Source organism: Lynx rufus, unplaced genomic scaffold, assembly GCF_022079265.1.
Source record: "Lynx rufus isolate CCGP_SWC_20201006 ecotype Redwood Valley unplaced genomic scaffold, mLynRuf1.p SCAF_18, whole genome shotgun sequence".
Classification (NCBI taxonomy): domain Eukaryota; kingdom Metazoa; phylum Chordata; class Mammalia; order Carnivora; family Felidae; genus Lynx; species Lynx rufus.
The window spans coordinates 23,561,099-23,631,770 of NW_025814832.1; the positions used below are offsets into that span (position 1 = coordinate 23,561,099).

The following is a 70,672-nucleotide window of genomic DNA, read 5'->3' on the forward strand; positions in this document are numbered from 1 at the left end:
TGTTTTGTTTTGTTTTAGAGAGAGAGCACACACAAGCAGAGGAAGAGAGAGAGAGAGAGAGAGAGAGAATCCCATGTGAGTCCAAGGTCAGCACAGAGCTTGACTCAGGGCTCGATCCCACTACCCTGAGATCATGACCTGAGCCGAAATCAAGAGTTGGAGGCTCAACCGACTGAGCCGCCCAGGCGTCCCTTAACATAACTCCTCAGGGCCCGAGGGTTTTCAGAATGCTAGGGGAGCACTGGCTTCAACTGAAAGTCACCAGCTGCGTTAGTCCCTCACAAGAGAGTCACCCTATCCTCTGAAGCTTTGAAGCCTGTTATTGACTTCTCCTCTCTAGCTATGAAAGTCCTCTTCCTCCAAAGAAGGCTGGTTTGCCTCCCATGAAAATCTGGTATTGAAAATCTGGTATCAATAATTATCCTAGCTAGATCTCCGGGATCACGTGCCACAGCTCGTACATCAACACGTACTGCTTCACCTTGGACTTTTATGGTATGGAGAGGACTTCTTTCCCACGAGCCAACCTCTGCTCGCCTCGTATTTTCCTTCCGCAGCTCCCTCACCTCTCTCACCCTGCACAGAACTGAAGAACTTTGGGGCCCTTGCCCTGCATGAGGTTGTGGCTTACGGGAATGTTGTGGCCGGTTTGATCTTCTCTCCAGACCGCTGACACTTTCTCCATTATCGGCCATAAGGCTGTTCCACTTCCTAACTCCTGTGTTCACCGCAGCTGCCACTGCTCATTTCCTTCCAGAGCTTTTCCTCGGCATCCACGACTTGGCTAACTGTTTGGCACGAGAGGCCTGGCTTTCAGCCTATCTCGGCTCTCGGCATACCTTTCTCGCCGCGCTTAATCATTTCCAGCTTTTGACTTAAAGGGAGGGATGTGAAACTCTCCCTTTCCCGTGAACACTTAGAGGCCACTGTCAGGTTTTTAACGGGCCTGATTTCCCTATTGCCCGGTCTCGGGGAATAGGGATGCCTGGGGATTAAGTTCACTGTCTTACATGGGTGCTGTTGGTGGTGCCCTAAAACAGGCACAGAAAGTGACATCAAAGATCACTGGGCAGACGTCATCGTAACAAACATATATAACCGAAAAAAGTCTGACGCGTGGCAAGAATTACAAAAAGGTGACACGGAAACACAAAGCGAGCGAGTGCCGTTGGAAAAAATGGCGCCATCGGCTTGCTCACTCCAGGGTTGCCACAAGCTTTCACTGCAAAACACGTGGCAGCGGGGCGCCTCGGTGGCTCAGTCGGTGAAGCGGCCGACTTCGGCTCAGGTCGTGATCTCGCGGTCCGTGAGTTTGAGCCCCGCGTCGGGCTCTGGGCTGACGGCTCAGAGCCCGGAGCCTGTTTCAGATTCTGTGTCTCCTTCTCTCTCTCTGCCCCTCCCCCGTTCATGCTCTGTCTGTCTCTGTCTCAAAAATAAATAAACGTAAAAAAAAACAAAAACAAAAACAAAAAACGTGGCATCTACAAAGTGCAATAAAATGAGGTATGCCTGCATTGGTTTCGTCTACAACCTGAACAAACCTCGAAAACATTGGCTAAGTGAAAGAGGTCAGTCACCAAAGGTCATCTCTCGTTCGGTTCTATGTCTATGAAACGTCCACACAGGCAAATCTAGGGAGACACATTGGTTGCCGGGGGCTGGAGGAAGGGGGCAATGGGGAACGACCATGAACAGGGTTTCTTTGCAGGGGAGGGATGAAAATGCCCTAAAACGGGGCTGCGGTGATAGATGCTGAACTCTGTGCAAAACCCAAGGGATTACACACTTCAAGTGGGTGAATTTTATGGTACGGGATGATATGGCTGAGTGGAATTGTATTTCTTAAAAAAAAAAAAAATTTTTTTTTTAACGTTTATTTATTTTTGAGACAGAGAGAGACAGAGCATGAACGGGGGAGGGGCAGAGAGAGAGGGAGACACAGAATCGGAAGCAGGCTCCAGGCTCCGAGCCATCGGCCCAGAGCCCGACGCGGGGCTCGAACTCACGGACCGCGAGATCGTGACCTGAGCCGAAGTCGAACGCTTCACCGACGGAGCCACCCAGGCGCCCCTGTATTTCAATAGCGTTACCGGAAAAACCAAAAAAAAAACTCAAAAAGAAGCAACGATGGCCTGATAATATATGAAATAACGCTGTGCCTCACAATCGATGTCATCTTATTCACAATCGATGTCATTGATTCGACGTTTGTTTTCTTAATTATCAAAGCGATCCTTTGAATAACATCCACATCGTAGAGGCCATTATTCGCGCTAACGAAGGTAGTAGTAATATCCTTACCTTGTAGATTAGTGAACAGTCATTTTCCCGGATTTGAGGTCAGGTCTGTGCGGCTCCCACGCTCTGCCTGGGGAGAGTGGGGAGTGATCGCAAACCCCGGGGTTGGTGCCTGGCAGGGAGAAGGTTGTGATCAGAGGAGCTGAGGTCAAGGCCGAGCCCACCGGGAAAGTAGAGCTGATTTTGACCCCAGGAGTCCAGGTGGAGAATTAGGCAGGTGTCGGTTTTTCCTAAAACATGGTTCTTGGCTACGGGGAGGAAAAGCAGAACGAGAGGACTACTTATGTGGTTTGGGTCTCTTACATTCTGGCCCTCGTCCCCAAACTCACAATGGAATGACTTATTTATTTTGTTTTCATGATTATTGGTTTTCGAGGAAGGGGGCGGGGAGCGCGAGTGGGGGGAGCGGCAGAGAGAGAGGGGGAAACACAGAATCCAAAGCCGGCTCCAGGCTGGCAGCACAGAGCCCGTCGAGGGGCTCGAACTCACGGACCGCGGGACCGTGACCCGAGCCGAAGTCGGACGCTTCACCGACTGAGCCACCCAGGCGCCCCCTTGAATGACTTCAGTGGGAGGTACCTCCCAGGGAATTGCCACATGCAGAGACCGAACCGTCTGAAGTGTGTTCTGCGGGGAGGTGACCCTCATCTGGCCGGTTAGTTATCATTTCTGGGTTTTCCCTTTTCAGGAGTCCATCCGTCTTTCGGGGCCACCTGCTGCCTGGGGATGATGCCAGCTTGAAAGGTCCAGCGAATGTCCCAGGTGCTGCCCACTGCTGGGTACTTTTTGCTACCAAGGGCTGTGCCCAGGAAGCCCCAGAACGTGACGCAGCCCATCTAAGAGTCCCTGAGTGATATGACACCCATTTCCCGTGCAATTGACCTGCAGCCTGGACCTTCGATTTGTTTTCTCCCCTGCAGCCCGAAGGGGGATTTACCTCAACCCGTGTCTGGGCCGCCATTTGGGGGGAGTTGGTTGCCCAGTGGCTGAAGTTTTCTGGATTTAATTGTCCCTGACAGTTGGTGCCAATCGAACAAACCGGTCAGTCTGACCCCCGAGTGGCTACCTCACCATCTGGGTGCTTACGTTTTCCATTATAAATCCAGGCTGAGGTCACAGTGACTCAGAGGGAAGTTACAGCTTTCCCTTCCTGTCGCCCACGGGGACCTCTCAGAAAGCTTCTCTCGGGCAGGCCAGTGTTTCCTCGTTGAGGTAAAGACCCACTGAGATTGGTGCCCTTGTAGGAGACCCAAGACAGTTCCGTCGTCCCCCTACCATGGGAGGACAGCTGGAAGACGGCTGTCTACACCAGGAAGCTGCTCCTCGCCAGACACCCAAGCTGCCTATGACTTGACCTTGGACTTCCCAGGCTCCCGGGGAACCAGGACTGTGCACAATAGATTTCCGTGGTTTATAAGCCACACCGTCTGTGGTATTCTGTTACAGCAGCCCAGGCTGACCAAGACATTCAGCTTTTGGGGCGCCTGGGTGGTTCAGTCGGTTGAGCGTCTGACTCTGGAGTTCGGCTCGGGTCCTGATCCCAGGGTCGTGGGATCAAGCCGCGCCTCAGGCTCTGTGCTGAGCGTGGAACCTGCTTAAGATTCTTTCTCTCTCTCCCTATGCCCGCCCCCACCCTGCTTTCATGCTCTCTCTCGCTCTCTCTCTCAAAAAGAAAAAAGATGGGGCGCCTGGGTGGCTCAGTCGGTTGAGCGTCTGACTTCAGCTCAGGTCACGATCTCGCGGTCCGTGAGTTCGAGCCCCACGTCGGGCTCTGGGCTGATGGCTCAGAGCCTGGAGCCTGCTTCCGATTCTGTGTCTCCCTCTCTCTCTGCCCCTCCCCCGTTCATGCTCTGTCTCTCTCTGTCTCAAAAATAAATAAACGTTAAAAAAAAATTAAAAAGAAAAAAGAAAAAAAAGATAATCAAGCTTTTGCCCCAAACCATCCCCAATGTTCCTCCCTTCCCACTCATTCTAAGAGCAGACCCTAGTACAACTCTGCATAAATGACTGCCCTTGACCACCAGGGAGTATTTGACCTACAGTCACAGCCACAGGTTGGAGGGAAGGAGTCCTTCTCTCCTGTGCAAGAGGGGGAACAATTATGAAGCCCCTCCCCTTCATCTGTAACTCTAGCCAACCCAAAACATTGGGGTCTTGGGGCCACGGTAAAGTACCACCTGTCCCCCTTGTCACCAAATGCTTCAGCAACTAGAGTCACCACCATCCAAACATCCTAACCCATAGCTGGTGAGTTGGGCTGCAGGGTCTCACCTATGTCTTTCCAAAAGGACACTGCGATCTCCTCAACTTCCAGAAGAAGAGGTGTTAAAAATCCAATATAACCAACTTGTCAGGGGCAGGTGGGCCAAGCCCCATGAAGTATGGCCTCTGTATGGGTTCAATGGCATCCTCCTAAATGATATGCCCACCCTGAACCTTAGAATGTGACCTTGTCTGGGGGCACCTGGCTCAGTTGGTTAAGCGTCCGACTTCGACTCAGGTCATGATCTCGCATTCGTGGGTTCGAGCCCCGTGTCGGGCTCTGTGCTGACAGCTCAGAGCCTGGAGCCTGCTTTGGATTCTGTGTCTCCCTCTCTCTCTGCCTCTCCCCTGCTTATGCTCCTTCTCTCTCAAAAATAAACATAAAAAATTTTTTTAAAAGGGGAGCCTGGGTGGCTCAGTCAGTTAAGTGCCCGAGTTCAGCTCAGGTCATGATCTCACTGCTTGTGAGTTCGAGCCCCGCACCGGGCTCTATGCTGACAGCTTAGAGCCTGGACCTTGCTTCGGATTCTGTGTCTCCGTCTCTCTCTGCCTCTCCCCCACTCATTCTCTCTCTCTCTCTCTCTCTCTCTCTCTCTCAAAAACAAACATTAAAATAAAGTTAAAACAACAACAACAAAAGAATGTGACCTTATCTGAAATAAGGGTTTTTGCAGATGTCTGTAAGTATCTCAAGATTACATCATCCTGGATGAGAGCGGGCTGTAAGTCCGATAACGACTGTCTTCATAGGAGACAGACAGAGACAGAGCCACAGAGAAGACCATGTGAAGACGAAGGCTGAGACTGGAGTGATTTGTCTACAGGCCAAGGAGGGTCAAGGACCGCTGTCAAGCACCGGAAGCTGGAAGAAAGGCGTAGGTCTAAGGGTCTCCAGAACTGACCTACTGACACCTTGATTTCAGACCTCCGGCCTCCGGAACCGTTTTAAGCCACCAGCTTCGAGGGAATTGTAACAGCCTCCCTAGGAAACTAATAGAGCCTCATTTTTAAAAAAATTTTTTAACATTTATTGATTTTTGAGACAGAGAGAGACAGAGCATGAACGGGGGAGGGTCAGAGAGAGGGAGACACAGAATCCGAAACAGGCTCCAGGCTCCCAGCTGTCAGCACAGAGCCCGACACGGGGCTCGAACTCACGGACAGCGTGATCATGACCTGAGCCGAAGTCGGAAGCTTAACCGACTGAGCCACCCAGGCGCCCCTAATAGAGCCTCTTTACAGCAAGACACATAGGCCAACTTTGACCAACTTCTGCCAAGAGTTACAAATGTTGAATTAGGAACATGGCATTTTTTACTTTGTGAAAAAACAGCCGCTTTCCCTGGACTGTCGGGGAAACTCACTGTTTCAAGACGCTCTCCCTGGCCGGCAGGCCCCGAGAGTTGCTGGGATTATTGGTTGTGGTTGCTCCCCCTGGCAGGCAGCCAAGGCCATGAAGAATGGGATCTTGAACTTGCCAAACAACAAGACATCATTATAAAGACAAGAAATAACATGAGTTGATGAGGATGTGGGGGAAAAGGGAGCCCTCGGATGCTGCTGGTGGGAATGTAAATTGGTGCAGCCACTAAGGAAAACAATACGGAGGTTCCTCGAAAAATTACAAGTACATCGATCATACGATCCAGCAATTCTAAGTCCGCTTCTGGGTACTTACCCAAAGAAAGGGAAAATGCTAACTCAAAAAGATGCACGCATCCTTACGATCATTGCAACATGATTTACAACAGCCGAGATATGGAAGCAACCTAAGTGTCCATCGGTGGATGAACGGATGAGGATGTGATCTGTATCGGCAACGGAATACCACTCAGCCATAGAAAAGAATGTGGTCACCATTGGTGACAACACGGATGCACCATGAGGACATTAAGCTAAGTGAAATACGTCAAAGATAAATAACATATGATTTCACTTCTATGTGGAATCTAAAAAGCGATCTGAACAAACAAAACTCAGAGACGCAGAGGATACAGTGGTGTTTATCAGAGGGAAAGGAGGGAGGGGGTGGGTGAAAAGGGTTGGGGGGGGTCAACCATATGGTAAGGAATGGCAACTAGACTTACTGTGGCGATCACTTTGCAGGGAGTATACACGTGTCACTCTGCTGTGCCATACGCCTGAAACTAACATAACGTTATATACCAATTTGACCTTAATACAAAATAAAGGGGCACCTGGGTGGCTCAGTTCGGTTAAGCGTCCAACTCTTGATTTCGGCTCGGGTCACGATCTCACGATTCGTGGGTTCGAGCCCCGTGTCTGGCCGTGCACGGACAGCACTGAGCGTGCTTGGGATTCTCTCTCTCCCTCGCTCTCTGCCCCTCCCCCACTATGGGCAAGCAAGCGCGTACTCTCTCTCCCTCTCTCAAGAATGAATGAATTAGGGGCGCCTGGGTGGCTCAGTCAGTGGAACATCCGACTTCAACTCAGGTCACGATCTCGCAGTCCGTGAGTTCGAGCCCCCGCGTCGGGCTCTGGGCTGCCGGTTCAGAGCCTGGAGCCTGCTTCTGATTCTGTGTCTCCCTCGCTTTCTGCCCCTCCCCCGCTCCTGCTCTGTCTCTCTGTCTCAAAAATAAACATAAAAAAGATTTTCAAAAAAGAATGAATGAATAAATAAGTAAATAAATATTATATAACTATACATGTTTATTATAGACAAATAGAGCAATATAATGTACAATGGAAAAAATAAAAACCTTCCTATGCAGAGATTGAAAAAAAAAAAAAGATATCATCATAGACTGAAAATTTTGGACACCAGAAGAATTTTCTAGCACTTTGTGTACATTCACAGTACAGCCTGTGACACATTTCAGTCCCGGTTATGACAGTTCATATAGTAAATGGTCTGGACCCTTCAGTTGCAAAGTTCCTTTATCTTTACCTCCAGCACCACCACCCCCAACCCCTGCTGCTTTCCTGCAAGTTTTTTGCCCAAATCCATTAGGTGTTTAAAAAAAAAAAAAAAAAAAAAAAAAAAACAGAAACACAAACCAGGGAGTTTTAACACAGATACTGTGGGAATTACGCAGCCACTTGCACAACTTCGTGCTTCCTTTTGGGTTTTGTTAATGTTTATTTACATTTCAGAGAGAGAGAGAGCACGCATGAGCACTAGAGCGGGGTGGGGGTAGGGGAAGAGAGAGACAGAGACAGAGTTTGAAGCAGGCTCCAGGCCCCGGGCCATCAGTGCAGAATCCGACTCAGGGCTTGAACTCATGAGCTGTGAGATCATGACCTGATCTGAGGTCGGATGCTTGATCGACTGAGCCATCCAGGCGCCCCGCACTTCCTTTCGGTTTTAAGTGGCCATCAACTCAGCCTCAAACTCACCTTTAACACCTGAAAGCACCGATCCTCCCTCTTGCCGCCGCTTGACCTCCAAACGTCTATCAACAGGTGGTGTTAACCATGAGGTTCCAGAAAGTCCTATACGCCAACCTGACCCACGCAGTTCCCGAATAGGTAGGACACCTGCCCTCTCGCCCACGACTTAGGTGAGGGCTAAGCTACCAGACCCTGGGGCATGTGTAGTACCCCCTACCCTGGCCCATGCAGCCTCCAGTCTTTTTTTTTTTTTTTAAATGTTTTAAATTTATTTTTGAGACAGAGAGAGAGCATGAACGGGGGAGGGGCAGAGAGAGAGGGAGACACAGAATCTGAAACAGGCTCCAGGCTCCGAGCCATCAGCCCAGAGCCCGACGCGGGGCTCGAACTCACGGACCGCGAGATCGTGACCTGAGCTGAAGTCGGCCGCTTCACCGACTGAGCCACCCAGGCACCCCAGCCTCCAGTCTTTTGAGGGCACCGTACCTTCATGGGCCCCACACTGGACACCAAAGTTGTCAGGCTCGTGCACACATGGGAAGGCAAGGCCAAAGCCAGTTCTGACCGATTTGACCAGGAACGATACAAAAAGCCGCTTTTGTGAATTTACCACTGATTACTTACACAGATGGTGAAAAGAAGGGTGTTCTCGCAAACCGTCAGCAGAAGTAGCTTCCATGTTTCGCCTACACCAGCGAAGGTTCCTCTTGCAGAGATGGTGGTTAGCTGTACTGGCAAAGGTCTGGGTTCTAGAATCAAACGCTTTGTGGCTTTAGTAACATAACCTGTCTGATTTTCGGTTCTGTGTATAAAAGGGGAGTAACATTCATTTCAGGATTATTGGGAGAATTAAACACGCTGTCACGTAAGGCCCCGAATGCCTTAAATGGGTGTAAGCACACTGTTGATCCCAACAAACGTTGACCATTATCAGCAAAGTGTCCACAGGGCTTCATCCCCGTGTTTCAGCCACCTTAAAATGATTTCGGAAACAGGGCAGGGAACAAATAAATATTCACCTCCTGCGTGAAGTTTCCAGCAAGACTGGAAAATCATGTCCCGACATTGATCTCCTTATGTGCGAGGGCACAAATAACCGCCAACACTAAACCCAGCCTAATGACTTTTAACTTATCCAGATCCACCTTAATTAAACCTTTTGTAAACATGATTGGATTTGGGGAGCCAGGATGGCCCACTCGGTCGCGCATCGCGCATCCCACTCGTGGTTTCGGCTCAGGTCATGATCTTGCGGGGTTCGTGAGTTCGAGCTCCGCGCTGACAGCGTGGAGCCTGCTTGCGTCCCCCCACCCCCCACTCTCGCTCTCTGCCCCTCCCCCACTCACTCGCACGCTCTCAAAATAAACTAAAAAAAAAAAAATATTGGGTTACTTAGGGAAAAAAAGAAAAGATGTGGAGAGAGAGGATTAGGAGAAAAGACAGGTATAACCATTCCTAGCAAATGTTCCCCACCGTCCCGTAGGTGGGGGGGGAAGCGAAATCTTCACAGATCTGCCCAATACCGAGGGCGGACATAAGGAGGAGGGACAGATCATTCCATTCTTAGCGTGTCCCCTTGACATCAGATTTCACAACACCGTAACTGGCGCTAGACCCATCTATTCAGGGTCCAAACAGCCCTAGGTCTGAACAGATGGCCTAGAACGTTTCTTTAAGCATGGTATCGCCCTGTACCATCAGGTCATCTTTGAAAGATGCCAGGGCAGAAAGGGCTGGACCAAGAATCCGGGGAGCCACGCTTGGGAGTCTAGGTTGTGTCCCTCCACCTTGCTGACATTCAGAAAGGAAACTAGGCGAGGGCAGGGTCACGGTAGCGGGTGACGGAAACCCGGAAGGAAGAAGCCATTTGCATAGTTTTTCTTGGGGCAGGGGTCAGGAAGGGCAATACCTCTTCCTGACCTCCAGAGCCACGGAGACTGCTCTGCACTGATTCCCCAACATGCACCGATTCTGCAATACGGCGGAGGCCGTATTCCAACATGCAAAGGACGTTAACAGCAAGGCACCGTCTAAAGGCCACTCCTTGTTGGCTGTCGGTGAATTTAAGGCCTCGTCTGCATTTGAGTGACTCTGGTCCCTGGGAACCAGGACTCTCAACACTGAAGTCGGCTGCTGGAGGTCTGAGCATCTCCGCTACCAGACCCCAAAGACCACCACCCACCCCCCACCCGAGACGAGACGAGACAGACACACACGCGCACGCAGCTTTCGATAGAAGTTTCCTTTTTATTTTTGAAATTGAAAACAGCAGAATGAAGTGGTCTGTAGCTTAAACAACCTTCATGGGAAAAGCTGGAGCGCCCATCCAGCAAAAGAACAAATTCGCAAAGTCTGAGTCAGCTGCCCCACCTCCCCCGACAAAGCAAAGTACAGATTAAAGGGTACAATCGAAATACCGTGGCGATGGCTGGCAGACTTCCAGCCAGGTACAATTTTCAAAGTGGCCGCGAATTACAGAATGGGATAGCACAGTCACATGCAGAAGCCCCTTCCGGCCGCCACCAGGATCCGCATTCCAGAAAAACACACCTTCCACTCTCCTGAGTTAAGAGGGGTCTCAGGACGGGATGCGAATTCACTTTGCATTGGGGAGGGGGCTCCTCTGACTTATTCTGGTTTCCGGGACCAGGAGGAAGATGCTGGAGAAAAGGGGAGCATCCAAGTGGCGACAGAGGATGTTTACTCATTAAGCTAACTCATCATCTGCTGAAATTCATTTTGAACACCTTTACATTGCAGTGGGTTACATAAAATGTACACGGAAGTGTTACAAGTGGCCTCCCAACCCCCACAGGGGGAAAAGGGTGAGTCAAGACTTAAGCACCCCAACACACACACACACAGTCTTTATTCTTGCTGGGGGGACGGAAGTCACCTGGCCGGGAGGGTGTCAGGGGGAGGAGCGCAGGTAAGACTCACTGGTGGGAACAGGGTGTAGGGGTGGGACAAGCCAGGGGGGGCAGACTGTGATCGCCGTCCCAGTTAGGACAGCACATTATCTTAAACAAGTGGAGAAACTCGCCAAAGAGTGAAACTTATTTACGGGGGAAAAAAAGAGAAAAGTCTGGGGAATTAAAACAATCCAGTGGTCACTGGAAAATGTCTCCCTCTTTCTTTTTTTTTTTTTTTTTTTGGTTTTTTAAATTTTTTGGAAAGTATTTTTAAGGTAATATTTTTTTTTTTCCTTTGGAAAAAGAAATCTTTTTCCCCCCCTAACCTAAGCAAGTGGAGTTGCCACTACCTAATTTCTCTCTATTGTCTTGCTAAGAGGTAGATAAAACAAAAGTGAAATGGGGCTTCTATGAGGAGGTCCATTAGAGGGTGGGGAGGGGCTGGGATCGCCCAGTGGACTCCCCGACTACAAAGACGCCTGAGCGACCAGAGGACCGGGGGCCTTGGACTCTCTCAGGACAAAGGATCCCGCACCACCTCTTCTAGAGCCAACTGTCCTCCCCCCCCTCCCCCCCCGCCCCCCCTGTGAAGACTGAGGACACAGCGGAGGCGGAGCATCTCAAAGAAACCCTGTTGAAGAGGTCTTAGCTCTGGCTTCCCCAGGCTTCCTGACGCTAGGGCTGAGTGATGGGTTCCAGGCCATTTCACCTCCAGCCAGCCTCTCTGGTCCAACGAGATAGGCTAGAGCAAGTGAGCGGAGGTCAAGCCGGAGGGAAAGGGGTGACACGCTGGACCCCCGGGCAAGGAAGGCGGAAGGGGGGGGGGACCTAATTGCCAGACCGCCCAGCCCCCTGGACAGGGGTGGGGGGAGTCCTGGCAGGCCTGCCTGTTCCTCAAGAACAAACCTTTTTTGTGGCACAAGCCTCAACTCACTTCTCCTGGCTAGGATTCATACCCTTATGCACGAGTCCCTGCCCTCGGTTCCAATCTTATTGTAAGGATTGAGGTAGTTAATCCATTTCTACTCGTAGCATCCATCACCTGTGGTAACTCGAAAACACACGCTCCCGAGGAGCTTCCTGCTGTTTAAGAGAACAAAAACTTCTTCTATGTCTCGTCAGTCCGGATTCAACCACGCTGAGACACCATGCAAATGGTGCCCACATCAGGCTGTGCCCCAAGGAGGTGCACGGGCCCAAGGGTCAAGGTTGGGATCTGGCCCTCGCCCTCTACCTTCACCTTCGGTCACGAGGCCTCCTCCCTGCCCTGTACCCCGACAGAGAAGCCTTAGGCATCCAAAGAAACCGAAGCTTTCAGCTGGCGTTACTCGAAGTCTGGGTACCAGAGAGACGTTTCTGCGTCTACGTCATCGAGCGTTTGGAAGGGAAATGGCTTTATGTCCCCTGGCATGGAGGTCTCCCATCTTCCTGCAATTACTGTGGTCAGGCTGTGCTGTCTTCCTTGCACCAGTTTGCCACAAACAGGCAAAAAACAGTGGCGCGGTTTGAATGTCAAAGCCACTAGGATCTCCCCGTAAAACACTTCAGGAGAATGAAAACAGATCGCCCCCCCTCCCCGCCCCCCCCTCCCCGGGTGGGAGGTGAGAGGAAAGGGGTGACTGGAGGTGCCGGCTTCAGCGTGAACTGGAAGCCTGGGGGGGGTCCCTCTGGGGCTCTGTGAGGTAGTTACATAGCACTGCTGGTTCCCAGTTTGGCAGAGGGTTATGTCTGGGGTGGGAGGAGGGGAAGGCACCCTTGAGAGCTAACTGAGGCCCCTCCTCGCTGCCAGTCTGCCAGGCCTGAAGGGAACTCGCCATGCTATCTCTGCAGTGGGGGCAGGGGACAGAGAGCAGTCCCACGTGGAGGAGCCCCAAACTTCCCCTCCTTCCCCAAAGTGCAACCAGGAGCCAACGGACCCCTTTCTCAGCTCCCTACCCCTTGGCAAGTTAAGCACCGCCCCCACGTCCCCCAGGAGCCTCAGAAGGGAAGGGACGCGTCTTTAGCTCGCACTGTTTCCAGGAGCCCCTCTCAGAGGGCCCAAGTATACGTCGAAAGATGGCTACTGCTTGGATTCAGAAACGGCCTCTCTCAGCCCCTGTCTGTCTGTCTGTCTTTGGCACAGAGGAAAACGGACACAGAGCCACCTGGAGTGTTCCCCGCAGTGCTCTCTGGGTTTTACATGGGGTCTTTCCTGCCAATAGTGAGGCATACCTAAGAATAGCTCCCAACCACCCCCCCCCCCCGGAGGTGGAGAGCTCACAGGAAAGGAATAAGGACTTGACAAGGACCCAGGGGAGGGCAGGAAAGGGCAACAGGGGATAAAACTCTGTCCCTACGTATGGCTCTCTCCTACCCAGACCCTTCTGGGGAGCCGAGTCCACAACCCAAACTGCAAAAGGCAACCAGACCCTAGAGGGGATTAAAGCCATCCGGGTGTAACTGGCAGATGCAGCTTTGAAGTTAAGTGAATCAAACCATTTGGGTTTTTTTGTGTGTTCCACAGAATAAAAAATATATCCTAAAGAGATGGTCCTTTCTTAAAAATATATATGTAGCGCACACACACACACACATATATATCTCTCTCTCTCTCTCTCTTCAGTATAGAAGTGGTTTTCTAAAAGTCACTTTTCTCTGATCATCCGAATCTCCCAAGTGCTTTCCACGTTGACTTATCTCGCCAAGGACGGGGAAATGGAGGTGATGTGCAGGAGGGCAAGGCACTGCCCCAAGACCTAGCCTAAGGGTCAAAGGCGGGCCCACCAAGACAGGTCCCTTTATCCCGCTGAACTTTAACCACCAAACCATATTCCTTCTGCTTCTGATAGGGTAGCTTTCACAACTTTCCTGCTGGGCAGATGTCAGCGATGGGTGGAGGCTGTGCCTAATTCAACTAACGTCTGACAGCCCCTTGCCACACTTCCTGGTCTCTTCCGGGGGGCTGAACCAGCCAAAGGAAAAGGACGTGGGCTTAAGGTGTGACGGGAGCAGGATCCCAAGGAAACTGAACACTGCAACAATCACATTTCAGGTACTGTGGGTGGTTTTTTTTTGTTTGTTGGTTTTTGCTGTTTGTTTTTCTGCTGGTAGTTTGAACCGGATATTAAAGCATGCTTGCTGCTGGAAATTCGCCTTAAATCACCAAATGGCCGATGTCTGAACGTTATCTGCTTCATTTTGGGCTAAAGCATACAGAGCCAGAGATGGAAGTTGGGAGACCCTTTTTTTGTGGTTAGGGCAGGTGGGAAGCTCAATCACCCCTAAATGCTCTCCTGCTTCTTCCTCTCTTTGGGGTAGACAGTTCTGGAGGTTGTAAAGGAATGTCATGGGGACGCAAGGATAAGACACGAGCGAGGCAGGAACCTGTCCCCAGTCGCATTCCCATACCCCCCTACTCCTTCTTGCACCCACCACCCTAAATCAAGAATTCCTTTAGGTTTGGGTCCACTGTTCGAACCAATCAGATCAATCTAAAGATGACAGGAGACGAAGGGGCAATCATCTGAGCGTCTGTCTGCTCCTTGGGTCTGTTGACGCAGACCCAAAGGAACAGCAAGATGGGACTGAAATGAAAACAACACCAAAAAAAAGAAAAGACTGCAATGACAAACCAGGTGGACCTCTCTGAGGGTAAGAGAGCAGCTGTGTCTCTTCCACCAACGGAATCTTGGCTCCCATACTTCTAGAAAGAGAATAGAGGGTTTTTTGTTTTTGTTTTTTTAAGTGGGTATACTTTTTAGATATTATTTCACTCCTCGATAAAACGGAGGCAATTATTTAAAAATATCTCAACAGCACCACTGGTGGGGAGAACTGGCTGGGATGCCCTTTAACCAAAAAGGGAGAGAGGAGACGCCATGAGCAGGTGGCTGGGGACGGCCGTTTGGCCACTGGAGGCCCACAGCTCTGCTAGGTCTCTGAATCCCCAGCAGGCGGGATTTCCCAGGAGAGGCCAGTGGCTTAGGAATCTGGGGGTCAGAGATCAGGGCCTCACCCCGGGCTCTCTCCACCTTGGGCCGCTGAGCCCCAGCCTCCTCCCAAAGAGCCAGCCCCTGCTGCCCTTCCCATAGGGCCTGTTCTCCATAGAGAGATCCTAAAGGCTTACACTGGCTCATGTTGTAAGAAATTATGAAACATAACTTTCTCGTTTTTTTTTTCTTTTCATTAAAAAAATAAAATATTCAAGACTATCAGCTTCTCTTTTGCTTTGCTTTTCTTTTTTTATATAAAATATCAGCAAGCCGCAAAGAAAAAAAAAAAGGTTAAAAAAAGGTGGGGGGAACAAAAAGGAAAGTAATTGCTGAGGTAACTTCATACCTTGAGGTAGTTTACTTCGCGCACAGCATTACCTGACTGACTCCGCCCACGTGTCATGGTTGTCTCGTTGTTACTACTGTTGTTGTTGCAGTGTCGGAAGGAGGGGACTCCACGCATGGGCTTTTCCACATGCAGAGAGGCCTTCCTCCCTTCCCAGCACACTTGATAGCATTGTCCAAGGTAGCTAACTAAAGTGCACCACCTGGCTGATATGCGTTGACAATCAGTATATCAGGAGGGGAGGCCCAACCTCATTCAACTGATGGCTGCTGTCTTCCACAAGGGCTGAACTTCCAACGGGATCTTACTGAGCCTGGGAAATTAATAAATTAAGCTTATTTACCCCTTTGTGCATAAGGTTGCTGGTATTTTGAACTTTGTTTTTTAGGCACAACTTTTGTCATGCCGATGATTCACGGAGGCAGAAGCCATCGGTTAAATATGCCTCTGGGATAACGACAGAAGCAAATACTCTCCCATTTACTGAATATTCATAACGTACGCCAGATGGTGGACTTCAGCTTTACCGGGAGCTCGGGGTTGGGTTCCACATCCCACCTCCACCGAGGGAACAGTGCCGTGGCGGGGGAGTGCCCCACAACCCCTGCCTCTGGGAACCAGCCCTTATAGGAGCACACGGGCTGGAGTGAGGGCACAGTGGCAGCCTTTGGGGCCACTCAAGTCCTCCATGGAACTGAGACTTTATCAAGGGGAGTTACGTCCCCTTCCCAGTGCTCATATCCAATCATTAAAATAGACTTTAAAAAAATATAAAATCTGCCTGAGAATGGTGGGAATCAGGGACAGTACAGTGGTCAGCCCCTACCCTGCCGAGCATTCACTACCGCCCATGTGCACCTAGATGGGGAGAAGGACGTGAATGGGGCAGGGAATCTCGGTGGGGAAGTCCCGACAGAGTGGAGAACATTTTCATCGCGCCAATTTTTCAAGATGGCGATCTGGACTAGATCGGCCATAAGGGCACTCCTTTTAAACGTGGATTACTATATAGTTTAATCACATCTCTCCCCCGTTCTTTATTCCTTGCTGTTCCTACTGGTCGGTTAGGGAAGGAGTGGACTTAAACTATAGATGCTGGTGTGTCTTCTCCTCTGAGTCAATAACGTAAGCAAAACAATGCATTGGTTCCCACCTTTTCTGGTAGCAGTACAGATAAAACAATTAGCGTGACTTCAGGAAGAGGCTATATAGGAAGAGGTTATGTCAGGGCACGAGAGTAGAGGTATTTTAATCAACGAACCAAGTAGGAGAAGGCTGGAAGGATTTTCGGGTTGAGAAGCAAACCATCCTTTGAGGCTGATTAAAACACCCCTCTGCATGATTTAAAAACCTGAAGGAAATTTTATTTCTCTTCCCACTGGGGCCTGACCCACTCTCTTGGTGGGACCTGGAGAACTTACTTCAACAATCCACGTTTAAAAGCACCCTGAGCTAGAATTTCCATGGTGACACCCTGAGGGGCGGGCAGTGTCGGGCCAATTGGTTGGGCGTGTGGGGCCGAGGGATCAGGGTTCCTCACTGGAACGTCTTTCCTCAAGCCAAGCGGGCAAACCTGGTCTACATCCCGGCCCAAGGGTCCCTGATTCCCACTCATTCTCAGGCCTGCTGGGGAGAACGCGCTCTCGACTTCAGCCCGTTGTCCTTGAGTCGCCGCGAAGGGAAGGGGCTGGTCACTTCCTCCGTGCCTGGGCCTGGTTACTCTGTCCCTTTTGGTGCAGCTGTTTCACTTGGGCCAGGATGTCTCGTATCTTCCGCTGGGCCATCTGTAGGAAAAAACAGACGAACGGCAGGAGTGAGGGCCTCCGGTTAACAAAGTTGCCACACGTACCGCGGAACCCCGAATCAACCTCCTGGAGTCGCCAGGAGTGTGTGCTCCCTCGGAGGGTCATGAACTTCGGAGACCTCCTCCCCACTGACCACAGCCCCACCACACCCGTCGACGTTCCCAGGAGAGAGAACGAAACGTCCAGAGACGGATTTAGAAACCAGCAGTGACACCGAAGCCCCACCGTACAAAATGGATCGGTGTCTCTCCCCTCCCCTTCTCAAAGGCGCCTTCCCTAAGAACACGTTTCCACGAGGGAAATCAACAGCACAATGCGACGCCCGGAACCGGTGGCCAGAATCGCGTCCTCCCACCCACGGCGTGCTTGGTTTCTTGGTTAAACAGAAAGGTGGTCTAGGTTGAGGCAAGACGGTGGACTCCCCTTTTTTTAGATCACTTCCTACTCGGTCAGCCCCGAGCGGACGGCTTCCGTAGCTCTTCTCTCTACTCCTCATCCTAACAGATGAAAACCATCCCCGCTTCGGTACTGAAAACCTCCTGGCCCTGTGCATCCTTGCGTACGTCCTTTACCCTCTTAAGCTCACACCCCCATCCGTAAAATGAGGCTATCGTGGGGATTACACGAGTTAATATAGGTAAACCACACAGAATGGTGCTTGGTGCAACAGACTCGGCCACAGACGCTACCGTTAATACTTCTCAAAAGACGGTCCCAGAAAAGTTAGCCAAAGCCATACGGCGCACAAGACCACGCCAGGGGGCTTTGAGTTCCAAGGCCTCTGCCTCCAGAACCCACGTTTCTGCTGCTGCACAGCCACACCACACTGGGAACCAAGAGCCCGGATTCCCGGTTCCTGTACTGCCTTAGACAGTGTCGGTCGGGCCACAAGCCTGCTGTGAAACGTCTGTCCTCTAAGAGGAAGGGGTTGCGTCCAAAGACCCCCGTACCCCTTCCGGTTCCGACACTGGAGGATATTAGGAAAACCTCACTCCCTTCCGGTCATCCTTTGCCTGACTTTTCGAAGTACAGGGCATTTGACCCCGACATCCATTCTCCTTTGCAGGCTCTGGGGTCAGTCCCAATGCTGGGCAGTGCCGACCGGCTCCCTGGAGGTGGGGGTGGGGAGTTCCGCAATGGGACGGTGGAAGAACAGGAAGCAGGGATGGAAAAGTCATTGTGAGAAAGGCTAAGGGACTGTACTGGGGAAGGGCCATCCAGAATGTTGTTATTGGCATTATTATTTCACAAACAAGACTTGGCGGGGGGAGGGGGTGATACCAATTTCCTTTCTCATCCTGTGCACAAGGTGTTAGCGAGGCACTAAGGTTAGACAACAGGAAAGACCCTTAGTTGATGACCAAGAATACAGAATACATACTGGTTATTACATAGGATATATATCATATATGAAATCCTCAGACCGTTCTCCCTACAGCCTCAAGAGGAAATAAGACATCTACACGTCACACTCCTACACCTAGAAAAGAATGACCCAGGGGCGCCTGGGTGGCTCGGTCGGTTAAGTGTCCGACTCTTGATTTCGGCTCAGGTCACGGTCTCACAGTCTGTGCGTTCGAGCCCCACCTCAGGCTTACGCGACAGCGCAGAGATGGCTTGGGATTCTCTCTCCCCTCTCTCTGCCCCTCTTCTTTCTCTCTCAAAACAAATTAAAAGAAAACTGAGCCAGCCCAGAGGCAGGCAGAGTCCACCGGATTCATCCAGGCCATGGAGGTCAACATCTGGAGTCTTCCCTCTCTGATCCCTGCGCTCCTGCCGCTCTCCCGCAAAAAGGGGGGGGGGGTGTGCCACGTGTACCTGGCTGGCATAGAAATGCCCGATGATCTTGACGATGACCTGGTCGTTCTCATCTGGGGTCTGGTCTCTGGGCACCACCACCTCGGCTGCTGTCAAATTCTGCAACTCGTTCACCTGCGTGGCCAGGGGTGAAGAGAAGCTCAGGGCGCCATCAAGAAAGGGTGGGGTTGGAGGGAAGGACAAGAGGCAAATCGCTAGCAGGTAACTAGAGGACTCCAGAGCTGGGCTGTGGAGGAGAATTAGGTCAAGGAGCACGTCGGGAGTCCTCAGGTTGTGCGGGGTAGGGGAGAGGGAAGCCAGAGCAGAGCTGTCGGGTTTGAGGACAAAGATCCAGAACTTTCAGCCTGGCCCTCAAGGCTCACCGTTTTGCCACCTTTGCCAATAACCCTGCCGGCAGCTGACGCTGGCACCCGGATATGGGTCTCCAGCTTTACTTCCTCCTTGGGACCAAAGAAGTTCTCCTCCTTGAGTTTTCCATAAATTCTTCCCTGAGCCTGAGAGGAGGAGATCCTTGTTAATCAGCAGGCCATACACGCGACGAAAAGGGAAGCGAGGTAAACAGAGATGTCCGGTCCCCAAGCTCCAGCCCCTCCCCTGCTGCCCCCCCAGGCCCCACCCAGGGGTAGATCAACCATCTACCCAGGTGACCGAAAATGCCATTGTCGTGGCATTGACCTGTTCCTTCTGATTGCTTGTAACACCGGAGAGCCGGGGCAGAGTAACTGAACCCACACCTCCCAGAACAATTCATAAGCTACAAATCCCCATAGGGTCTGGGATGACCCCATTGACGTGAATGAGGCCGCAGAGCACAGGCTGTGGACTGCTGCACACAGCCTAAAGAGCCTGTCCCCATTCTCCATCCCTGCTGCCTCGGTCAGGATGTGCTCACTGTCGGCTCTTGGGCTATGTGACCAGAAGTGCAGGCACTTAGCGATGGATACAAAGCAGAGAAGGAAATTTGGCATCAAAGGTCTTCCTTTGATGTAACTAAGGCAAAGCCCAAGGAAGAAGCCAAGCCCTAGGGTTTCCTTCTGTCCCGAATTCCTGTTCACCTTCAGCCGTAAAGAAGGAAACAGAAGTCAACAGAAATTAAGTGTGATGCCCAACTAGAAGCAGCACTGCAATGCTTTATCCTGCAGGGGCGCCTGGCTGCCTCAGTCGGTAGAGCGGGAGACTCTTGATCTCAGGGTCGGGAGTTCGAGCCCCGCGCCGGGTATAAAGATTACGTAAAAGAAATCGGGGCGGGGGCGCCTGGGTGGCACAGTCGGTTAAGCGTCCGACTTCAGCCAGGTCACGATCTCACGGTCCGTGAGTTCGAGCCCCGCGTCGGGCTCTGGGCTGATGGGTCAGAGCCTGGAGCCTGTTTCCGATTCTGTGTCTCCCTCTCTCTCTGCCCCTCCCCCGTTCATGCTCTGTCTCTCTCTGTCCCAAAAATAAGTAAACATTGAAAAAAAAAAATTAAAAAAAAAAAAAAAAAAAAAAAGAAATCGGGGCGCCTGGGTGGCTCAGTCGGTTAAGCGTTCGACTTCATCTCACCGTTATCGAGTTCGAGCCCCGCGTCAGGCTCGGAGCCTGGAGCCTGCTTCAGATTCTGTGTCTCCCTCTCTCTCTCCTCCCCTCCCCCCCTCACGGTGTCTCTCTCTTTCCCCTAAATAAATAAAACCGTTTTGAAAAATAATGTTTAAAAAAAGATTACTCCAAGAAATGGATAAAAACCGTTTTTCAAAAGCGTCATGCGGATCTGCATTCCCACCCAGCCTCCCACCCGGGGGGGACTCCCACCCGGGTCTGGCTTGGAAAAACAAAGATGAGAACCTTGAATTGGGCCTCCGGGGGTCCAGTGATGATGACCATACGAACTTTGGAGTCAGGAGTTTCGGGAGGAGCAATCTACAAAGCAAACAGAGGTGGTCAAAGAGGCTCCCCCTACCGCCCACACTTCACCAGAGAAGGATCACTGCGTCTGACCAGCTCCTCTAAGACCACAGATGGATTCAGGCTTATGAAACTTAACCGCTTAGTTTCACTAGGGAAGATTCTCCCTGCTCTCTGCCCTGGACCCTGGCTGACCAAGGTGTAGAGCCAGCCTGACACTTAGCAAAGCATGCACTGTGCGCCAGGCGCCCTGAGCCCGGGGCCTCGGCTTCCGCAGTCGTGAGCAAACCAGAGGCTGAGGTCCTTGGCTCAGGGGCAGACGGGGGCTTGAACCCACGTCAGTCCGTGCCAGAACCCAAGTTCGCTTTCTACGCTGCAACACCCGCCCCCTCCCTCGTCTGAGAGCCCGGAAGCAAGGAAGACCCTGGCAAGGTGAAAAGCAAAGGGGGCTGCGATCCCTGAGAGGAAGAGGCCCTGCCCCAGGGCGGGCCACCCGGGGCGTCGGGAAACAGAGGTCTGAGCCCACGGCAGCAAGCGAACGCTCCCCTCCTCGCGGGACCCGGAGGCAGGCAGAGCAGGTCACCTTGATGGAGGCGCTGGCAAAGCGGGAGAGCTGTTTGATGTGCTGTCCCTTCTTCCCTATGATGGCGCCCACGGCCTGTGCGGGAATGAACACCTGCACCATTTCCTGCTCCGGAGCCTGCTGCCAAGACAGGGGGTGCCGTTAGCATGGGCGAGGGGTGCAGCCCTCCCACACCCGGGGGGCGCGTCCTAGAGGCAGAAGGGCGCAGGCAGCGGGCGGCCAACAGGGGCTATGCCCTCCCCGGCTCTCCCTCTGCCCAGTAAGGACTGAGGAGGCGCCATCCACACAGCAGAGCACCAGCGGCCGGGAGTGCGCACGATGGGGGCATCCCAGACCTCCCTTCCCTCTCCCTGCAAATGCATCCCCAAGCATCGGGCCCCCACGGGGGGTTGGGCCCAAAGGGAGGCCACAGAAGGGCCCGGGGTCCCCTGGGGTGAGATCTTGCACCTACCATAAAGGAGCTGTACGGAGCCGCTCCAGTGACGCTGCTAGGCGGTGGCGGGACCGCACTGGACGAGGCTGGAAAAAGACCCACAGCCGCCAAGTTCAGGCCGGGGATGAGGTGCGACTGCAGCTGGGGAAGGAAGGTGAGGAGGAAGAGGTCAGCTCACCCTGCAGGGGCCTGGCTGAGCCCAGAGGCGGGGGGGGGGGGGGGGGGGGGGGTGGCGGCCAACACAGGAGTGCTGGGTGCCGTACCTGCACAAAACCGGCCTGTCCTTGTGGTTTTCATACACGCTCACGTACACATAGAGTGTGGACTTGGGAGCCGTGGTACATAATCCCTAGACTAAGAACCGGCCACCCCCCCCAGAAGGGTCCAACAGAGCCTCAGATGTCGTCCCCCCCCCCCCATCTCTGGTGGTTTATCCCACTAAACCCTGCACTGGAACATTCCTATGAGAAGGCACAGCGAGGACAGATGTCCATTAACTTCCAGGACTCACCTTTCTTCCCATACCCACCATCCTCCCTCCCCTTAAAAATCAGATGATGGGGGGAGGGGCAGGGTGCCTGGGTGGCTCAGTCCATTAAGTGTCCGACTTCGGCTCAGGTCAAGATCTCACAGTTTGTGGGTTCAAGCCCAGAGCCTGAAGCCTACTTCAGATGCTGTGTCTCCCTCTCTCTGTGCCCCTCCCCCACTGGTGCTCTGTCCCTCTCTGTCTCTCAAAGATAAATAAACGTTAAAACAAAATTTACAGGGGCGCCTGGGTGGCTCAGTCGATTGGACGTCCTACTTCGGCTCAGGTCATGATCTCGCGGTCCGTGAGTTCAAGCCCCGCGTCGGGCTCTGTGCTGACAGCTCAGAGCCTGGAGCCTGTTTCGGATTCTGTGTCTCCCTCTCTCTGACCCTCCCCCATTCATGCTCTGTCTCTCTCTGTCTCAAAAATAAATAAACGTTAAAAAAAAAAAAATTTACAGCCTGTTCATCATAAATAAAATAAAATTTAAAAATACGATAAAAATCAGACGATGGGCTCTGCGCTAACAGCGTGGAGCCTACTTGGGATTCTCTGTCTCCCTCTCTATCCCTCTCCCACTCACACCGTCTCTGTCTCTCTCAAAATAAATAAATAAACTTAAGAAAAAAATTTAGGGGCACCTGGGTGGCTCAGTCGGTTGAGCATCCGACTTCGGCTCAGGTCATGATCTTATAGTCCGTGGGTTCGAACCCCACACTGGGCTGTGCCGACAGCTCGGAGCCTGCTTCGGATTCTGTGACTCCCTCTCTCTCGCTGCCCCTCCTCCCCCTCTCGCGCTCTGTTTCCCTCTCTCTCTCAAAAATAAATACCAAAAAAATTTTTTTTGATCAGATTAAAATAACGGACCCTTCTCACCGAACTACACGCCAACACCAATTGTACAGGAAGATCACGGACCTTGAAGCCCAAGAGGAGACCCGCCCCAGGAATCCGATAAAGAATCTCAATTAATTACACTTAAAAGACTCTGAGGAATGGAGGTCCAAAAGCACGTGGCCTCCCCACCCCACATGGAGACCCCCTTCTGCCGTGGCTCAGGCTCGGAGAGCGGTCAGCAGGGGCACGAGGCACTCACACTCATGGCAGCCACGTCGTTCTCGTAGGCCTCCCGAACTTTCTTCATGATCTCCTGCTCGGCCCTGCAGCAGTTCTCAATGGCCCCCTTCACGGTGATGGTCCTCTCGGGGTTGTAGAGGGTGAGGTCCTGCAGCCTGGTGGGAGAGCAGAGCTGAGTCACCTTTCCACACTGACCGGCCGGGGCCAGGAGCGGACCCCGGCTTGTAACTAGCCACAGAAACCGTGTCTGCAGGCTGTTTCACTTTTGGCAAGTAGCTCCTGGTCTCTGGCGTTCGGTCTGGAACCCAGGCCGGGGGCACGGTGCCAGGGAGAGGAAAACACCCCTCCATTTGCAAGGAGTCCACTCAGACAGGTTTTCACCACCGGTAAAACCAGGAAAGGAAGATGCTCAGGACCGGAACGTTCCCCCGTGGTCCAAGGCAATCCACTTCCTGTGCTTCTGGAGCAGAGCAAGTCCATAAGGCACAGTGCTCACCAAAGACCCACCTAATCGAGCTGCTTGGCTTTGTTTCTTGCCGGAGAGGCAAGGCCGCTGCACAGGTAGAGCACACGCTCCGTCCCGGTTCAGAATAGGACCTAGGTCGGGCCCCTTCTCAGCCTGGCAGGTAGGTCTGAAACCCCGAGGCCCTGGCTCCTGGCCGCAGGCTCTCTGAGACACAGGCCGGAGGGCTGAAGGGAGGCACTCCCACACCACCAGCCCTCACAGAGAGAAGTGCTCTCTGCCACTTCGCTGACTACCCCTCAATAGGCAGAAACCGCATCCAACTTGAGGGGCCAAGTACTGAGGCTCAATCATGAAATACTGCTGACCCTGAGCCCCTGGGGCATCCCACTCATAAAGCGGCGCCTGGGAGGCTCGGTCAGTTGATCGTCCGACTCTGTGACTGGGGCTCAGCCCCACAAGATTCTCCCTCAGGGCGCCTGCGTAGCTCAGTTGGTTTAAGTGTCCGACTCTTGATCTCGGCTCAGGCCATGATCTCAGGGTTCGTTGAGTTCGAGCCCTCTGTGCTGACAGCACAGAGCCCGCTTGGGATTCTCTCTCTCTCTCTCTCTCTCTCTGCCCCTCACCTGCTCGGTCTCTCTTTCAAAAACAGATAAACATTACAAAAAATACTCTCAGGGCGCCTGAGTGACTCAGTCAGGTAAGCGTCCGGCTTCGGCTCAGGTCACGAACTCGCGGTTTGTGGATTCGAGCCCCGCGTCGGGCTCTGCGCTGATGCCTCGGAGCCCGGGGCCTGCTTCGGATTCTGTGTCTCCCTCTCTCTCTCTGCCCCTCCCCTGCCCATGCTCTGTCTCTCTCACAAAAAAAAAACCAAACAAACAAACATTAAACAATTTCAAACAAAAATCTCTGCCCCTCCCCCCTGCTCATGCTCTGAAAGTCCTTTGATAAATAAAGAGGCAAACGAGAGCCTTACGAAGAGATGGTGATTTTCGTCTCGGTGTCCTGCTCCACTTTCTTCAGGTTGCGCCCTTCCTTGCCAATAAGCCGCCCCACAAAGTTGTTATGGGCCAGGATCTTCAGGGGAACCTCGTCGGCCCTTGGGAAGAAGTGAGGGTTAAGAGTTCCTTAAATGGCAGGCCACGCTCAGACTCGATCATCCTGCCCCCACAGACGTGGGGTTTCCGGGACAAAGCACAAAAGCACAGAGTTACATTTTAAAAGATGCCGAGAACCAGCACAGCGGTGGCTGCTGAGGGCTACGGAAATGTGGGAGTGGGGCTGGGCTGCCAAGGGGAAGAAGGACAACCAGAGCGATGGCTATGCTCGTTACAGAAGTGGGGCGATGGCTTCGCAGGTGTATGCCTGTTAAACTCATCCAACCGTATACTGGGGTCGTCACGGACTACCGAATTCCAGGCAATTAAAAATGAAAAAAAAAAAAAAAAAAAAGAATGAGGTGGGTCTAGGATTACTGATCCACGTTAAGTGCAACAGCCAACTGTAGAACACGTTCATCAGGACCCTATTTGTGCTACAACGTACGTGTGCACACATACACCTGTGCACAGCACGTCGGTGTACAAACACCCGTGAGTTCACGGGAACGCGAAGAGGATACGTACAGGGTGTTCCTTGTGGGAAAGAGAACCTCGTTTCCCAGTTTACGTCTTATTTATCGCCATTCTTGCTAACAGTTCGTAGTTGGGGTGGGGGAAGTGGCAATCCTCCCGTTACAAGACACGCCGGGCGAAAGCCTTACGTTTTGGTGTCCTTCGCTTCCTTGTGCATAATCTCCAAGATCATCTTACACGCAGAGGAGCAGCCCTCCGGGGTTGAGTGGACACTGATGGCCTTCTCCGCAGCGCCTGCGTTCTCCTTCCTGTGCACGTCGATCCTGAGGACCACAAGGTCAAAGACGGTTAGGCGTCCCTGGTGAAACCCGGGGTCGTCTTCGCACTCCCGGCCACCTTTCCTCAACCGAAGGTACAGAAGGGGCCCTTGGAACACGTCCAAGTGAAGAATGGGAGGGGCAGAGAAAGGGCCAGGGAAACCCGGCCAGCCTGCTGCTCCGGATTGTGTCTCAACCAGGAGGTGGGGAGGGACAACGGTGGCACCTGGGGTGGGAACATGGGGTTGGCGGACATCAGCCCACGGCTCTAAAGCTGCACTTCTCCCTTAAATTCTGGATCCCGCCCCGCGCACAACTATAAAGGGAAGGCGCGCTGTCCCAAATTAAAAGTAAATACTAAAGGATGCCTTCGCGATAAGGACATGACGTGACCCGTTCTTTTCCAGAGTACGCTGATCAGCCATAAAGATTAGAGAAGAGGGGTCAACTATATGCGACTGGAAAAAAAAAATTTTTAAAGGGATTAGAGGAGCAGCCGAGGTGGATGGGCGATGGGGCAGGATCATGACCTGTTACTGAGGGCCGACTTTGGCCAGGCTGCCCAGCCCTCCGGCCACCAACAGGCAGTACTGAAACCACAGAACACCAAGGAGGGGCTGACTCACAAAGACTAGGTTTGCCCGATGAGACCTTCCTACAAGAAATTACAGAACCCCTCTAAGGTCTGTGCGGCCCAGCCGCTGCCACCAAATGGCCCGCCCCAGGCCTTTTCAACCCCCACCCCCACCCCTACCGGCCCCTGACTTCCTAGGAGGCCGTGACTGGAAGCAGCGACCCCCGAACGAACACAGAGAAAAGGGAACGCGTTCCAGGCGACATTTCCTAAGAGGTCAATACTGGGGCTCCTCGGTGTGCTTCCCGGAGGCACCCGATCTCCATCTCCCAGCAGCCAAGACTCACTTGGACTGGGTCTGTTTCGTGATGTTTCGGATGGTGGCCCCCTCCTTGCCAATGATGGCACCCACATACTGGGTGGGCACCAGGAGCCGCAGGGGTATGTCCACTTGCTGCTGCTTGGCCGGGGCCCCCGCCGCCACAGGGGAGCCCTGGCGGGGCTGACCCCGAGAGCCAAAGCCTCCTCGGCGTCCGTTCTCAGGACCCTGTGCTATCTGCTCGTCGGGAATGTAGGAGACCTTTAAGGCGTGGTTCTCCAGCTGGTGGCCATTCAGCTTCATGATGGCTCTGGGGACAGAGGGAGAATCTACCGGTCACACCAATCCATGCCAGTCACAGCAAATGCCCTCCGCATGTAAAGCACGCTGGGTTCCAACCTGGAACCCGCTAAAAGCCAGGGAGATGACCACGTGCCCCCCCCCTCCAACCTCCACCTCAGAGAACTTTCCAGTCTAAATGGCTGATGACATCGAAGGGAAACCTACGTAGGTGGTTTCCATCGGGCTCGTGAATTTCAGCCACATAATAATTTCAATCATAAGACTCACGTGAGAATCGCAGGTCGTGATGGTGAATAAATGTTAACAGATAAAAAGAGGATGACACAAGAGGCTCGTTTTTGCACCTGCTGAGTCTGGCACCTCCCATGTTTGAGGAAACCGTACGAAAACAAAAAAAAGAGAGAGAGCCACAGCGCCCCGCTTACCACTTGGAAGCAGGAGTTTAAGTGTATCTGGAAATGTCTGCAAACCTGGGGTGTTCTTCACCCCTGTGCAGGAAGACGTGCTCCATCCAGCCCCACACTGGCTGATGCAGGTTAGAAATATCAACAAGGCAACAACAGCCAGAGGGGAGTGTTGCCGTGACGTTCAAAGCCAGGCTAAGGACCATACACTGGCCACAAGGGGCAGTAGGGACTTCCAGAAAATTCTGAGCCATCTGAGCCGATGAGCCAGCCAAAAGGAAAATGGGGGCAGGACGCCTGGCTGGCTCAGTCGCCAGAGTATGCTAACGCTTGATCTCGAGGTCATGAGTTCAAGCCCCTCGCTGGGAGGAGAGATTACTTTGAAAAATATTTAGGAGCGCCTGGCTGGCTCAGCTGGAAAAGCATGTGACTCTTGATCTCAGGGTCGTGAATGCAAGCCCCGCGTTGGGTGTAGAGATTACATAAAGATAAATACACTTTTATAAAAAAATAAATAAAGAAGAAAAGACAGTGGTTATTTGAGGAAGTAGTGGGACTTTACGACGTTAACACTAGGTTGGAGGGCACCGAAAAGATAAAGGTGGCCTGCCGCAGGAACAAGAAAGCCACCAAAAGCAAAATGTGGCAGAAGGCCCGTAACGGGTCGGATATAAATGAGTACCTGCACAAAATGTACAAACTCTGTCAGCACCAGTGGGTGAGAAGTGTAATTGCTCAGCCCAAGGGCTTAAGGAGCTAGAAATCGTGGGTGTGGCGGGACAAAAAGGATCCTGCAAAAGGCATAAACTGGGCTCATGGCATCACCGCAATAAAATGTCTGCCCCCGCCACATCAGAAGATGAACAAATCCCTTTTGTAGAGCTCGCAGTTCCTCCCGACTACCACTAGATGGAGCCCTCAACACAGCAAAGGCCCTCTGCACTTCCAGGGTATACCTTTCCTGGGAGGTCTTTGGGTCCGTTCCCTTCCATGTGTTTGCTATCGATCCCTGAGTTTCTGAGTTTCTGTACCTCTGAGATCCCTGAACCAACAGACAAGAGTCTGGGATTGGCTATCACCATAACCGAACCGAAGGAGTAACTCCCGCCTGCCAGGACCCCAAGCCTGTGGAAGCAGGGGTACCTGGCTCCCAATACCCCACAAAAGACCCTCCCTGCCCCACTTTCCGGCCCACTCACTGCCTGGTCTGTTCCCGGTTGGAATAGGTGACATTCACCACTGCCGTCTCACTCTCGGTGTTCACTGGGGGAGCAAAACAGAGGCCAAGGTTAGAGCCTGAGATCTGCAGATGCCACCGATGAACCCCAAGTGTTAAAAGCTCATCTTTCCAGGTTATGAGAAGTTACATGTGTTATGAGAAGGAAAGAGCTGAATGACAAGGCAAAATACTTCCCCTAATTTAGGCCCCTCTCACCAGAACTGGAAAATTGAAATTAACTTTTTTTGCATTTTCCTTTCTGTGTCTTCCTTTGATTGTCCCTACCCAGCCCCTCAGAATCTGGGCAATAAAAGGGTGTGATCAACACATCAGCAGTTAGGCGGCAGGAAAACACACACACACACACACACACACACACACACACACACACACACCTGGCTTGGGATACAAATTTATTCTTGGGAAGTTAAACTAGTTAAAACTCCACACACACAGAGATTGGCAAGCCAATGTCCTGATGGGGCATTCCAAAGATCTTGACAGGGGAAAACACACATGCAATCTATCATGACTTCATGGCACATGCCATTAATCCCATCAACGTCCTAGGCTCTCATCATGAAACCCCTTGGTCTTCATTTGATTACCATATACTCTTTCCTACGGGAGACTGGGCTGGACGTTAGAATTCCAGGCGATCTGGGGACATACTTCTCATTTTAAATTAATAAAATTAACCTGTCTCGTGCACCACTGTCTTTTGATTTGGGGTCTCCTGGGCCTGCTCAGCCCTGGGGTGGAGGACACTTGACAAAAACCACGCCTCTCTCCCAACCATGCTGAGGATGAGTCAGTGGGCCACAAATCCTTAGTGCAGACCACTCTTTAGCCCCTCTGGCCTTCCTCCACAGAGCTCTCCCACCACAGTGGTGAGGGAGATTCTCCAAGAATCATCATCTTTCCAGTTAAACTGACACACAGTCATGAACGAAACCAACGAAAGTTCTGCCTTCCCAGAGCTTACGTTCCAGCTGGCACAGACGTCACTAAGCACAATAAGCAAATTCTACGGGAGCATCACAGATTGATCAAGGCCATGGAGAAATGTAAATCAGGGTAAAGGAAGCGGTGGTGAGGGGTAACGATCTTAAATGCGGTGGACAGAAAGGAAAATTGACACTCGAAGACTCTGCTGTCCAGCAAAACCAAACATTTCCCACTCTCTTCTCTCCTCCAGGTAGCAGGCGTCCCCTCCTGATACAGTTCCTCGTGCCATCGCTCCCTGGTGAGCCCCACACCGATTTAAACTCATGTGGGCTCCTGCCGGGCTGCCCGGTGAGGCTCACGATGTGCTCCCAAGCCAGGGCTCCGTCTTGCTGTTTGTCCAGGAATAACTCCGTCATTAGTCTAACACATGAGCACTACCGGGCAATGGTTATCAGTGTGCCCAGTCGTGTCCTGGCAAATATTTATGATAAAAGGGCAAGCTACAGGATCAGAGCAGGAGATCCTGTTTGATGGGCCTTGACCTTGGTACAGGCACATATTTCCATCTAGAGTGGTTTCTAGCTCGTACCTTTCCATGGAGACTTGAGAGGAAATTTTAAATCTTCACGAGCTGATGATGCACATTCCTTGAAGAACTACAAACTCAAATAGTACAAGCTTTTCTATTGGCCAAGCTCTACCATTATATGTCCAACCAAAATCACTCCACATTTTAGCTCATTTCTTCTGAAACTTATTTATAATCTTAAACAATGGAGAATCTTCAGAAATCATAGCCAAATGTGCTCTGACCTAGACCGCTTTCTTATTATTTCTGCTGTGGGCCCACTCTTCAAAGACTATGCCTCCTCATCACTATGTGCCAAGGAATAAATCCTCGGCTTTTTTTTTTTTAATTATTATTGACCCAAGACGTGCACCTGACAATCAGAGCTTCTAAAAAGAGACCACCAGTTGACAGACGAGTCCAGCCAAACACAAAGAATCACGAAGCTTTTAAAGTAAAAGGGCTGAAGACATACTCGGGCCGAGCGCCCAATTTCCATTCTTAAACTACGGCTTTTAAAACAGCGGGACCCCATTCTACTGTGCTTGATCCCTATGGGGCCTAGGGACACCATGCTGGAAATGAGCCACCTTGCTCACTCACAGGAGAAACCCGTCCCAGAGATAAACGGCCCAGTCCAAGCTAGGAGAACATGCCCACAGCCCCCGTGTGGTGTATCTCCCTCCAAGCCATATTCTGCCTGTCTTCTTTCGGTACACCGGGTAGATGTGGTCACGGAAAAGGAAGCAAACAAGATCCCCCCCCAACTCCTACCCTCCTTCCCCGCCACCCACCCCCTCTGCACTCTTACCTTGCTCGCAATTCTCCACTGTACCATATTGGGCCAGCAGGCTATCCAGCACCTAGGAGCACAGAGAAGGGAGGAAGGCTACTCTGGGCATCCCAGGAACTGAGACAAAGCCAGCCCCGGACACCCCTCACGCCAAAGCATAGGCCCAGGCCGAGCCTTAGATGGGGATTGAATACTACCCGTTCGGCTTACCCTTTCCGGGGTATCGACACTAGCAGTGACCTTTCAGGGTATCTTTACAGAAATGTGCTTGAGCACAAAAAAGCATTTAAGGGCTGTTTTGGAAGTGGACTTGGGCCGCCAGGGTCCCTGAGTCAATTTCTGCCATCATTAAGTTTGGGGCCCGAGGAACATCCTACCCACCTCCATAACGCCTCTCACCACAGGGCCAAGCCCAAAGGGCTAACACTGGTAGTCCTAGGCTGAGGATGAGATCCAAGCAACCTTCCACAGCACCAGCAGCCCTGGCCTACTCCCAGGCCACCAGGGAACCTCCCCAGTCGTCTCTACCAACTCAGACTGACCAGGACTTCCCTTCCGGTCTCCGCTACCCCACCCACTGAGTCTCCCCCAATCACTTACTTCCCAACGAAGCTGGGGTGGGATATTTCGAATCTGGATTTTCCGACTCCTGAAATTAGAAGGAACAGGATTAGTGACGGCTCCGGATGCTTCAGGAGCCTCTGACCTCGAGGTGTTTAATCCCTGCCTCAGTCTTTAGCTCCCTCCCTTCTGTTCAACACCAAAGTCTGAGAATCCAAGAATGATAACCTTTGGGGATACAGAATTGGTGCAGGGGTGCCTCACTCTCGAGAGTAAATTATCAGTGTTACCACAGATGGGAAACCTGAAACCAGATGCCCTAAAAGCACCAGGGCCGCGGAATTCCCTAAAACTCACATCTGCTGTGTCTAGCCCTCTACTGAGGTGTTACTGATCCTTTTCTCCAGTAAGCGTCTTTTACCTCCCACTACGTTTCAGGCACTTGGAATACAAAGCTGCTACAGAAAACATCAGTCACTGATCTTGCTACCTATTTAATTGCTGCCTACTTCGCGCTGGACTTTGCTCTAGATGCTGGGGACCCGGCGATAAACAAAACAAAGTCCCTGGCCTCAAGGTGCTCACCATTTATTAGGGGAGACATACGTGCACCCAAATTACAGCAGGATAATAGTGCGGTCGTCAAGTGGTTTTTATACAGGTATGGATTTAAATCTGTATTCCACTTTTAACAGCACTGTTCTTAAAATTTGACCTCTTTGAGGCTCACTTTCCTTTCTTTGTAAAAGGGGAATAATCCCTATTCACAGGGTTTAAGGTGCTGTTAGGTAATATTAGAGCTTAGCAAAGAGCTTCAAGTACTCAGAACTGTTGTAACAGAGGCCTCTTGGAATGCTCTGGCCAGATGGTTAACACACAACACATCATCACGACCACTCCTCCTCCCAAATGACTACACCCTCTACTTCCCAGCTTTCAAATACCTCTTAAAAATGTAGTCTCCCCACCACCCCCACCCCCACCCCCCGGCCCCGGCCCGGCACCTGCAGGAAGGCTTTTAGGTTCAGAGTTGACTCCCAGGGCAATTAACTGCTCACCACCCAAATCAATGCCCTAATCCCTGGGCTTACAACATTTCAATTGACTTGATCTTCATCGGTCAACTGTCATTTGGTCTTTGCATATATCCTGGATCACAAACTTAGTTCAGGGACAAGGTCCAAGGAAATTCTAACGGCATGAGGGAAAACTGGCCTGGGAAGCAAGAAAATCCAGTTCTAGCCCTTAAATTACCCTGACTGGGTCTTCAACTGACTAAGCCAAGTAAGTTTCAGGCCTCAGTGTTCCTAACAAGGCCCATGTCGGCTCTTGCCAGGCTGGGGGGGGGGGGGGGGGGGCGGGAGTGTAAACACATGGGAACAAGAGAAAGGATGCTAAGCTCTAACTGAAATGGTTCCCTCTTGGCTCTGTCCTGAGCCAGCTCACTCATGATTCCATCCCTGTGACCTCAAGTGTCTTCAGCTGCAAAATGGAAACCAAAGGGTCTCTAAGATCCCTTCTAGCTATGCAGCTCTGAGCACATAAAGTCTTTGTTGATGAAATACACTACTAAGGAAACCTCTCCCCAGGACGAAATAACTTCAGGGCAAAGGAGGATAGGTGTTGAGAATCTGTGTGTGGCTTTCTCGGTTGATTGGTTCGTGAACCTGACCTAAAGTCAGACAACTATGCAGGACAAAAGAGTAACCGTAAGAAGTAAGTCCAGTTCTGTGGGTCCTCAGATCGCATACCGGACCACCTTCTTCGATTTCGTTCATAGGCAAAAGAGGGAGCCCCACGGTCTCTGTCCCTGCGAGGGACGTCCCATACGGCACTCATTTTGTGCCCAAATGGGCAGAGAAAACTCAAGAACCCTCACAGTGCAAGTCCAACTCTTGGAAGGTTGAGGTTACACCATTCAAAGACTGAGGACACTGATCTAGCCTGATGTCAATGACAGGAGTCACTCAAGCTGAGGGAGGAGGCCCTAACAAACTCTTCTGGATGGAAGAGGTGGGGGGCTGCCTGCCTGGGAGTTCAAACCTGCAAGGGCTTAAAGCAACCCCTGTACAGGAGCTCAGTTTGAAGATGGCTCTTTCGAGAGGGTCCCTTAGTGTAATCTCAGGTCAAAAGTCAAAAGTACCCTCCCCCTCCTCCTTCAAACTCCCAGTTTTAGGGGCTTTCTTTTCAGGGTAGGGAAGAGTTGGGGAGGGGATGAGGTGAGGAAATCAAATCTCAGTTTGGGATTTTAATCCATATCCTGAAAGCAATGGCAGTCTGGAATGTCTGGAATGTTCCAGGAGAAGGAGGGGGAGGAGGGCAGGGCCACACAACCAATGAAAGAAAAGACCTCCTGGCAGCCCCCTCCCACCCCCAACAGGCAGGGACTCACCCACCCCTCCAGGACACACACACCCAATCCTGGGAAACCATGCCAGGCTCCTTCAGGCCTCCAAACCTCCTTTCAGCAAAGCCCCCAACCCTGATAAAAGCACAACAGAAGCCACGAAGGCCCTTTGTCTTTTAAGCCCTCGGCCTGGTTTCTATTACTTATGGTGCTACCTAATTTCTTTCAGGCCCAGAGCACATGGGGCAATGTTGGGAACTATACCCAGTACCCCCTTCCCGGGACCCCTGCTTAACTCCCAAACTATGTAGGCCTGATGCACGCTGGGCCGGGGCAGTGCGCTGAGGGCTTGGGAGTCCATGGAAGAAGCTAAAAGCATTTGATAGGGTACTTCCTTGCTCTGTACCTTGGTTTCTTCCTGTGGAAACTGATAAAGCTTTTGTGAGGGCTTAAAAGAGACAAGGCATGTGAATTGGGGCACCTGACTCGGAGGGAGCGCTCAATCCCTATCCAGGTCCTCAGGAGCCTACAGGGGTCCAGACAAGGATGGGAGGAGACCGGCAGGTAGGGCCGACAATGAGCACTCAACGTGATGGTAACCGTTGTAAGTATTCAGGTTGCCGTGCTGAGGAAATCGTGGGAAATACCACTGCCTATAGTCCCACTCCCCCGCCTCCCTTGACAACTAAAGGGTTCTAGTTCGGCCCAGGGACCCACTCCACATTCTAGAGCATCAGCTCCCACTACGGTCGCGCGGTACCTTTACTCTACAGGCAGCAGGGCTCTAGAGTCTGAGCGGAGCCTGGAGGGCCTAAACCCCAACATCGCTTGTTCAGAAAAGGCCAGAGAATACCTAGAGGTACAAGAACAACCACCCGTCCGTCCACGAAGGAGCTGACAAACCTGTTGAGTGATAGCTCTTGGCAACGAAGGCAATGGTTTCGCCAACCTAATTACTTCCCTGGGTGCCAACACCCTGTGGCTTCTGACCTCTTTGCCTGCCCCGATCTGAAGGCATTGCTTGCCCTGACCATGCCCTGGGGCAGCTCCCAGTACAGAGCAACCACAGGGGACTGATTTCTCTAATGGGGGTGGGGGAGAGGGGAAGGCCACAGAGCCGAGTGACCATTTCTTTCTAGCCCTGGGAAGATTCCAGGAGAGAACGGAGGGAGAGAGCACCCATTCAACGGCAGTAGGAGCTAAGCAGCAAACCAAGAATTTCAGGAAGTACAGGAGTTGGGTATCAGGAAAGGGATGTGGTTGGGAGTTCTCCCTGGGAAGGAAGCTCTCGTCCTTTTCACCTTTTCAGAGAAGTATACACGGGGAAGGAAAACAGGTCGATTAGGGAAGGGCCTAACACTTGAGGAATACTTGAAAGATTCCAAGCTGAGATTCTGCACTGGCTTAGAAGACTCCCATGACCCATGATGCTGGGGGTCCATGGCTCCCTTTTAGAGACCAGGGCCCCAAGAATGGGAGATTGATTGAGTATCTTGGCCAAGTCACACAGAGTCAGGCTTTGAACTCAAAACCTGTCTGATTCCAGGCTCGGTGCACTGTCCCCTGAGCTGCTGTTTTGAAGGAAGAAAAGGAACAAAAAAAGCCTTTGCCAAAATACAGTCAAAGTTAGGCCGCGGGACAAATTAAAAATATTCGGAATTCATACAACACGGTGAACAATGGGCCCGGCTAAAGTGGGTACTGTTCTCCAATAAATCAGAACATTCCACCCGTAATTTCTCGAGCTTAGTAACTTTCCCTGGCTGCGTATTTCCGTTAAGTGGGTGAAGTGATTCTATGGCGTAATTGAACACTGACTAGATATCTGATTACACTATTAAGAACTAATGATTCCTCAAGTTCTCATATTAAAAAAAAAGACCATTACAGATAAAATAAGGTGTCTAGAATTTGCTCCAAAATAATCAGGGGGTGAAGAAAACACTGATTAGATAGGAGTTGGTAATTTTTTGTTTGTTTATTTATTTACTTAGAGACAGGAAGAGAGAGAATCAGAAGCAGGCTCTCTGTTGCAAGCGCACGGCCTGATGCGGGGCTCAATCTCACGAACCAGGAGATCATGACCTGAGCTGAAATTGAAGAGGCGGACGCTTAACCGACTGAGCCCCCCAGGCGCCCCATGGGTTGGTAATTTTTAAAGCAAGGTGATGGGTACACGGGAGATTACGTTATCCTTTCTACTTTTTTGTATTTGTTTCCCATCATTAAAATTGTTTTTTAAATTATTCTAGATCACCCAGCTTTTTTTTTTTTAATGTTTATTTATTTTTGAGACAGAGAGAGACAGAGCACGAACGGGGCAGGAGTAGAGAGAGGGGGAGACACAGAATCTGAAGCAGGCTCCAGGCTCCAAGCTGTCAGCACAGAGCCCGACGCGGGACTCAAACTCATGAGCCGTGAGATCATGACCTGAGCCAAAGTCGGATACTTAACCGACTGAGCCACCCAGGCGCCCCATAGCTCACCCAGTTTTAAAGTCACAGCAGGTTCTAAATGAATGCATCTAACAAATGAGGTTTTCCAGTTGGTGTTGTATTAGCAAGAATGCGAGCCTCGCGGTGAGCCTGCAGAGGACAGAATGGGGGCTCCCTGCAGGGCAGAATGCACCCTAGGTATAAGGAAGAACTCCAAGTCTCCTGGAGAAAAGCTGAAAACTGCCCCAGGGAGTGTTGGATTCTTCTTTCCGCCCCCATAGCCACAAGGGAAGGTGCCATCTTCAGTCAAGCAGATGACCTCACCCCTCTCTAGGAGGGGTTCCTTTAAACCAGGGTGGGGTCAGCCAGTGGAAGGTGGGGGGAGGGAAGCAGCAACAGGTTTTGGAAATCTTGTCAAGCTCTGGGCCCCTTATCAAAAGTCAAACCTGGACTTTCATCTCTGCAGAGAACCAGGATTAAACTGGGATTTCCAGATTAGATCCTGCACCTCTACGCCTCCCCCTGGCTGTGATTTTCTGACTAACAGGCTATGTGGCCTTGGGCAAGTCAAACCTTCAACTCCCTGGACCTCAGTTTCTCACATCTGGGAAACAAGGATTAGGATTAGCCTTTTACCGAGTCTTGTGTTCCCCAGACAGGGATCAAGTCGGTCCACCTGTAGGAAAAGGCTTTCTTAATCAGAGGAATTTTCTGGGCCCTGATGGTCTTAGGTTAAGTGGTTCTGAAGACGCCCCCCTGCCTTTTTTGAGACTTGGTTTCCATTAGCAGTGTGAGAAAAGGTAAGAACACTCTACGCCAGAAAAACGCCAACAGTTTGCACACAATTTCAAGATTTTAGGAGCTAATGAAAACTTTGGAATCCATCCGTATGTCCCAAATTAAGGCATCCTCCCACACATCTACGCATTTAACTCTTCCCAATGACGTCCAAGTCTTCATTCGAGCCTACAGGTATCTTCTCAAAAAGCTGGGAAGAAACTAACCCAAGGCAATTAGAAAATAAGCTTGGCTGGGGATGGGGCTCGAGTTATCACGTGCACGTTGGAAAAGGGCAAAGATGTTACACACCGGCAGCCGCATCATGCCTGCTCAATCCTAAGAAGTAGTCAAGAAACTCGCTACCGTGACTTGCCTCAAGGTTTCTGTAGTCCAGCTGCTGTAGTCATTCATTCCATAGATTTTCCTGGCACCTACTAAGCACTGGGCCCGTGCTGTCTACACCACAGTAGCCGCTAGTCACATGTGGCTTTGGAGCAACTGAAATGTGGCTACCGCAACCGGGATCATAATTTTCTTGTCTTCTGTGTTTATACAACTTTAACTTTTCCTCCGTAAAATTTGTGAAGTCTAAATACAGATCAAACGTTTCCGATGAAAACTTACTAGCAACTGAATCAGGACAGGCTCTAAGCGTAAAAAAACACGCACCAGATTCTTTACCACTTTGTCCCCCACCCCCCAAGATAAAGACCTCATTATTACATTGATGGCATGTTGCATGAATAATACTTTGAATTTTCCAGGGGCACCCGGGCGGTTCAGTCGGTTAAGCGTCCCAACTCTTTGATTTCAGCTCAGGTCATGATCTCATGGTTCGTAAGATCAAGGCCCGAGTCGGGCTCTGTGCTGGTGGTGCAGAGCCAGCTTGGGATTCTCTCTCTCAAAAAATAAATAAACGTTAACGATAACAATACTTTGAACTTTTCAGTTAATATTAGGATTAATCCTTTTCATTATTTTCACTCTTTTCTGACATGGGTCTTAGAAAATTCCAAAAATCAAAAACAATCTAAGCAAAATGGAAGGAAAGAGAGAAAGAAAGAAAGAAAGAAAGAAAGAAAGAAAGAAAGAAAGAAAGAAAGAAAGAGAAAATTTACTTACGTATGTGGCTCTCACTGCATTTCTACTGCAGGAGGCTGAGAGGTGCTACAGTGCAGAGCTAACATGATGGAAGACAGGCATGCCTTCTGCTCTCATGGAGAAGACAGTCCAGGAGGAGACCCCATTTTGTTGGGGATGGGAGGAGGGAACAGACAGGGTTCACTGGAGAGGAGAGGGCGGCTGTCCACCGGATCCCTTCAGAAGTGGGTGATGCTGTGGACTTCTCTCAACAAGAGAGTCCCCTGTGACTAGTGCCGGAGTAGAAGCACCCTCCCGAAGCTGGCTCTCCTCCCAGTTTCTTCCAGCTGGAAGTCACACGTAAAAGATGTCCCAAAGTGCCAACCTCTGCCTTTTCCATAAGATCACCACTGACCCCATCCTTCCTCCCCACCCTGCCCCCGCACCCCTGTAGGGTGGAGAGGTGAAGAAAATAATGGTCCAGGAAAGCCTCTGAAGGAGGCGGACCTGGCACGCTCCAGGCATGGCAGTAGCTGAGAAAGGGGGCGGGGTTGGGGGGGAGGAGGAGCTGGCACCGTGCCCAGGGCTCCATGCCAGGCTGATCCAGAGGCAGGGCAGCCAGACAGGCAGGCTGTCGGGTGGGCTGATGGGCAGGGTAGGGGCTGGAAAGGAAAAGATTAACCTACTGAAAGGTACAACACCAGGCAGAGCAGATGCACCACCCAGGTGAATGCCAGGGTGTAGGAGGGGGTACGGGAAGGCAGGGACACCCCTGGGTGTATCTGTGGTCCTGTGAACATGGTCTTTTTTTTTTTTTTTTTTTTAATGTTTGTTTATTTATTTTGAGAGAGAGAGAGCGAGCGAGCAGGGCAGGGGCAGAGCAAGAGAGGGAGACAGAATCCCAAGCAAGCTCTGCATGGTCAGCGCGGAGCCTGATGCGGGGCTCGAACTCACAAACCCTGCGATCGTGACCTGAGCCGAAACCCAGAGACGGACGCCTAACCGACTGAGCCACCCAGGCGCCCCAGTGTGAACATGTTGTTTTAAATGTATGTAGCACACATGTACTGTCCCACGTGTGCGGATTCCTGTGCTAATAATGCCGGAGACAAGCAGAAGGGAAAAAGCAAATCTCCAGAAGAGACTCTGAAATGAACCACACAGCCTTCTCCTTCGAAGGCTCTGTACTATGTTTAACGTGCTCCTGGCCTACCTGGAGGCAGAGAAGAAGGGTGGGGTGAGGGGTCGCTAGGCTTCTTGTGGGACCAAGGACACACACATGCATGCATGCATGCATGCGCGCACAAACACACACACACACACACACACACACACACACACACACACAGCCCGTAAGCCAGCACTGGGAAGTTCCCGTGAAAGGAGATCAGATTCATAGACTGAGCAGGAGAGGAGTAAGCCCCTCGAGGCTGAGAGAGTCCTCAACCAGTCACCTCCATTTGACAGTTGGAGAAACGGGGGCTCAGAAAAAAGGAAAAGCGCCTTGGCAGCTCTAAGGTAGAACTAGAACTCAGCTCTCCTTCCAGGCTGGCGTATGCTCATCTCACCAAACCTTGCTGCTTTCTCTCTGACAAGAAGTGTTAACACAGCAGAAGCCTGTATAGCCCCCGTGTCAGCAGCAGGAAAAATGCCCATATTCTGTATGGCTAAGTGCGTGCCAACTGGCTTTTACTGCATGCGGCTCTAATTTGGGCACAGGGTTTAACTCACAGAAAAGCTAACTATACTATAATACGGCTGGATGACTGTCAGAGAAACGTTAGCAGCGTAAGAGGGTAGTCACCAAAAATTCTTGCGAATTTTCGTGTACGTCTAGGGACAGGCGAGGAAGCAAAGGTGAGACACGGAGCAGGGGAGGCGTTCACTGGTGTTAGCAAGCAAACCTCAAAGACGGATACTTTGCTCAATTCACTCATCTTGGAAATACATGGTTTGACAAGACAGCCCACGTTTTTTTCTTGCCCATCTGGGCAGCACCAGAGGAAGCCAAAACAGAAGCTCTGAGACAGTGGAGCTCTTTCCAGACAAATTTCAAGTCCGCCCGGGGCCAACTGCCTCTCCCTCCCTCCACCTTGCTCTCTGCCTAGAACTGTTGTCTTTCACCTGAGTGGTTCCTAGAGCGGAGGGGGTGGGGGGGGCGCGTAAGCTCTATCTACGCCAGTAAGTGTGAGGAAGGGGAATCTGGGGATGGGGAGGTGGGCAGAAGCAGCCTTCGGAATAAACCTACTGTGCAGGGACAAATGATAACGAGGTGACCCCCGGTGAGCAGCCCAGCCTTCCTAGTGGAGGTAGCGATGGTGTGGGATGACAAATGAACTGTCGCGGGGGCGCCTGGATGGCTCAGTGGGTGGAGCGTCCGACTTCGGCTCAGGTCATGGTCTCGTGGTTCGTGGGTTCGAGCCCCGCGTCGGGCTCTGTGCTGACAGCTCAGAGCCTGGAAGCTGCTTCAGATTCTGTGTCTGTCTCTCTCTCTCTGCCCCTCCCCAACTCGCGCTTTGTCTCTCGGGCTCTCAAAAATGAATGGATGTTAAAAAAAAATTTTTTTTTTTGGGGGGCGCCTGGGTGGCGCAGTCGGTTGAGCGTCCGACTTCAGCCAGGTCACGATCTCGCGGTCCGTGAGTTCGAGCCCCGCGTCAGGCTCTGGGCTGATGGCTCGGAGCCTGGAGCCTGTTTCCGATTCTGTGTCTCCCTCTCTCTGCCCCTCCCCCGTTCATGCTCTGTCTCTCTCTGTCCCAAAAATAAATAAACGTTGAAAAAAAATTAAAAAAAAGAAAGTTTTTTTTTAAAGAAAAGAAACGAACTGTTGCGGACATTGTTCACCACCTTCTTCAGGCTAGCAGTGAGACCTTTCCAGCATCTTCCAGCATATTACCAGTGGGGTAGGCTAATATACTCTTAGAGGGAGGGCTAGAAAGACTATTTCCTGCCCTGACCGCAGGAGGGGTGCAGGCTGAACTCTCACCCTCCGGTGGGGGATCTCAGCATTTCTCCAGAAAGCTTAAGAGCCGGAAGATCTGGCACTCTGGGACCCAGAGACCTGGCTGAGGACGGAGCTGGGGCTCGGTGGAAAGCATCATGGGGCATGCCTTGGGAATGGAGAGAGGCTGAGCCTCTCCTCAGCAGGGAGCGGCAAACCTGGAGAGCCCAGTTCAAGACAAGATTTTGCAAGGGGGGGGGGCTCTCAGAAGCAAGGAAGAGGAAACTAGACCAGCCTCAAGAGAAATCAGTCTGCAGCAACTCCATTCCACCCGGAAGGGAAGAAAAGACCCTATGGGACTTAGCATTAATTCTTGGAATCGCGAGTGCTCCCTATGAAAGGAATGTAAATGCCTCCCAGCACACATTTTTAAAAATGAACATTGATCATCCTGTTAGTGGCAAGGGGCGCTGGCTGTGTCCCTCCTGCAGGAGGGTAACCACCTCAAGGGATTCACTCCTGTCTCCCCTCCGGCTGCCGGCCAAGACCTGTTGTTGGTAGTCGCAAACTTCAGGAAGCTGGTGTTTGTTTCTTCCTGGTCGGGTGAGCAGTTCATCGGAACAACTCTCCTCGGACACGGACACCCATCCTGCCTCTCTACCCTTCCCCAGCCCAGGGCAGAAGGACCGCGGCCGGCCGGGGTGGGGTTGCACCGGCGCGTCCCAAGATGGTGCAGCAGGCAAGGTCGCAGGCCTGCCAGGAGCCCCAGGGTGGCGATTGGGGCCTTCCGGCGAGGAGGGCCGAGGAGGGCCGCGGAAAGCGGGGGCAGGCAGGGCAAAGGAGGAGAAAGAGGTGCCTGGGAAGGGCGGCAGCAGCTGAGGGTGGGGGAGGGCTGGCAGCAGCTGGGGGGGAGGAGGGGAGCCCTCATGAACGGGCAATTGAGAAGGCCTGAGCAGCTGAGCGGCCGCGCTGGCGTCGCCGGGCCTGCGCCCCACGCGGGCGGCCCCTTCCCCCAGCCCCTCACCTCGCCCAGGGAAAGCTGAGCGCGCGGCCTCCCACCCCAGCCGCTGGGTGGGCCCTGTCGGCAGAGCTCAAGGAGGGGGCAGACGATGCCCCCGGTCCCCCCCTTCCCAGCACCCCCCCCCCCGCCGCCCCCGTCGCAGGCTCGGCAGTCTAGAATGTTCTGCCGCCAGAACCCCCTCGGTACCCCGACTCGCTGGGAGCGGGTCCCGCCCGGCCCAGGGTAGGGGGTGGGGTGGGGTGGGGGCCTCGCCTCCCCGGCGGGGCCCAGAGGGGGAGGGGACAAGCGCCCCCGGGCTGCCGGGTGGGGGTGGGGACGGGACTTTGCCCTTTGTCTCTCTCTCCAGAGCCACCGGCCGAAACCCGACCCCATGAGCGAGCCAGGCAGCCAGCGAGGGGCAGGCTCCCCCTCCGGGGTCCTTTAGTAAATCCAGACCCGACCTCCCTGTGGTCAGGGCTGTGACTGAGGTGGTCCTGTGGGGGAGGGGGCTTCCCGCCTGCAAACAGGCCTGCAAGCATTTAAGTGGGAACCGGTTGGGGGTAGGGGGCCGGGAGAGGGCTGGAAGTGGGGCCGCAGAAGCTGGAGGGGAGAAAATGGCCCGGGAGGCGGCATTCCTTAGAGACCTCGGCCGGGCTGCGGGAGGAGGCAGGACCAGGCCAGGGAGGCCTCCCACCGAGAAGGCAGGAACTGAGGCCCGGGAGTGGGCTGGGCTGGGCTGGGCTGGGCTGGGGGCACGGAACGAAGGGGCCTTCCGGGCCTTGGAGAATAAAAGACCCTCTTCCCGGGGCGTCCCAGGAGCCTCCTCTGAAAAGTTACAATGGAAGAGTCATACCCCCCATGCAGCGTAGGGCATTCGTCTGGGGGTGAGAAGGACCTCCTTTGTCTGCCCTCTTGGGGTGTCATCAATTCATGATAATCTTATTAATAACTCACATTTGCACGGTACTTGAGAGTTTACAAAGTCCTTTACACTCGCACCTCCTAGGAACCCAGAACAGCGACAAGAGGTTGACTTGAGCCTCTGAACCACCACAGAAGACTGTTTTATTTCCATTCTGCAGCTCAAAAACACAGGCCCAGAGAGGTTAGGTGACTAACTCAAGGTGACGCTAGCCAGCGAGTGTCGCTGTACGTGCGTGAAGCCTGCCTCCTGCTTGTCAGCCAAGGGCAGGTACCTGGGTTCTTGCCTCAAAACATACGTAAGCTATGAATTATGGTTCTGTAGGCTTGTCACAAAGGTCAACTCTTTGTCCCTTCCTGCTAGGAGGAGGGGGGTGGGTGGGAGGAGAAGCGTCTCAATCCCTGCCCTTCCCCCCAGCCTCCTATTTTCTCCCAGTTGAACCCAAACAAAGGTGGGGGAGGGATAGGCCACCGGCTCCTGGGCTGGTGCCTACCAGAACGCCACACGATGGAGGCCCTTGTAACTCAAAATTGTAACTCAAAATACCGACACAGCTTATTTCATGGGGTTTCACGGAGGCATTAACGTTGGGCATGTCTTCATTTGCTAACCTTATGCTCTTCCCCCACCAAAAAAGCTCAAAGTAAGATTCAATTTCTTTTAATATTTATTTATTTATCTATTGGGGGGAGGGGCAGAAAAGGAGGAGGGGCAGAAAGAGAGGGAGAGAGAGAATCCCAAGCAGGCTCGCACGCCGTCTGGGCTCTATACAGCACAGAGCCTGACACAGGGCTTGATCCCACAACACCAGGATCATGACCTGAGCCTAAATCAAGGGTCAGACACCACCGACTGAGCTACCCAGGCGCCCCAAGATTCAATTTCTTTGAAGCGCTAGGGTGCCTGGGTGGCTCAGTCGGTTCAGCATCCAACCTCGGCTCAGGTCATGATCTCACGGATCCGTGGGTTTGGGCCTGAGTCGGGCTCTGTGCTGAGAGCCCAGAGCCTGGAGCCTAGTTCGGATTGTGTCTCCCTCCCTTTCTGGCCCTCCCCCACCCAGGTGCGCGCACGCTCTCGCGCGCTCTCTCTCTCAAAAAGAAACATTAAAAAAATTCGATTAATAAATAAATAAATTCCTTTGAACTGTTAAAAGATCACCTGTTCCCACCTTCTTAGAAAGCTCAGCCTTAGAGGCAGAAAGGCTTGGGTGTGAATCCCAGTGCTACTCCCTATTCAAGGTACTGACTGGGTATTGACCGGCTAAGTTACTGGAACCACTCAGAGCTTCCGCTTCCTTCTGGAGAATGGATACCTGCACAGGGTTCTTATGAGAATTCAGCGCAGTGACGTCGGTTAAATGTGAACAGATACTCCATAAATGCTCCCTGTAATTGTCGAAGGAATTCATCTTTTGACCCGAGTCGCCTCGAACAGAACTCTGGCGCAAAGAAGATGCTCAGCGAAGGAAAGAAACAGGGATATGTGCCCTACCCTGCGTGAGGCCTCCTCACTACAATGCTACCTACCCCTCTCTCCTAGATGAACTGTCTTCCCATCAACATCTATCTCCCTGTCAATCCATAATGCTCTCCTTAATCCGCTATTTTGTCTGCCTATCCTCCAAAACACAGCTTAGCTCACTCAAAGCCTCCCTCCTCTATTTTAGTCCCTGAGGTTGTGTGCCTCCCATTTTAATACGTAGTCTCTTGGCCTCTGCTGTCCCACAGCTTTTCCTGGATCTGAAGTGGAAATGCTGGAGGGCAGAGATTTCATCTTGTACCTCTTTTGTGCAGCACCCTCTCAACCCTCGTTTCTCTCCCCCACCCTGAAAAAGACCCAATAGCGCTAAATAAAAACCCAATAATTAGTATTTAATGCAGTGCGGGGGGGGGGGTAGCAGGGCAAAGACTCCCGTTTTATATAGGATGAAGAGGCGACCACCATGTAGGAAAAAGCAAAACTGGCAACAGTTGAAATCCCCCAGAGAGGGGCGGGGGGGGGGGTGTGGTTTCTGTTTACTGGGTAGTTTCAGTCCTGCAAGATGAAAAGAGTTGTGGAGACGATGGCTGCACAACACTGCGAATGTTCTTAATGGCACTGAACTGCACACTTAAAAATGGTTACGATGCTCGAGTGCCTTGGTGGCTCAGTTGGTTAAGCATCTGACTTCAGCTCAAGTCACCATCTCGTTGTTCATGGGTTCGAGTCCCACATCGGGCTCTGTGCCGACAGCTCACAGCCTGGAGCCTGCTTCAGAATCTGTGTCTCCCTTTCTCTGCCCCTTCCCTGCTCACGCTCTCTCAAAAAGAAATAAACGTTAAAAAAAATTTTTTTTAAATAATGCTTACGATGCTAAATTTCATGTTACGTATGCTTCACCACGTAAAATTATTCTTTAAAAATATTTAATTGACTTAAATTATTTTATTTATTTTTTTTTATTTTTTTTTAACGTTTATTTATTTTTGAGACAGAGAGAGACAGAGCATGAACAGGGGAGGGGCGGAGAGAGAGGGACACACAGAATCTGAAACAGGCTGCAGGTTCTGAGCGGTCAGCACAGAGCCCGACGCGGGGCTCGAACTCACGGACCGTGAGATCATGACCTGAGCCGAAGTCGGACGCTTAACCCACCAAGCCACCCAGGCACCCCTGACTTAAATTATTTTAAAATAATTATCTAAGAGGCGCCTGGCTGGCTCAGTCAGTGGACCATGGGACTCTTGATCTCCAGGTCATGAGTTCAAGCCCCACTGTGGGCCTAGAGCCCACTTAGAATTAAGTAAATAAAAGGTTAAAAATAAAAAGCCAAATTAAAATACCTAAAATTCTTTTTTAACGTAAAAAACTGAAATTTTAGGGGCGCCTGGGTGGCGCAGTCGGTTAAGCGTCCGACTTCAGCCAGGTCACGATCTCGCGGTCCGTGAGTTCGAGCCCCGCGTCGGGCTCTGGGCTGACGGCTCGGAGCCTGGAGCCTGTTTCCGATTCTGTGTCTCCCTCTCTCTCTGCCCCTCCCCCTTTCATGCTCTGTCTCTCTCTGTCCCAAAAATAAATAAAAAACGTTGAAAAAAAAAAACTGAAATTTTAAATTACAAATATTTCAGAGGTACCAAACTTCACCGCAAAATGCAAGCAAGCTATCCCACCAGTCCGTACCATCGTGTTAAAGATTTTCTTATGCCGCATTTGGTTGTAACCACGTATCTTTAAAGTCTCTCCATCCCCCTGAAGAAAATGGCTAATGCCAGAATGCCAGAGCACCCCCCCCACACGCCCAGGCTCAAGTTGCTGACCATGGGATGTTCTGAAGAGACCGAAGGAGCCTGGGCCTAGACAGGCATGGCTCTTCCTCCAGTTAGAAGTTTAAATTTAGCGTGTCGCCTGGGCGGCTCAGTCAATTAAGTGGCCGACTTCGGCTCAGGTCGTGCTCTCACAGTTCGTGGGTTCGAGCCCCGCGTCGGGCTCTGTGCCGACAGCTGAGCCTGGAGCCTGTTTCGGATTCTGTGTCTCCCTCTCTCTCTCTCTCCCCCTCCCCTGTTCACGCTCTGTCTCTGTCTCAAGAATTAATAAACATTAAAAAAAAAATTTTTTAAGAAAAAAGTTTCAATTCAGCAAACTACTCATTCAAGATAGCCCAGCGAGGGGCAAGGATAGGAAAGTGAAAGATTATCTCATGAAGACCTAGGATGTTTGGGAAGATCATTTTATTCCACTGCCTGCCTGCCCCCAGCTTACTCTGGACAGGTCTCACTCTACCCTGTTCTAAAAAGCCAGCAGCGGGGCACCTGGGTGGCTGAGTCGGTTGAGCTCAGGTCATGATCTCACAGTCCGTGAGTTCGAGCCCCGCGTCGGGCTCTGTGCTGACAGTTGAGCCTGGAGCCTGCTTCGGATTCTGTGTCTCCCTCTCTCTCTCTCTGCCCCTCCCCTGCTCATGCTCTGTCTCTCTCTGTCTCAGAAATAAGTAAAAACATTTAAAAAAAATTAAAAAAAAATAAAAAAGCCAGCAGCAGCAGCAGCCGCTTTGGTTCAAAATGGTAATGACCATATTCAGGAAAACCCTCTCGATAAAAAAGCTAGTCAGCTAGCTAGATTTTTTCCCTTCTTTTACGTTCGGTAAAAAGTTGCTGGTGTGGGGGACGCTCCACCAAAGAACTCAAAGAAAATACTCTTCTGAACCCTGCTGCCTTCCTTCCCAAGCCAACATCCTCTGTCTAGTCCTTGCTCAGAACATACTGGCTGCAGCCACCAACAGCCTGGTCTGCAGAGGATCATCTTTACTCTTTAATTTAGGGTTCTGTCTCCAAATCCTGCCAAAGCAAATGCTCTATTACAGACGGACTTCTCCCAAGCAACTTAGAGACCTGGAGGAGGAAGTAGAATAAATATTTCTAGCTCTGAACACACATCCTCAACAAGTTTACTCCACCCGACAGCCCCCAGCCCAGTTCCTGTCTCCCCTCATTTTCTCCTCTTCATTTTCAGAGCACCTCATGGGAAGCTGAGGAGCCCCAAGCAATCCCAGACGCCACTCCAGTAAAGAGGCAACACATATCATTCCACGTCAACTAATTGTAAAAACCCTTTATAGTAACTGATTAAAGTCACAAGCCTGTTAAATGGCCAAAACCCACATCCGGATTGGAAGCCCTTCCTCTCCCCAGCCCGCTAAGAGAAGGTTCAATCCTCAGTCCCTACACTGCGATTTCGAAAGGGGCAATAGGTCTGCGCGAGCGCGTGTTTGTGCACCCTTTGAACAGGGAGCACCAGAGAGAGGAAGTGGATGTTGTGGGGGGGGGGGGAGTGCTCCCTTTCCAGTCCAGGGGGCCAGGGAAAGCGAAGCCATTGGAGCTTTGCCGTCTACAAGGGCCCAGGACGGGGAACAGTGTATGCAGTCACTTCCCGGGCATCCAGGGATCCCCCACTCCCGAAAGGCTGTTTTGTTAGCTTACAGAGAGAGAGAGAGAGAGAGAGAGGAGCGTTGAGGCAAAACACGCCCATCTCCCACCAGGTGGGGGAAGCTGCTCTCTTTTCTTCCTTCCTCAGACGCTCAAGGACTCCCACTGTCCCCTTCCCATCCTGAATTCTTGTAACACTTACCTCATCGGCAGCACGAAGGTGGTTCCTCACTCACCAGTATCCCTACACCACATGCCCCTTTGACGGTAGCCCTCAAGTGTGAAATTTCACCTGGCCCGGGCTCATGGCATCAACAACAATAGAATCTGCGGCCCCCTCCCCTAAGGAATAACCAGTAGCAACATTCTCCACCATGCTCGCACCTTCTCTTCGAGCCTTTTGTCTGACGGGATGGGTAAGAGACTTGGCAGCGGGGTCCACATCCCAGGGGGCCTGGGGGGATTGCCCTGGTAAGCCTCAGCTCCCTCTCCCAAAAGGGGGCTTTTCCTTTCAACATGCAGGTTATCAGAGCTCCCTACACACAAACCCCCTGCCACATGCCTACCCCTCGTTGTCCCATGTAAACTACAGGCCACATTCACATAAGCACGCTTAAACACCCGACCTACTGCCTTAGAGTATATGTCCCAAGCTGCCAGTCCAGAGACAGAAGGCAGAGAGGTCCCTATCTAAAGCAAATAACAACAGCAATAATAATAGTTAATGTGTAGTAACACCGGTTTACAGTTACAGAAACTGAGGCTTAAGAAGATTAACTTCTGCGGTTTCATAGTCATCGCCTGACTCCAAAGCTCTTGTTTTTTAAACACCGGGCTCTCCTGGGAGACCTTTCCTCCACAGTCCAATAGAGGGTGGAGGGAGGGACCCAGGGTAGGTCACGAGACCCTGACCTAATAGAGCTTCCTCTCTCCTTGAGCCTCAGGAGCTCACAGTGATTCCTGTCCACCAGGTTCCTGTTGCCAAAGAACTCAGACCCCACAAACAACCTTTACGCAAAACAATTTTTTCCTGAATTCTGATTTCTCCTCTGAAAGAGTCTAACTACATCCAATCAACGAAACTATCCAATCAAATTTCACGCAGACTTAACATTTTCCATTGCGAGTGGCCAAAACATCTGGATGAAGGACTAGCTTTTCAACTGAAACTAACGCTATAGGAATAAAAAAACTGAAGTTTTCCTTAACCCTCTTCTACAGAAATACTGAGAGGGCGGACTAGAATCCAGGGAACAGACATGGTGTGGGAAACAGGTCCCCTCCTGTCTCCTCTCAAAGAGACAGTTCTCCATTCCCTTCCCCTACCCTAGGAGCGAAATTCACACCCATCCATCCTGACAGGTCCCTCAGGTGCCTCGAGCCACCTAAACGCCACTTGTCTAATAAGCAGACTTGTCCTTAGGGGCTTTGAAAATATCTGGACATACCAGTCCAAATTCTTCTCATCATCTAGCTGTTTGCTCTTTCACTCAAAAGCAGTTTACTGATGGGTCGCCAAGCTCTATGCTCTCTGCCATACAACTGGGAGACTGGACTTCTGCGACAGGACTCCGGACCCTGGAGGACTGGACTTCTGCGATGCGACTCCATTTCTGGCCCTGTCTGTTCCGTACAGTTACACTTCAGTGTCTTGCAATCAGGTTTTCTCCGACTGTATCACAATGATGGGCTGCAGACCTACTTTTCTCCTGTGATTTACCCGTAATCAACATACATTTGATTTCAGTGACCTGTCTTTAGGATGAAAACTTGTTTGAACCTGCTGTGCCTTTCATTCCTTGACTATTTATTGCAAACCTACTAGCTGCGAACATAAGGCCTTACAAAGCTGGCTCTGCTTGTTCAGTATCAGGATGACCCCTCCCACTCACTAAAAAAGCACGTAGGCCCCTTTGAACAAAATCTGAGGGGACATCCAAGTTTTTCTATCGGAATGGAGTTAGCCAACTGGAGACTTGAGTATCTTCCTGCTGGCCGTGCCTTCCTTCCAAGGGTATGTTAGCACAGACACTCCCCCGAAAGATGTCTTCCTAGCCAAATCAAACTTTTTATCAGTTAACCAAAAAAGGCTGCACTCTCTCCAGTGCATGTTTTCTGAGACCTTTCCTTGCTTTTGTTTTGACAGGCGTTTTAAAAGGTGTGGGCGAGGAGAGGAAATGTGCTCCGCACAGGTGGAAATGGCCTGCAACTTTTACGTTCACATGAAGTCAAACCCCGGGCTGAGACCCTGAGAAAACTCTTCAAGGGCCAGTCAGTGGCCCACTGGAGGACCTGTCGTCCACCTTTTACCCCGGGGAACAAAACCCGTCCTAGAAGCCCGGGTGACTACCATTACTCCCTTTTGTGGTTGTTTCCCACAGCCTTTGGAACGTGGAGCCAGTCCATTTTCTAAAGATTCCTGCACCCTGTTGGCTCTTCCAGTCTTACGCCCCATTGCCAAGGGGCCTCAGCTACTGGGAGAGGGCCACAACAACCACATTCACCTCCATTTTCTCTCCACCTCTCTCGCCCTTTTCTCCTTCCCCACCCTCCCTCCCCAGCCCTCTTCGCTCCTCCTTGGCCTTTTGCTTCTGCCTTGGAGTGGAAAGGTCTAGGGACAGCCCGGGCGCTGGAAAGGGCTGCGCCCAGAGCCAGGGACCGCTCCACGTGGGCGAGGCTGGGGATCCGGGGGCTCTCAGGTCCAAGGCGAGGCTGTCTGGCCGCGCGCCGCGGCCGGGGGTCTCGGGCAGGGAAGCCCTCCTGGGAGCCCCCCCCCCAATCCCCGGGCCTGCGGGCGCGCCGGCGGCCCCCCTCCCCCCCCAGGAACGGAGCGGGCGGAGATTGCGGGCGGGGAAGGCGTAGGGCAGCGGGGCCGGCGCGGGCCCTCCAGGAAGCGCAGCCGGCGCCGCCGCGACTTTCTCGGCTTTTTTGCAAAAAGGGGAAGGGCAGGCGGGCAACCCCGCCGGCAGAAAGCGCTTTGCCCTTCGCCCCGATCTCCCACCCGTCTTCGAAAGCGCCCGCCTGGACCCCCTCTGTCCCGTGGGGCGCTGTGCGCCTCCGGCCGCCTCTCTTTAAAAAGGGAAGCGGGGACTCCACCCCAACCCCCATCTCTCTTTCTCTTTTTTTCCCCCGTCTGGAATTTCCAACCCGGGACTAACTCGTCTGATTTCTCCAGTCTCCCCTGCTGCTGCTTTTTTTTTCCCCCTTCCCCTCCTCTCCCCTCTCCCTCAACACTCCCATCCCAAATTCTAAGCTGCACTTTCTGGAAGGCATCGGCCACGTTTTAGGAATCTTTATAGGGGGTGGACAGAGAACAAGACTGGATTCAAATCCTAACAGCTGGCAAAATGTCTGTTCTTCAAACGCCTCTGGTTCACACTTTCATTCTAATGACAACATTGCCACCCAAGAGATAGAACCCGTATATGTCTTTCAGCAACCCCCCCCCACCCAAATCTCACACAGCATTTGCTGGTCTCCCCACCCCCCCCTTTTTACTCAACTAAACCAGACCTGAAATTGTTAAAAATATTTTATAATTGTATCCTCCCTAGCCTATCTCAGTGGTAATCTTTGCCAGCTAGCTGCTACACATTAAAGTATAGAATAAACTCTTAAAAAATAAGCCTTAAAACTACCCAAACACATGACATAGATTCAAACGATGTATATTAAGGTAATTTGAAAAGATTAGAAGCTCAGAACCTTTGAATCAAGACTTTTCCAACTGCTAATGTCATGTATTTCATCTCTGAAACATAATTACAAGAATGTTTTGCTCTTTTTCCACCAAAAGCTATGCCATTAAAATTGTACATTTGGAAGAGTTGACTATACTTGGAATAAATTAGCGATGGGAATTACAACTCTTCCCCTCCTTTCCTCCAAAGTTCTCCATCGGGGAAAGCACTGAAGTAAAATTTCATCTTTTGACTTTGGGTCAGAAAAGAAAAGATTCTAGCAACCCACAACTCTTCCAATGGACGGTCAAACACCACTGTCCTTAGGAAAGGATCTTGAAATGCTGTGCCCTAAATGGCAACAAGTGAAGGGTTTCTCTGGCTGCGAAGAAAACATAACTCACGAATTTGTAAGGTTTACATGCTAGGTGGAAATTAAGTGAGAGTGAATTGATTTCTACCTTCCCTCTCCAAAGAGCGCAGAAAAATTTAAGAATCAACCATTTTTAAATTTATATCAAGGCCAAAAAAAAAAAAAAAAAAAAAAAGCCCTAACCACATACTCACAAGAAAACCTTTTACTAAAAGTGTGAAACTTACTGGTTTAATACAGGTCAGATGTATCTTTCAACTGCAACCACTAAAGTAAAAGTGCCTGAAAATCCTCCCACTCCTGTATTTTTTACTCCTTTGTTGTTTTTTTAAAGACATTCCCTTGCTTCTTAAACCCCTTATAATTCATTTTCAGCCCCTGAGAACAATGTTTATTAAAGACAAATCCATTTCTGAAGGCAAAATCTTTTTGCTTGTTTTGAAAACATTTAGTGATCCAAGGACTTCAGAGCAAATCACTTAAAATTAAAAATAATATTTTTGCCACTTACAGGACATCCCCTTCGCACGGATTTCCAAAGCTGCTAACTTTGGGAAGTTCAACTGTAAAATCGGAATAAAGTGGAAGCCCTTTTGGAGGGTTCCCACGCTTCCGTGGCTCTGACACCCAATGTCTGTTTGGGCATTTTTTTTAGTAAGAGTTGGAAAATTAAAGGGAAAGGGGTTAGCCCGCCTCATTTTAAGTCAGCTTAGAGAAAAGAACCACCATTAACCTGCCTAGGAAAATCAATCTTTTAAGTTGAGCACATTTCATGCAGAAAGGCAGTGCCCCTCTTGCATTTTTCTCTTAACAGCCAACACCTTTTATTTTTATGACAGCAGTTGACAGTAGGTATGCTGTCTTTACGTCACAATCCTCCAGAAAAAGGCACACACGGTGGCAAATGAAATAAAAGTTTAATTCCCTTAAAAAAGCAAGTCATTTCCCAAGGTAAACAGGTCTAAAATGGGACCCCCCCCCTTACCTTAAGGACTCTTATGTCTCTCAAAATAAAACACATATATGAACCCTTTCCACAACTGTTTTAAAAATGCTCTTGGCTTTTCTCCGTTGTCCTAATATTTGACAGTGAATATACACAAATTCTCAGCAAAAAGCCAAAACTGTTAGCCAGAATTCCAACACTGTCTAAGAAGGGGTTTGGAAAGGTGGAAGAAATCGAATGTCACCCGATTCAAAATTAAAATTAAACATGTTTTCAGTTTAAATACATAGTGCTCGGTCTCTTGGGTTCTTAAAAAGGTACAAATTATATTCAAATAGATACAAACTTAGAACAAAATAGATGCATACTTCAGAGTCAGGGATGCTAAAGTAACTGCTGTAACCTTCTATCATTTGTTTGATCCCCCCCCCAAAAAAAACCAAGCAAACAAACAAAAAACAGGAACACATAGGATTTAGACTTTCTTGAATCCCTCAGAAATGTGTCAAGTCATATCTCATTTGGAACTGAGTGCACCAAAAATAGTTACTTCTATTTCTTTAAACAGTGAAAAGAAACACATATACACAAGAGACACATGCACAGTTGTTCATCTTGCTTCAAGTATTAGTTATAGTTAATTCACTAGTTCCTGTTTTATACATCCATGGGATTGAAAAGGCCAGTCCCAGACCAACTGAAGAACTGGTTTTCAGACAGACTAACTAAAAACACATACCACAAAATGCTTCCTTCAAAGAACTCAAAATGATAGAGCAAACGGACTTCATGCAAACAAACTCTTTTTTTAAATCCTAAAACTTCAAAAATTGATTCATTTTAGAAAAATGAAGGGCCTTCTCACCACCCCGCAAACACACACACACACACACACACACACACACACACACACACACACAACTGACTCAGTGTTTGAGCTCAAAAAATTATTTCAGGGAAGGGAAGAACACACAAAAGATGGAATTTAATATGGATGGGGAAAGGAAGATTTTGTACCCACTCTTCTCACAAACCCCACCCCTTCCCAACTCAAAAGGGCCCTAAGTAATGCATTTTGGAGGGAACAAGAAGGAGCCTAAAAATGGCTTGAAAGCAAACAGATGGCTTAGGGGGTAAGATCCATAAATACAGAGCACCATGGAAATTAAAGTATAAATGTTTTGGGTCCCATTTCATCACGTTTTGCTATTTCTCTTGCCTTCGATGCATTCTCTTTACAATTTAAACCATCCTGAAGCGCCAAAGGGAAAAAAAAATCCTACATATTTCAGAATTCCAGTTATTCTGAATCTCTCTCATCAACATGTTTCAAACGCTCAGCTTTCAGTTCAATTAGCCACAATCTTCTCAATAAATCTACTGGTGTCAGTATGCTCCTCTCATTCCCATCTCCAGGAAATGTTTCAAAATAATAAATAAGCCTTTTCTTTTTTTGCCCCCCATCCTTCCGATTTTATTGCCTCTTTACTCCTAACTCTAATTGCCTTTCCAATAAGAGTATTGGAAGCACTGTGAGGTTAAATCACAGACTCTATAAACATAGTTACAAGCCATATTGATCATCTATAGGTACAATAGCTCCAAGTTACTTAAAATATCTCAAAGCAAAAACCACGGAACAGATTTTTATCTGACTTAAACTTTGCAGTTAAACTTCACAGGCTCAAAAACAAAACAAAAACAAAAAAACAAAAAACCAAAGCCACCCACCTACACCTTCCCACCCAGGAAAAAGGCCAGGGATCATTCTCAATGCAGCAAGTTTCCAGTGAAATGAGGGGGAGAACACACCTAGGGAGGGGAGAGGGTAACACAGGGCTCAAAAATTTCCTGGGAGCTGCCACAGGAGGGAAAACTGCACTGTCAACATGTTTAAAGTCAGATTTCAGAGAGCCGACTCTGTTCTTATAATTTCCCAGCCAGAGTTCAATGAAAAGATCTGGAACCCCCCCCTCCATGAATCAGATTTGGGGGGAACATGATAGAGGTACCCCACTTTTTGCTTCAGTGAGAACAGAAAGGTACTGGGACACACACACACACACACACACTCTCTCTCTCTCCACTATTCATCCAGGGAGTTCTAGACCCTCCAAAGAGCCCCAGCTCACAGCCTGAACACAAAGCTCTCACCCCAGATGGTCCCCTTGTAACAATGGACTGAAGGGGGGGGGGGGGGCTCGGAAAGGATAGCACACAGCCAAAGCATATTCTTTGCAAAATCCAGTTGGGAGGGGAGGATGTGTGATGTGAGGGACTAAGAGTAGGGGTCTGAGAAAAAAAAGGTCCTTGCCTGTTGCAGAAATACATATAAAGCACAAGCAATTCTTTTGGGGACAGGAACTCCAAATCCACTTCCCCTAGGGAACTGAAGGGGACCCCCCCCCAATCCACTTAAGAATTATGCTAAGGGATGGGTGGAGAAAAAAGAGAAAATGAGGCCTGCTTCTTAGAAGTTGCAGCAATGCCCAGGAGATCCAACTCTTCAAAGATTTTTAGCTTCCCCATAAAAATGGCCCCATACACCTTGAATAAACTGCACAAGGCTTCTCCCCTCTTGATTTTTTTCCCTTTTACTTCTCCAAATACCATCTCTCCCAGCCCACCCCAAACCCGGCTTATTTTTTACAAGCTGTAAACCACCCATTACAAGATCTTAGCCAATCTTCCCTCCCTGCCCCCAACATCCGGAGTTGGGGGTGGGAAGGCCAGTAATGGGTTTCTTCCACTGGAGACACTATGGACCCCTTAACACAGCCTCTAAGCGCCCCCAGGTTGCCTCCCTTCTCAAAGAGCCCTTTCCTACCTTTGTTTTTTGGGGACCGAGTGTTCAATCTCTAGGCGTTTTCCTTGCAATTCGACTTTCCCTAAAGATTAAAAAAAAAAAAAAAAAAAAGACCATATAAGAGCTGGAACAGGAGTGTGGGGTGGGAAAGGGACGGAGAAAGAGGGGCACTCAGGAGTTCCTGGGATTTGAGATCTGCCTAGGAATCCAGGCAGTGGGTTCCGCGGCCGGGACGCGAAACGGCCGCTCTGAGAATGGTGGAATCTATAAATTCGTTATTGTGTTTTGTTAATTTTCGTTTCGTTCTGTTCTCCCACCGAGGCTGGCTGGGCAGTGGCTCGCTCTGGGAGCCGGATCCGGGAAAAGGGCGACGAGGGCGTTCGTGTGGGCGGGCTGCCTGCTCGACTCCCAGATGTGGGGAGCAGGGGCCGGGAGAGAAAGGGCCCCCCGATGCTCCCAAAGTGTGTGGCGGGGGAGGGGTGCAGAATGAAACTTTAGTTTCCCGTCCTGCCGCGGAGAGGGGCTCCGGGCGGCGGGGCGCTCACCTGTCGGGGCCGGTGGTGGGCAGAGGCCCTGGGGGGGCGGTGCGGGGCCCCGCGGGGAGGGTCCCCGGCGGCCGCGACGCGCGCCTCTCGGCCCAGCCTGGGCGTCTCGGGAAGCAGCATGGCGACCCGGCGCCGCCGCCGCCGCGCCACCCCGCTCACGCCCCACTTTCAAATCAAAATGGCTCAAGCCCAGGCCCTGGGCGGGAGGCGGGACCCCCTCGTCTCAGGTCCTGCCCGAAGGCTGCAGTCCCCACCGGGCTCCCGGGAGATCGGAGACGGAGCGGGGACCCCTTCCCCGCCTGGAAAGGCCTAGGGCGGAGGAACGGGAGCAGGGGGTGTTCGCACAGGGGGCCGAGGGGGGTGGGGTGGGGTGGGGGGCGGCCAGCCTCGGATAGGGAGGGGCGGACGTGAAAATAATGCCCGGACCGGGGCCGCCAGAGTGGGGACCCCCCCCAACACACACACAGCCAATGGGGCCCCCCGCCCCGTCGGTGGGGGGCAGGGGCGGCCTTACTAAAGCCTCCAGCTTCTGCTCTGGGGTTGGGAGGAAGGGGTGAGGAGGTCCGGGATATTTCCGCGCGAGGGGCGAGTCGGGGGGATGCAGGGGGCGTCGAAGGAGGTGGGCGGAGGGTGGGTGCCCAGGCCAAGCCCCGCAGGCCGGAGGGACAGAGGAGTTGGCGGGCCAGGAGAGAAGAGGGGCAGGTCTCCGTTGTTCGGGGATTTCGTTGTGGTTTTTCCGGGGAGGTGGGCGCACTCTTACCGGAGAAAGTTTCGATGGCCTTCATCGCCCAGTGCTCGTCGGGGCAGTCCACGAAGGCATAGCCGGACTTGACCAAGAACTGGCCGCTGTAGGAGATCTTGTGCTCCGCAAACACTTTCTCCAAGTCCGCGGGGGTCACGCTCTCGTTGAGGTTGCCGATGTACAGCTTGTTCATGGTGGCGGTCTCGGGGCGGGACGCGGTCCCTGGCAAGGCCGAGCGGGCGGGCGCGGGCGGCGAGCCTCCTAGGCCGAGAGGCGGGAGGCCGGCGGCAGCAGCCGCAAACTTTCTTCGCACCCCACCCCTGAAGTTGTCCGGAGCCCGCGGCGGCGAGGGCGGCCTGAGGGCGCGCAGAGGTCGCGGGAGAGTTCGGCGAGGCCCGGGAGAAGTGCCCGCGGCGCGCTGGGAGGCGGACGACTCGGCGCTGCTCCTTCCCTTCTGTCCGAAACCCCTCCGAGCGGGCTGGTGTGTCACGTTTCTCCGCGGCCGCCCTGGCGCCGCCTCTAAATAAAATCGACTTGAAAAAAAATGGAGCGGAAAAAAAAAAAAAAAAAAAGGCGAAGCCACGTGGTGAAAGCCCCCACCCACCCTGCTCGGGAAGACCCCCGACGCCTCTGGGCCCATCGGCCCTTCAGCCCGGCCCTGCCCACCAATCCCTAGCCTGGGGTGCGGGGGGAGGGGGCACTCAACTCACCCCCGGGGGGAAAACAGGGCGGCGGGGGCCGCGTTCCCGAGGCTCGGCTTGCCCCCTCCCCCTTGGCAAGAATCTGGCCCCTAGGGAGGCGCCCCGCCCCCACCCATCCCCCTACCCCGGCCCCGGCTGGGGGAGGGTGGTCGGGCCCTGAATCTCCCACCTCTTTATGGGTAAAATGTACGGTTATTTTTTTATTCGTGTGCAGGCTGGGGGGAGAGTTTGCCCACCCTACCCCGGTTAACTGCTAGCGACTGACAGGCGGGGAACGGCCGAGATAGACAAAGAGAAGCCGAGGACTCTGGGGTCTTCAGGCGGGGGTCGCGCGAGCCGGCGATTTTAAAAAGAAAGGCGCTTTTCCCCTAGATTTTTACGTGAGGGGTCTCGGCCTTCCCGGCCCCAGCCCTGGGAGAGACTCCCCCGCCTGCGGGGATCCGGGACCGAGGGACCCTGCGAGCGCGGGACCGGGAAGCCGAGACCGCGGGGGACCGCGGCTGGGAACGAGGGAGCCGCGAGAAATCATGTTTCGGGATTCCCACGGGGGAAGGGTGGCTCGCACCCGGGGTTCGGCTGCTGAACGAGGCCGTCTCAAGGTCCTGGGGGAACGCGCGGCTCCGGCCCAAGCTGACCCCAGGAGAGGGAGGGGTGGAGAGGAGGAAGAGGAGTGGTAGCGTGAGCAGACCCGAGCGAACCGAAGGGGGAGGTCTCAGGGAGGGAGTGACCGGGTGGAGATCCGAACGCTCCCCTTCTCCCTCCCTGACGCGGGGGCAGACAGGTGGAGTCCCCTCCGCCCGCCCCACCCAGGCCGGCGACCGCAGCTTTCCCAGCGCCGGGTTAGGGGCTCGGAACTTTGTTTGGGGTGCAGCGGTGGGATCCGGGCGGGAAGGCGGGAGAGGGGCCGGGGGCGGGGGGCCGAGCGCGAAGCCCCGCCCACGTCCCCAGGTCAGACCCGCGGGGGGAGGGGGTAATTTCCGCTCGGCGCTCGGGGAAGCGAGGGGCGGGAGCTTGGAGGAGGGGGCGGTGGCCCCTCCCCCGCCCGTTCCTGGGGAGGGGGAAGCGGATCCGCCCTGGTCCCTTTCCTCGCCTTTGACCAACTCGCTCCGGATCCTCCGGCCCCGGGAGCCCGAGGGACGGACCCGACTGGGCTAGGGGCGACACGTGGGCGGTCGCACCCCGTCTCGGCGGTGGGGGAGGGGGCAGTTCGCCGCGCGTTTCGGAGTCCCGGATAGGCGGCGGAGAGCGGGACGCGCGGTCCACGCGCAACCGGGATCCCGGGCCGAGTGGCGGGCGAGGGCAACGAGTTTCCAGCGGAGGGGGCTGGGACGGCGCCGGGGGGTGGGGGGGCGGGTGGCGGAGAGCGCGGCCCGGGGACCTCGGAGCCCCCCAGGCCCGAGGGTCGGGAAAAGAAAGGGGGAGGGACTGGACCCCCGGTAACGCCAGACTCTCCCTGCACTGGGCGGAAGCTCGGGTTTTGCTGCGGGTTCTGCGGGAGGGAGAAACAATTCTGTCGGGGGCACGCGTGCTGCGAGGGCAGGTGAGGAAGGGGGTCACTCTCCCTTTCCCCGTCCCCGACCCCATTGTCTCAGTCGCCTGCGGCCCGGGCCGGCTCCGCAACACGTGTTGGCTGCACTGATATGAATGCCTTGGATTTTTTTTTTTCCTTGTTATTATTTTTTGTTTGCAGAGTCAGTGAGCTGACTCCCCGACTTGGGCACACCGCTCTTCTGTCAGACGATTTTATACCGTTCAAAAAGTCGGGAGTTAAAAGACCACACGCCGCACCTTTGTCCCCCTCCCGGTTTTCCCCGCGCGCTGCAAAGAAATGGGGCTTGGGCGTGGGGGGAGGGCTTCCAACTCGGTTTTCTCCATCACCACCTTCAAAACCCACTCTCCAAATCCGCGTTTTGTTCTAGCCAGCCACGTGTTTGTCGGATTTGGGGGGTTGTGACGGGTTGTTGTTTTTTTTTTTTTTTTCCCCTCTGCTTGGGGCAACAGAAATTAAAATACTATGAGCTGTTAGTTGCTGAGTAGAAAAAGAATGTTGTTTTCTACGCAGGAAGGTGGGCGACATCTGTATCCTACCCCCCCCACCTCTTCCGACTCTCGCCCCCCACCCCCCGCCCTTCCCCGCAGATTCTGACTCTTAATATTTAGTCAGCTCTTGACCATAATTTTCACACAAACCCACGAGCTGGAAGCGATGTCTGCCACGTAGTAGGCATTCAATAAACATTTAAAAAATGAAAGACCAGCTAATGCAAACTGCAGAGCAAAGAGAATAAAGAGGAAAATTGAGAGTCCAGGGGGAAAAAAAAAAAAAAAAATCTTGCCAGAATGTGTGTGTGTCTGTTGCCCGGGGACTTTTCTTGGTGATGTGTGTGGACTTTTGAAAGGGCTAAAAGATGGTCTCAGAAAGGCTGTTGTGTTCTTGGCCTCTTCCTAAATAGGAGCCCCAATCTGCTGAAATCTTTTCTGTTACATTGGGGAATAAGGAAGAGGGTCCTAGACGGGGCATTGCAGTTCCCAGAAACTTTAAGTACTGTTTCCTCCATTTAATTTAAATCTCTAAGAATTAATAGAAGCACCTCTCAGGGTTTCTCCCTGGGGAACATAACCCACTACTCTATCTCTTTAGTCCTAAAACAAAAGCAAGTTACACCCCACAAAAATTTCCATCCAGACCTCTAAACTCCTGTAAAATGCAGCTCACCTTATCCTACCCTAGATTCCAAGGAAAACAAAAATTATGAACGTAATCATTGAATTCAGGTCACTTGTAGGGTTTTTTTTCCCCCATTTAAAAAATACAATGGAAGTCTAAATGTGAGTTGAAATTAGTTTCTTTTCAACGTTTTAAAATGACAGTAGAGGAGAAGATACAAATTTGTGAAAATAAAAATTGACCAACTATTGCTAAATTGAAACTGATTAGTTCTTTTAAAAATCAGACGTCTGGGTGAATTCTAATCCTCCCCCCGCCCCTGCCCCCACCAAGGGATTCTGTGTATAGTCAGAGGCTGCAAGAACACAAGAGAGAGGAGACAGCCCGGGTGAGATGCAGACCTTTTTAGCCCCCAAATCAGTTTTGCCTCAGTGATCTGGCTATTTTAGGCTGGGGTTGGGGGTACTGAATGATGCTGATTGGTGCTTCGTCTCCCCTCTGAGTGAGCCCAGCACTAAAATTAACCTGAGAGAAGGGTTCTTTCTTGTCAAGACTCACATTCCTAGGATAGGAACAGGAATGGGCCAACTTGGAATGCCATAATTTATCATTCTCCTTTTCTTTCCTTCTTGCTTTCTTTTGTTCTTAGAGACAACTAATAAACATTGTATTTGTCTTTCATATTTTTTCCTACACAGCTTTTTTGGGGAAGGCTTAATCTTCAGTGGAGAATTAAATTTAGTTTGTGAGAGTTAAAAATATAGCTGCGGGGGGGGGGAAATATATATATGTGGCTGCAGGATAAATTATTTCTTTAATAACACTATTCTGATTATTTTATTCCACTTATTTATTATTGTTGTTACACTTTTTTGTTGTTGTTGTTCTTGTTCTCTCCCTCTTTTCCTCTTCATTTTTCCTGAAGAAGTATTTGGTCTACTTGTAAGATTCACTTCTCTGAATCCAGAAACACTGAAACTTGACTCCATTTTAAAGATGGGATTCTGATCCATTTTCCTTCAGTGTGAACATACAAATTCAGAGAGAGAAAAACATTGAGGACAATAAAACAACTTTTTTTAAAAAGTGGATTTCCTTTTTTTTTTTTTTGAAGTAAGAAAATCAACAATTCCATGGTCATACAATATGAATTTTATTTTTAAATGTATCTTCCCCATATTTGTCCATTGTTAATAGGTTTAGATTTTCTCATCTTATGTGTATATCTTCATTTTTCATTTGCTATTTTACCAGAAGTATTTCCCCAAGCTGCCTCAAAGTTTTCATAACTATCATTTTTTTGCCAACATGTAACATTCAGTCCACTAGATGTAAGTTAATCATTAATCATTATTTTTAGGTTTATAAGTTACATCAATTTCTTTTTTTTTTTTTTTTTTTTTTTTTTTTTTACTTTTGTAAGAAGTAGTGAATAGATATTTGGGGGCATATAACTTTTTCCTCTTTTAAATGAGCTCACTTGAATAAATCCCCAGAATATATACTGCATTTTTAATCTTACATTTATCAATGACTTTCTTTTTAAAAGTTCAGCATATTTTACAAAAGAGAGGACACAAAACCTGGAAAGCAGTTAGGAAGGAAATATATTAAACTAGAACTTTTCTGTATTTTATTTTCAAATGAATCCTAATCAATTTTGAAATAGAATTATGGTTTCTATGAAATACAGAAAAAGAAAAAAATCACATTTATTGACACATGGCTACTTAGACTAAACAGTTTTTGGAGGAATTTGGTTTTTTGCTTAGTTTTTATTTATTTTGCTGCTGTTTGCTTGTTTTTGTCCTTGTTAATTGCCTTGGGATATTTTGTTTCTTCCTACAACTTGAAGTCTTGGTGTGGTTCTTTTAAATGCCTATAAACTTTGAAAAAGTGTAAATTAATCCCCATTTAAAAGCACATGAAGCATTTTCTCCTGTCAAATAAGTAAGGATAATTATGTGTTTAAGATAACTCCTAAAATGTAAGGGAGTTGTAAGCAGAAAAGGAAAATTTCCTCCTTCAAATTATTATAGAGAAGTATTGTATGTTTAAGACCTTAAAGAGAAATGTGTTTATTCCAGAGATAGAAAAGTCTCAAAGAGAAAAGAGAACTTTTAAGAACAATCATTTGTTTTCCTATGGGTCACGTAGCCTATGTGACTAAACTGCTCAGTTTTTTGTTTTGGCTCAGGTTTGCAATGTAGAAAGCTTTAGATAAGGAAGGGAATCGTTTATTTTATTAACTTGTTAAAAATGGATGTTTCCAGAGTCAGTTTGTGAGTAAATTAAACTATACCACACTAGCCCCTATTGACACATGTACAAAAAATGGTCAATAACATTCATCACACTACACTAACACTGCCTTTTGCATTTTTTTTTACTCTAAAATCATTTGGTTAAAAGATAATGAACAATTTTGTTTAGTCCTTATTTTGCACAAAGTGCAAAATGAAGCACAGATTATTTGGAGGAAGACTGTATAATTCAAGAAAAGACAAGGAAATGTTATTTTCCACAAATTATAAAAAGCAACAAAAGATTATTGGAAATATTATTTAAAGTGGAAGTAATAAGAAGAAAACTTGGTACTTGAAATCCACATGTCTTCGAAGTATGTAAATGATTTTAATTCAAAATGCATCAGTTACAACATCAAACTGCACAGAGTTAATTCGATTTTAGCTACATAACGTCTAAGCTTTTTAAGACTAAAGGAATTTTTCTATCTAGAAAGCAAATTCTTTTTGTTTGCCTATTTAAAATTTTATTCCTGATGATAAGATTAATTGCTTTTACTCTTGTCTCTAGTTAGGATTTTCTTTTTCTTTTTTTTTTTTTTTCCAGAAATATTTTCTCAAATATTTCAAAGTGCTTAAGAGGGGATCCTGCTACGGTTTTTTTTTTATATTTATGTTTAAAAATTTTATGCATATACTATTTCACTAAAATCTCATCACCAAAATACTCCTTAAAAGCACTTCATCTGTCTTTGTAACACAAAGCAGTTTTATAAAGAAAAGGGACCCAGACTAATAGAATATTATTTTGGTTGTTTGATTAAACTGAGATATAAGTCTAAAACTGATTTCTGATTTTCATGGGTTAACAATCTAGAAAGAGTCTGGGTCCACTCACCTCTCCAGAAAACACTCCCAAATTTTTAAGAGTTACTATTAACACAACTTAACTTCCATTCTTAAAAAAAAATAACCTGAGAAGTACTTGGTTAGGCATTTATATGGTAAATTCTTGAATAAAATGTTTATGATTATCCTTTCATTTCTAAAATGTGTTTACAAATCGTGTAGGAAACAAACATGAATGTTATTTCTAAATTGCTTTGAAATGAGCTTCATGAAGTCCTTCCCCATCTTCCTCTTCCTCCCCGCCCCTCCCCCCCCGCCCCTCCCCTTTCTCCCCCCCCCTTTTTGTTCCTCCATTTTTCCTCCTACTCCCGACACTGTCCATTCCTTTCCTCCTCCCCCTTTCCCTGTACCTTCTTTTTAATTTTTCTTTTTTCTTTGTTACTTCTCTTCCCCTTTTTATTATTCTCCAGCTCCTCTGCCCCCCAAGCCATTTCTTTCCTCTTTTTAATCAATATACCTATCCCAACCTTCTATGCTTTTCTTCGCTCTTTCCCTTTTCCTTCTTCCTGTCCCTCTACCACTAACCTGCTGTCATTCAAACTGTTACTTCTGGTGAAGTGAAAGGCTATAGAGATGCTTGGATTATCTCATACACCAAAAAGACACCCGGAAAAGCTTGTTACATTTTTGAGGTGAGCATCTTTGTGATTCAGACCACAGAGCTCTGGGTTCTGGCAGCATTTTTTGTCTGAAAGTTCACTGGACACTTTTACTTCTTTGTATCATTTTTCTGTCTTATGTTGCTTGTAAACGATTTTGTTATTAGCATTTTATGTATCAAATCCTGAGGGCAAAGCCTGTATATCACCCAAGGAGTCCCACGCAATGCTGACAGGTGTCCAAAAATATATATTAAATAAGTATCTTTTGATGCTCTCCACGAAGACATGGTCAGTGCAATCAAATAAAATGCTGTGTTGTCTGTAAGGGCTTTTTCTTTTCGTCTTTTCCCTTCTTTTCTTTTCTTTCTTCTTTCTTTTTTTTTTTTTTTAATTTTTGTAAATACAGTACTCTGCAATGATCAGATTGAATACAGGTAGATGAAACCATTCAAAAGGCTGATTGGTCTACATCAAGAACAGCAACCAAGGGGTATCTCTCGGCTGGTCACTCCCTAGTCTTGTACCCACGACTGTCCTGTGCCACATGTCTCCCTCCAGATGAGCATCACCTTCCCGTTCTGTCTGGTAAGTAGCCTTGGAGTTCTTCTCAACTCAAAGCTTTAGGCGGTCAATGTCAACCGACAGAATTAGTTGGCACAACCCTCAGCCATCCTTGTCTCCCTGGATGCCATCCGGCCAGATGACAACTCAAGGAATGGTCCGCATGCACCTCCTGCTGACAGATCTCTCAGGATCTTCTTTCTAGGAAGGTACCTAGCACCCCATCAACCATCTGAACATTTATTATTTTGTATGTCATCCAGAGCGCAAGTGTCACCCCCAGACAGCCTTCCATCTCAGTGATTCCCAGGGTGTCTGATTTACAGCCACCTGCCATAATACACGTTGACTGAAGACCCACCTATCAACAAAGCTATGAACACTCAAGAAGAACGCAAACCAATTTCTTATCACAGGCTGAATTAAAATCAAATGTAAGCAGGTCGTGAAAATAGCAAAGAGCTTTGTTTTGTTTTTAATGTATAATACTCATTACTAGCAAGAATATAGTGAAATAAAACATTCCACGTGGCTGTGTGGGACAACAATTTTAAGGCAACAAAAACCTCGCCATTTCATATTGTTTGACTTAGAAGTTGCGCTTTTCAAAAGTTTATTTATTTTGAGAGAGAGAGAGAGAGAGAGAGAATGTGCACGCACATGTGAGCTGGGGAAGGTCAGAGAGAGGGAGAGAGAGAATCCTAAGCAGGCTCCATGCCTGATGTGGGCTTGAACCCACAGACTGAGATCACAGAGCCTGATGTGGGGCTTGAACCCACAAACTGAGATCATGCCCTGAGCCAAAACCAAAAGTTGGACCCCCGGCCGACTGAGCCACCCAGGCGCCCTGAGAAGTTGCACTTTTGAGAAATTTTTCTACCAAAAAGCCAGTACGTGAAACATTTTATTCATCCTTAAAAAACAATGAGATTCTGATCCCAGCTACCACATAGATGAACCTTGAAAACATTATGCTAAGTAAAATAAGCCAGGCAAGAAGGACAAATATATTATTCTACTTCTAGGAAATACCTAAAATAGCAAAGTTCATAGAGGCAGAAAGTAGGATTGTGGTTACCAGGGGTTAGGGGGAGTTAATGTTGAATGGGTACAGAGTTTCAATTTGAGAGGTTGAAAAAGTTTTTGAGATGGATACTGTGATAGTTGCATAACAATGTAAATGTACTTAATGCTACTGAATTTTACACTTAAAAATGGCTAATTAGGGGGACCTGGGTGCCTCCCACGGTTAAGCATCTGACTCTGGATGTTGGCTGGGGTCAAGATCTCACAGTTCATGGGATTGAGCCCTGTGTGGGGATCTGTGCTCAGCACAGATTCGCTTGGGATTCTCTCGCTCTCTCTCTCCCTCTCAAAATAAATAAATAAACATTTAAACTTGGCTAAAGTTATAAATTTTGTTATGTATATTTTACTATGACTTTTAAAGGCAAAAAATTTTAGCCTTTTCAAAACTAAAAACAAAAACAAACAAACAAACAAAAAAAAAACCCTGAACAAATATGTTATTTACCACTGTCAAGGAAAAAAAAAAAACAACAAAAAACTGTTAGCAATATAAATGCTTACAAGTATGGAGATCTTATAACAACTTCCAGCATAGCCAGATGGTAAAATATTATGTAGCCATTAAAAATCGTGTCCAAAAGGGGTTTAGAAAACTTGGGTGAAGGTTATTTTAAAAAATGCGTATCACACAATTTAGCATTTGTTCTCATATAGTCTGTCTGATTGGAACCACCTTAACAACAACGATGAAAGCTACGTGAACATAAAAGACGAGAAATCACCTTACAGAAACTCTTGCACGTGGCTACACAGAGATGTGCACCAGAATATTCATAGCAGCATTGTTTATAATACTAAAACCTAGAAATGCTACAAATGTGCATCTACAGGAGAATGGATAAGCAAAACAGTATAGTTAAACAATGGAATTTGGGGCCAATAACAGTGAAGGAACTTCTGCAACGGGCGTGAACTTCCCAATTCTGACCAACCAACAAACAAAAACCTGGAGACTGATGAAAATGCACAGTATGGCTCCATTTATAGAAGTTCAAAAATATGCAAAACTAACAACGTGTTATTTAGGGATGCGTCCAGAAGAGGTTAAACTTTAAAGAAAAGAAAGAGACCTGCGATCACCAGGCAGCTTTTAAACCACCCTGGAGCCCTCTCCCAAGCTTTGGACCAAATGGAAAAAATAAAGGTTTTTGCAGTGAAAAAAGAAAAAAAAAAAAAAAAAAGGAAGGAAGGAAGGAAAGGGAGAGAGAGAAGAAAGCTAGAAAGCAAGAAAAGCAAGAGAAAAAGAAAGGAAGGAAAGAAAGAAAGAAACCAAAATCCATTGAAATAATACAAAGTCTGGAAACCCGTGTCGATAGTAAGTCTCTGGTTTTGAGATTAGTGGATTTCTTTCTATTCCTGTCTTTGTTTCTCTCTCCCTCTCTCTTTCTCACTCCCTGTTTCTCTCTCTCGACTCTGCTATATTTTTCAAGATTTCTAGACTATTATATTTTTATAACAAACTTAAAAAAAAAAGGCAAATGGATGTTCAAGTGAATCACCCCAAAATACCTTTACAAACCAAACGGGATAGTTTGGGTTCATCCGCTGTTTCCAGGTTTGATGCAGCCAGAAATTCTCCTTCCATTAGTAACCAAGGTTGAGGGTTAACTGCGACTCACCCTGATCAATCACGGATGTGGCTTGACTTTAGCTAAAGGTCTGATTAATTATACATGCATTCCTAATAAGCTGAGATGATACAAGCACCCCAATTCACACCTGCCCGGTCCGTCCCAGTTCTTACAGACACATCGCTCCTTGTAACTCCCGGGCATGAATATTTTTGTTTTCGTGTGCATTCACCGGACGCCTCGAAGGATGAAGCCCAATTCTTCCGCATCGGTCTGGGAGTTTCTCGTCGTGAGATCATGTCTTTCGACGCACTGGAAACCTCAGGGCAAGATCCACGTCGTTTCCTTTGTCTCAGTGAGTGGTTTCCATTATTTTCACCGACTAAGATCTCCTTTATTAGTTTCCCATGAGCCCGATGCTTTTGAAAAATGTTGCCTATCAACAAATTCCGTTGATCAGGTAGTAATAGATTGTTCTCGTACTGAGCGGCTAAGCAGAACTTCTACACACGTGGCGAGAAGTTACACTCTTCCCACCAAAAGTAAAGGGACTTGGAACTGGACTTTGTCCATACAGCCTTGCCGGGAGCACATGTCTGATTTAGATGTCCTAAGTGACTGAAAATAGTTTGTGGATACCACTGTGCCCATCACCCTTTCCTTCCTTCCTTCTTAGATCCTGGGGAGGCTGGGCTTCGAGAAACATTCCTCAGGACCAGCTTTCAGCTCCAGGAGAAGAGCAGAAGAGACGAGAACAGGGAGAGGACATTGCAAAATGCGGTGAACACCCGAGGTGGGTAACTTCTTGGCTTTTACTCTATAGGTCAGTTGTGCCACAGACAGGCAGCAAAACAGGATTCCAACCTCAGTGTCTTAGACCCCCAAGTCTTTGCTCCTACACCAGTGCGGCGTTTCAAAATGCTAGTGCGTGGGGCGCCTGGCTGGCTCAGTCTGTGGAGCATGCAACCCTTGATCTCGGGGTTGTAAATTCGAGCCCCACGTGAGGTGTCAAGATGACTTAAAAATAAAATATTTTTGATTGTTTAAAAATTTTTGTTTGTTAATGTATACATTTTAAAATTTTAATGTTTATTTGTTTTGGAGAGACAAAACACGAGCAGGGGAGGGGCAGAGAGAGAGAGAGAGAGGAGAACACAGAATCGGAAGCAGGCTCCAGGCTCCGAGCTGTCAACACAGAGCCCGACGCGGGGCTCGAACTCACCAACCCTGAGATCATCACCCGAGCCGAAGTCGGGCGTTTAACCGACTGAGCCACCCAGGCACCCCCCTAACATTCCTTAATTAAAAAAATAAAATAGGGGCTCCTGGGTGGCTCAGTCAGTTAAGCATCCGACTTTGACTCAGGTGATGATCTCATGGCTGGTGAGTTCGAGCCCCGCGTCGGGCTCTGTGCTGACAGCTCGGAGCCCGGAGCCTGCTTCGGATTCTGTGTCTCCCTCTCTGCTCCTCCCCCTCTCACACTCTCTCTCTCTCACTCTCTCTCTCTCTCTCAAAAATAAGTAAACGTTTAAAAAAATTAAAAATAAATAAATAAAAGAACAAACAAACATCCTGGTGCAACCCACACATACGTCACAATTTATTTTATACGGAGGTATAAAGACAGTTCAACAGAGAAAGGATAATCCTTTCAACAAATAGTGCTAGAACAAGTGGATGTTCATGTCCCCCCCGAAAAACTTCCTTCCACATTCCATCCTATAGACAGAAATTAACTCAATCATACACTTAAACGGAATCATGCAGGTCAACTATAAAACCAAGAGCTCTAAGGCTTCTAGGAGAAAACCTTTGTGACCTTGAGTTAGGCGAAGATATCTTAGATATGCCACCAAAACCAAACTTCATAAAAAGCCAAGTCGATAAATTGGACTTCATCAAAATTTCAAAAAGAAAGAAAGAAAAAAGAAAACCCTCTTGGTTCTAGAAGGTAACTCTTTTTTTTTTTTAATGTTTATTTATTTTTGAGAGACAGAGAGAGACAGCGGGAGAGGGCAGAGAGAGAGAGAGGGAGACCCAGAATCTGAAGCAGGCTCCAGGCTCCGAGCTGTCAGCACAGAGCCCGACACAGGGCTCGAACTCACAGACTGTGAGATCACGACCTGAGCCGAAGTCAGACGCTTCACCGACTGAGCCCCCCAGCCGCCCCTCTAGAAGGTAACTCTTAAGGCAATGAACAGAACAGCCACAGACTGGGAGGAAAAATTTATAAATCACGTATCTCACAAAGGACTTGTACCCAAAATACATAAAGAAGTCTCAAAACGCAATAACAAGAACACAAACAACCCTCTCCCCCCAAAATGGGAGAAAAAATTGAACAGACATTTCGCCAAAGAAGAGGTACAGGTGGCAGATAAGCCCATGAAAAGACAACATCATTAGAGCAGCGTAAGTTAAAATCACAGAGATACCGCTACGTACGGATGAGAATGGCTCAAATTAAAAAGCCTGACCGTATCTAGTTTCGGCAAGACTGCAGAGAAACCAGAGCTCTCTTACAGCTGATGGAAATGAAACATGTTACAATCACTTCAGGAAAACAGTTTGTCAGTTTCTTTCCTTCTCTCTTTTTCTTTCTTTCTTTCTTTCTTTCTTTCTTTCTTTCTTTCTTTCTTTTCTTTCTTTTTCTTTCTTTCTTTCTTTCTTTCTTTTCTTTCTTTCTCTCTTTTTCTTTCTTTCTTTCTTTCTTTCTTTCTTTCCCTTTCTTTCTTTCTTTCTTTTCTTCCTTCTTTTTTCTTTCTTTCTTTCTTTCTTTCCCTTCCTTTCTTCCTTCCTTCCTTCCTTCCTTCCTTCCTTCCTTTCTTATTAAATGTTTATTTTTGAGAGAGAGAGAGACAGAGCACGAGCAGGGGAGGGGCAGAGAAGGCAGATTCTTAAAAAGTTCAACACAACCCCAATCCTTGGTATTCACCGAAGAAAAAAGAAAGCATCTATCCACATAACAACTTGGCCACAGATATTCACAGCGGCTTTATTTGTAATAGCCCAAAACTTGAAACAACGTAAATGTCCATCAACAGGTGAATGGATAAACTGTGATATAGCCGTATGACGGAAGAATATTACTCAGCAATAAAAAAGAACAGACAACTGATCGTGCTACACTTACATCTCAAAATAAGTACGCTGAATGAAAGGAGCCAGATGAAAAAAGGATACATACTATATAATTCCATTTGTGCAAAGTTTTAGGAGATGCAAACTAATCTATAGCGACAGAAAGCAGATCAGCGGTTGGAAGAGGGGTGAGCATGAGAGAGAGAGTTCAAGGAAATTGGGGGGTGGGGGGGTGATAGGTATGTTCACTACACCCAATGTGGGGCTCAAACTCACAACCCGGAGATCGAGTGTGGCATGCCCTTCCAGGTGCCCCAGTGTTTATTACTTTAACTGTAGTGACGATTTAATGGGAGAAGATGTATTTCAAAACGTCAAATTGTGCCCCTTGGTTTTTCTAGATTTTTTCTTTTTCTTTCTTTTTTTTTAATTTTTTTTAACGTTTTATTTAT

At 49.8% G+C, this 70,672-nt stretch overlaps 1 protein-coding gene and 1 long non-coding RNA gene across 3 annotated transcripts; one reads left to right on the forward strand and one right to left on the reverse strand.

The window, feature by feature from the left end:
- The first annotated feature begins 13,701 nt into the window (after window positions 1-13,701).
- Window positions 13,702-16,724, forward strand: LOC124513264 (uncharacterized). Its single transcript, XR_006962338.1, has 2 exons — window positions 13,702-13,854; window positions 15,529-16,724. It is a non-coding gene; the product is annotated as an uncharacterized LOC124513264 (long non-coding RNA).
- Window positions 16,725-16,831: 107 nt separating this feature from the next.
- Window positions 16,832-56,985, reverse strand: IGF2BP1 (insulin like growth factor 2 mRNA binding protein 1). 2 transcript variants are annotated; one of them, XM_047081092.1, is made up of 15 exons: window positions 56,811-56,985; window positions 55,527-55,587; window positions 31,343-31,391; window positions 30,761-30,812; window positions 28,414-28,477; window positions 26,536-26,817; window positions 25,486-25,620; window positions 24,700-24,822; window positions 23,280-23,415; window positions 21,676-21,798; window positions 21,225-21,344; window positions 20,582-20,656; window positions 19,126-19,257; window positions 18,764-18,877; window positions 16,832-16,924 (listed from the first exon to the last, which is right to left on the reverse strand). In XM_047081092.1, exons 1-15 carry the CDS (start codon window positions 56,983-56,985, stop codon window positions 16,832-16,834), a joined length of 1,734 nt encoding a protein of 577 aa, XP_046937048.1. The 2 variants fall into 2 exon arrangements, with proteins under 2 accessions (XP_046937048.1, XP_046937049.1); XM_047081093.1 differs by lacking the exons at window positions 25,486-25,620; window positions 26,536-26,817.
- Between the last annotated feature and the right edge of the window lie 13,687 nt (window positions 56,986-70,672).

Coding starts and splice junctions, on each gene's coding strand:
- IGF2BP1 (XM_047081092.1), bottom strand. CDS start 56,985: ATGAACAAGCTGTACATCGGCAACCTCAACGAGAGCGTGACCCCCGCG. Junction 23,416..24,699: donor ACGAAAATCACCATCTCTTC/GTAAGGCTCTCG, acceptor CTCTCCCACCAG/GCTGCAGGACCTCACCCTCT. Junction 18,878..19,125: donor TTGGCAAAGGTGGCAAAACG/GTGAGCCTTGAG, acceptor CTGGCCACGCAG/GTGAACGAGTTGCAGAATTT.